Source organism: Mya arenaria, chromosome 1 (assembly GCF_026914265.1).
Source record: "Mya arenaria isolate MELC-2E11 chromosome 1, ASM2691426v1".
NCBI lineage: Eukaryota > Metazoa > Mollusca > Bivalvia > Myida > Myidae > Mya > Mya arenaria.
In genome coordinates, this window is record NC_069122.1 from 11,783,065 (window position 1) to 11,855,153 (window position 72,089).

The window sequence follows — 72,089 nt, forward strand, 5'->3', positions numbered from 1 at the left end:
GCCGTTTGCGTTTCTCATCCGCCGACAGATTACCAGGACGTGAGGCGTTTGTGAAATGTGAACGAAACACAAACGCGAGAAACAATTCTGCGACATACTCGGATATATCTCTTTCGCCAACAGAGCGGCCAAACGCGTTGTCCAAAAATATATACAATTTGTGGAGACTAGGTCGTCTGTGTGATGTCATCATAAGAACAAAAGACGACACTTTGTATGCGCATAAACTGATTCTTGCAGCTAACTGTGAACGAAAATCTGAGCTGATAGACTGTGATCAGGCAACATCAGAGATTAACATTCCAAACGTCCAAGGGAACACGGTTAATGAGGCGCTGGCATTCTTTTACACATCAATCCTGAATGTAAGTTCTGAAAATATTGAAGAGCTTTTGGAAATCAGTAACTATCTGGGAGCAAGAAAACTTAGAGAGAAGTGCATTCTTTATCTTGCAAACATTTCGCTTAACAATGCTATTGAGCACCGGGCGATCGCAACGAAATACGGACTTTCAGATCTTGTCGATGAAATTGACAGATACGTGCACGACAACTTTACTACGATAGTTTCCACGGACAACTTCCTTGCCAGTGATTTCAGCAGAGTGTATGGCATTATTTCGTCTGACATATTGACCGTTCCAAACGAACTCGAAATATTTCACGCATGCGCAAAATGGCTGGACTTCGACCGCATGGAACGAATTCGCTACGCAGTTTCACTGATGGGTCTCATTCGATTCAATTGTATCGCGCCTCAAGATATTGTGACTGACATTGAACCTGTGAGGTTCGTTTTCGACATCCCAGAATGCAAAGATTTCCTATACAACGCTTTCCGTCACCACGCGCTGTGTCGGGATATAAGTAGCACAGTAAATATGGCTTCCAGGAGGCAATCAAGCGTAAACCTGTCACGTGATCAACCAGATTTGGCTCATGTCCAAAGTCGTGTTCCAAGCGAGGTGCCAAGTCATAGACCAAGCAGAGTTCTTGGTAATGCGCCGAGTCGCGCGCCAAGCTACAATCCTAGTTTAGCATTACAACCTGGTATAGTGACAAAACCGGACAGTTTCAGCAGTGAATCATCGGAGACTGAGTCGATTTCAAAGAGTGAAAGTCAGGAAAGCAAAACCGCCGAGAAGGTGAATAACTTTGAACTAGGTCAAAAATCGTCGGCGGTATATCATGATGTTGCCGACGACGTTTTGTCGAAATCAAGCAGAGAAATTAGACCGCACCAGCATGTCTTATCAAAGCATAGCAGACAAAGTGCATCTCGCATAACGTCGGATAGAGATATTGACAAACTTGCTAATAAGCTATCTGGCGTTTCCATGGTTTCCAAAAAGAAATTTTCAAGAGCCGATCTCGCAAAGATCAGTGATTTCTTTGACGGTGGAGAGAAATCTAGCTCGGGGACAAGCAGTAAGTCAAGTATTAACCGTGAGAACGTTAATACAGTCGAAAAAAAGGCCGTCAAATGTAAGCGTTCAGAAAAGCGCTTCCAAACGGACACATTCAAGAGAGGACATTTTAAGTGCACAACACGACAGAGCAAGTTCAAGGGCGTCGTTCGAAGGAATTGATCGAAAAGTAAGCCAGACACGCATTATGCCTGTAAGCGCAGGGTCATGGTCAAACAAATCTCAACAGTCACATTTGGAGCACAACAGACTCGAGTCTGCAACAAATCATGGCCCATGGGACAATGAACCTTTAAGATCTAACGTGAGTGGTGAAATAATGCCCTGTGAAATACGAGGACGTCAATCGAGCTCAGCTCCAGACATCCATCATACATTATCGTCTGCTCGATTTCCACGCAAAAGTATTCCAGACCATTCTGATTCTGTGAAAAGTTTTAAAGCCAATAGTAGTCCGTGTATGAGCAATGCAAGTGTTATAAATGATAAACATTTCAGACAACACTCAAGTACGTTTCAAAGGAAGAGCAGCCCTTTTACACAACAACAGAACACCTCAAACACCCAGTGGAGGACCGTTAGCAAGCGCCTAGAGCAAATTTATGAGCTGTCTCCAATCAGATCGGAATCGTCTCGAACGTCGTCCAAAACAGCTATTCCATGGCCGCCACCTCCGCCACCGCTTCCCGTAAAATCACTTTCTTTAAGGATTGTCATTGTAGACGGAAGTAGTCCTTACACTCATGACGAGGACTCAGGAGGTTTTACGGCCGGTGCCGTCCACGAATTTGATGCTGAAAGAAATTGTTGGGTCTCTAAAACGCAACTTCCGATTTCATTGGAATACGCAGCGACAGCGTCTATGGGAGGAAACTTGTACATAATAGGAGGGCAACGTTCAAATGTCGACAATCCAACGTCTGTAAAGGACTGCCATTGCTACGATTACCAGACGAACTGCTGGCACAGAGTGGCGCCGTTGAAGACTGCCCGCATACGTCACGCTGCCGTTCCGTTAAATGACGAAGTGTACGTCATCGGCGGGGAAGATTGTGTCCAGATGAGCATGAAAACGGTTGAAGTGTACTGTCCAGAAAACGACACGTGGGCGTCAGTGACGTCAATGACGGACGCCAGAGTAAACCCGGCAGCCGTGGCACATCGGGGGCGTATTTTCGTTGGCGGTGGCGTGTTGGACACTGATGAGAGATTCCTCCTTGACACGTTGGAGGTTTATGACCCGAAAACAGGAAGTTGGAGCTTCCGGTATCCGCTTCCTGTAGCAGTCGCTGGTGCTGCGTTCGTTGAGGTCGATGGCGTCATATATATGGTCGGCGGTTACGTTATGAAGGATGGAGAGCCGCTCAGCGTGGATTCCATTTTCCGGTACTGTGACGAAACGGACACCTGGGAGCCGTTCGCAACCCTGCACGTACCTAGGCATTGTACGGTGGCGGCCGCGTTAAACGATCGGATATACATCATCGGAGGGGAGAGCTCCGTCACTCTTGGCAGCGCCATCACCAATGTGGAGTGTGTCGATGTGAAAACCGGAAGCCATGTGACTGAGATCGCTCCGCTTCCGGTGCCGTCATTTGGTATCGCAGGATGTTTGATTGGAAATGAATGATCCAATCTCACCTAAAACCTTTTTATATTCAGATATCTGATGTACACATTTTGAAACATGGTAACTCAATATTATGTTGACAGTATTAAAAAGGGAGGAATGCGCAGAAGAAGAACATATCAATTTCATACCGATAAAGATATTGCAAATAATCGATTCAGTTACTTATTTCAGCTAAAATAAAGAAAAATCGAACTGCTATACATGTGTCTGTGATGTTTTCAGGTCAGTTATTTTTCGTATTACTATTATTGATAATCATTATGCTTTAAAGCTGCACTTTCACAAATTGAACGTTTTGACAACTTTGTTATTTTTGGTCTTGGAACGAGGACATTTAAGCGAAAATGCATGGACACCAGTGGTATAAGACTGCTGTCAAAAAAATCAGATCAAAGATTTCATATTTAAGTTCAAAAATTGATGTCTTATGCATTTTTGAACCGTAAGTAACGCTTTTAGCCATAAAACATTAATTTTTGAACGGAAATAGGAAAATCTGAGATCTGATCTTTTGTCAGCAGTCTTATATCACTGGTTTGCAGACATTTACGCAAAAATAGGCTCATTCCAAGACATAAAAATAAAAAAAAAGTTGTCGAAACGGTAAATCTGTGAGAGTGCAGCTTTAAACAGATAACAGATTACATGGCGTCACTATGTATTGACATTTAAAATTATTGCCAACTACTGGATAAAATGACCAGCTTATTCGTACCTTTGATACATAAAATATGCATTTTAGGAATACAGTGAAAACTCGCTATGTGGAAGTCATTCGGAACTCGGGAAATACTTCGAGATAACGAACATTCGATGTAACCGAAATACAAAACATGTCTTACTTAATCCAAAATATTGTTCCACGATTTCGGAAGATCGAGATGACAGAGTTCGACATAACGAGTTTTGACAATATTTTATCGATTAAATTTACAGTGCTATGATAGTAATGCACATCACAAAGTTACCCACAGAGTTGACATAACTTCAACATTTTACGTGTGATATACAGTTGAACCCCATTGGCTCGAGCTCCTAGAGACGAGCGAAAAGACCTCGAACCTTGAATAATTCGAGCCAAGCGGTTATGCTAACATTCAGTTTAAGGAATTCGGTCCTTTACAACTAGTAAGAGTCAAAGAGGAATTCGAGCCAAGCGAGTTCGAGCCAACGGGGTTCGACTGTATGTGACGTCATCAGCGAAAACGAATCCTGTGGGGGTAAAGGTGACGTTTTTTGCGAGGTTTTATTCGTCGTAAGCAGGCAATCATTGCTACTTTACAAATGTTCGAAAAGGTTCTTTAATATAATTTTTAACTTTGTTATGAGTTTGTTTTGTAAGCCTATCTCTTGGCAACAATTTGATTTGTTTTTGCTGTTAACTTGACACATTATCTCAGATGACGTCACTTACCTTTGAAATTTATTGACTCTTGATTCTTAATGTATTGTATGATTCTTTATAGTTATGCATGTTGCAATAATTAAATAAAAACTCTTAAACCTCAACTTTTATTGTTTATTCTTAACATTTAATTAAAGGGAAACCATAAACTATTTTACGATGACAGAGTTCGAAAAAAGAGAACTCGGCAGTTTCATCAGATTGACAATCTAATAAAGGGGCTGTTCCCTAATTCGGAGTAAAAAAAGTGCGTAATTTCATGGCGCCGAGTCCCACATAACGGAAGCAAGTATGGTTAAAATGCTGGGGTGTGAGTAAGGGGGCTGGTTCAACATTTAGAAGAATTATGTTGTTAGATAAATAGGCATGCATTTAATTCGAAATCAAATATTAACAAAGAAAGTCAAATCACTTTAATAAGGTAGCAAGAACAGTCCCAGAACATTAAGACCTCCTGCAGTTCTTGGTCATACAAATGTGACCTTGACCTTTGTGAGTCCAGATGTGACCTTGACCTTTGTGTGTCTAAACATACACATGACAAGCACAGGTTTAATTTAAATTAAAAAAACAACAACATCGAGCTGTCCAAAGAAGTATTGCAATGTGTGGCATTGACATTTAAACTTAGGACGTATGTACCCGTGTTAAGAATGCAGTGCTGTACCACAGAAAGTAGAAAATTTGAAAAATCACACGAGCTCTTTTGACACAATAATGGGAAAAAAACGTGACAAAAGAGGAAAATAAGGCGATTTTAAGGTATTTCACCCCTGTCGGCGCGGAATTGGAACTACACTTAGTCACTGATAATATTGTTTTCGGAAAGTATGTCTATATATATCCAGCTCTTCAAAATTCAATGATGTCGCTCATTCGACTTTCTATGGATGCTAATCAGCGAATACATACTTTATTAAACACCATAATAGTGCCAACTACTTTTTCAAGGGTTGTTAAATACTATACAATCATTCTAACCAAGTGTCACGTCAGGATCCAAGGAAATATGCAACTTTTATTGAACAAAAAGAGTTTTACTTACACTTAACTCTGTGATGTACTTTTTATTCCAAGATGCTGCGTATCTAAAATTATCTAAGATATCATCTACAAGATCATTGAGTCAATGATTTCAGGTGATCAGATGGAAAAAGAAGCCCCTATTGGATAAACATAGTTCTTACTTTTGACCTACTGACCTAGTTTGTACCAGAAAGATACACATATTCCAACTTCATTGATATTTCAACACAATCATTCTGACCAAGTTTAAGAAACATTAAATGAAAAAGCGGTTAATATTGTGCATACATGGACACGTTCCTTTCATGTGCGAAGAAGCTTTTTCGAAATTTAACCTTGAGACCTAGTTTTTGACCTGAGATGACCAATATTTGAAGTAGATCAAGTCTTTATCAACCCAAAATCTGTCATCAAGTTGTACAAAGATCAGACAACAAAACAGCCTCTATTGCATAAACAAGATTTTCTAAGATTTGAACTTGTATGGTATTTCAGCATGTCAATCAGTCTGATCAATTTTCAGTAGAATTGGTCTAAAATTGTGGCCTCTAGGGAGTAACAAATTATTGACGAAAAATGGCCGACCGCAATAGCTCACCCCAGAAATGGTAATACTCTGATAGTTATATTAAGATAATCGAACTTTAACAACAGTGTTTAAGATATTCTTTGTGTAGAAATAGGAAGAGTTCCACTTTTTATGTTTTATTCTCTTAGTATCTTATCACAGACAAATAAATAAAATACAATCACAAGTACTTTGAAATAGCTACCAAGACGACCATCTCCATAGATACACAAACAAATGCATAACGTGAGATTTCTTAAAATGTTGTAAATAATAATACTACAATGCTACTACGCTGACATACACTAAAACGTCCATGTAAAATAATAGATCTAGAACTAGCAAAATTTCAAAAATAAAATTTGCTTTTACAAAAGTTATACAGTCATGCAAAACTAAAAATAAACATTTGCATACAGAAAAAGTCAAGAAACTAATGTTAGTTTTACATTATAAATCCTCAAACACTTTATCAGTATATAGTTGGAAAACTATTCATGAAAATTCTGGGTTCTAGGTTTAGACAAAATAGCATGATTATTATAATCATTACAAAACTCAATTTCAATTTTCATAATGTCCTAGATTTTAACCTTTTTTAGTGTTCATGATGATGTCTCCGCCATTGGGATCACTGTATGGATTCTTTTTTAATCATTGAGAAATCTGTGGACCAAAAGCACCAGCCAAATTTCCATTTGGTCATTAATTAACATTTAACATCTACATACCAATCAATAGCAACTTTACTGAGCAAGATTTTTAAATAAATAATACCTTCACAATTATATTTTTTTTCTTAAAAATCCCAAAAATAAAGATGCAGACACTTTAAAAATTAATGTTTAATGGCTAAAAGCCATACTTACGCTTTAAAAAAAATGATTATTTCTTTGCAGTAAACATCAATTTTTGAACAATAATATGAAAACCTGCAATCTGATCTTTTGTCTGAGCAATTTTGTATCACTTGTTTTCAGACATTAAGGTAAAAATTGGCTCATGCCAAGACGAACAATAAAAAAAGTTGTCAAAACTTCTTCTGTGAAAGTGCAGATTTAATAAAGACACAAAACATAATGCAAACAGAAATTACAATACAATGCTACAAATTACATGTATCAATGCCTTGATAGAATTACATCGTCTTTTTTAAAAAGCATGTTTACTGAGCAAGTATTTAAAAAAACATGTTACACTAAAGTCTGTAATAAATTACAAAATCTTTTGAAAGCATGTTTACTTACATTGTAAATGCAATAAGCTTATCGAAACAATTAATAACAAAAATCTATATTTGCAATAAACTTGGCAACAACTGGAATCTACCTGTATTTATGTAACTAAGTAAGATTTTTTTTTTAAATGGTATGATTTTAACAACCATCGTTCAAGCATGAAATGTCATCAATTTCATCAGTGCTAATGAACAAGTTGCCATTCAATTTTTGCTTTTTTTTTATTGAATCAATCATCAATTTTACTAAAAATAAGGAACTAGAAATCTACTTAATTACTATCCAATTAAATCTGTCTTCATATTATTTCAGATTAGTTAATTAATATGTATTTATGAGAACAAGTTCAGAAACAAAACTTGAATAAAATTCCACAATTTCATATCTATAAGCTTTCAAAAATATTTTATTCATATTGTAATAAATGCCAATCTTCATCGATATTTTTCTGGATTCCAGGCATATTTAGGTTTCGGTTTTCCTCGTCGCTTGGCCCTCTTTTCGGACGCGGGACGGGGAATGTGTATTGGTTGCCATGGCATCGGATTGTAGAACGAGGGTACAGGGTACGCACATGTGTCATGGTAGCCTGAAATTATAAAGGGATTGTTATAGTGTATATATTCATGATATTATAACAACGAATAGCAACCTTTAACATATATTTTTATTGCTATAAACAAAAAATGATATTTCAAACAGAGAAAATATTTTTGTAATATTATCTTCAGTTTGGTATTTTAGCCCACTTTTACTTCCATTCTAAACATCGACGCTGTGACTCAGGGCTGGAACACAATTTCAACGAAATCTGATTTCCAAATTGATATAACGTTTGTTAACAATTTGGCGAGCTTTTCTAAAAGACTACAATTAACTGTTATTTTCTATCCTTTCTAAAGGTAATAATAATAGAATAAAAATCTTTTATTTACATGTACAATCACAATAAATTTCACCTCGTGAACACCAAAAGTTAATATTTCAATCCTGGCTATGCATTTCATGAAATATAACCTTTGATGCTCAATCAGTAAAATATTATAAGTATCTATCATGTGTTTCCGGTACGAATAGAAAAATCCGACCCGAGGGCACATGCGTAAGCCGGTAACGAGCTTTTTTCGATCCGGACCGGAAAAACATGATTGATATTTTTTCTTGCATACCTAAAATTATGAATTTGTGGAAAAATTGACTTAGAAAATGTACTTTAGTACATTTCACCAAAAAGCGTGTGCGACATTGTGTACTGACATTATAAAGTGCAGTAATTTTTAATCACTATATAATCAACTATTTCCTTTAAAAATCACGCTTTTACGATTAATTATTTTCAATTTTAATTAAAAGTATTGTATTCTTATATTTTTGATTGCGCTTAATTGCATAATATACTTTTCATAAACCATACAATAGAAGAAATAAGAAGTGGCGCGCTGTTGCGCATGAATCATCTTACATGGGGGGTATAAGAGTTTTTCCAGCACGTCCGGTATGCAAGAAATTCTGATCTTACACCGAAACAAACAATTATCCTCTTTTTCGACACTAAATTAGGTTATCAACAATAGATAACATGTTTAAAATACAAACTAATTTAAATTATTGCTATCACAGTCTTTTTTGCAAAAATCTTTCTTCAATAAAATCCCTCTTCTAAAATATTAAGTATGTATTCATAAAAAGGCTATGGTTTCATTTAAATTTGATGTGCTATATTTTCCATTGTATAAGCTATGGGAAGCTAATCTTCAAAATCTGAATTTCTTATGAAGTACCATTGAAAGCAAGCCGCTGTCCGCCCTCAATTCCTTAATTCATTTCTCACACTAAAAATGTGACTCAGCTTTATTGACAAAATTTATGAGAGAAAACACATGCATGTACTTCTTCTTTTGGAAAAAAACATTCAGAACTGTAACTCATAATTCAAAACAACCATAAAACATTGTGCACAAAAAAGGGTAAGACATGAGAACGCAATAAGTTAAATGTGATAAATGTAACTTTTATTTCACAAAGATTATTTTGATTGATAGATTTCAAAAAGTCTCTGATTTGTGGCCACTATGAAAAAAACTGTTTGTTCGGGGTTTACCCTGTACCCACAATTTTGTAAGAGGGTAGATAAATCAATAAGGATTTTTTTATCAATCTTTATGCCTGTTGTCTGCTTTTTTTGCTATTTATTACCATATGACTGTAGAAAATAACTGGAAAATATTGACACTGCAGGTGGCCATTTTTTTAATTGGGCCAATTTTACTGAGTCGGTCGAGTAACCACAAACAAACGTCTTTTTAAGCATAGCCTCAGAGCACTTTTTATTTCATTCCCATGACTTTTTTTCTCAAAAAAAAATCATAACGTTTGAAATATATTTTGGATAAATACATTAAATGAGTTCTCAAATACATTAACTTTATTTCTAAACATTTTGCTAAAAGTTAAACACTTCAACCTTAAAGAATTTAACATTCAGCACTTTAAATCTAAATCAAATTAACTTCTTCGCACAAAACTGGCATTTTTATACTTCCAACACATCTGCCGAGCTGCACAGCAATTTCATTTAAATCATAATTGCACTAAAATTTAGATCCAAATTTCATTATCATGGCTTGTGAATGAAAAACCCGTTTTTCCGATATAACACTTTGTAATCTGACACGTCCTTTCAAAATGACAGTGTAAACTTAATGATTAAGATAAATATTTGATCCACAATATCCACCAAGCTAGAGTCATGCTTCATTTCTCTCTATTTCAATTGCCTACTGAATAATGGCCGACCGTAACCAATATAAATAACTCCCTAGCAACTGGGAAAGTCAACTGTCAATATCTGCTTCTGTAAGAGATCGAGCTTTCTGATCGTTGACAGTGGTTATTGTTTTAAATATCAATTATTTAAAGGAAACTTGATCTTCAGAGGTATGTTCATTGTTTTATATTTGTCCTGAGTGACATATTTATATCTGTTAAAGAGATTAACTGGTTTAACTTTAAAGAGATTAACCAGATTAGGAGATTAAATTACTGAACTTGTCACAGAATGTGACTAATTGCAATTAATTATAACTTAAAACAATGAGTTATTGCAACTAAATACTATCAAGGTTTTAACTAGACTACAAGAAGTAATTTGATGGTTCAAATACCAATGCAAATTCACTAAATACATTTGAAAGAGAATGTGAAGGATTTCTACTGTCATGTTCCATCATGTTTTTCAGCTTCTGTTATGATTTGCAAATGCTGCTATAAAGCAATTAAAATCAATAGCTGAGTAACTTTATTAGGTGAAATTTTTAAATTGACAGAATTGCAGTGTTGTAATCTTAAAAAAAAATCTTCAAAAGCCAATGAATGCAATTCTTGTGTTTAAGAATTGACTTACATGTAATTAGGTTCTCATTTACTTTAAGGCGAATTGCATTCAGGGGTATGAAAAGCCATACACGCATGGGCCCTTGTATGTTGGCTGTCATGCAGAAACTATTGTTGAAACAAAAAGCATCGTTGTAACATGTATCTTTTAAAATGCAATGGAAACCAGAAAATTGAATGTTTTACTGTGAAGGAGGGGTTGGGGGTTATACAAAATGGAAGTCCTAAAATTGTTGATATATTATTTTATATTTATAATGTCTGCCAAAAGTTTTTCAGGAGGTTTAAAGGAAATTGTACCCTGAGGTCTCAAAATATCTTAACATATTAAAACAGTTTTATTGACATAATTGTTGTTGTATCTTATTTTATTTATCTAACTTAATACTTGCTTAAACATGATTTACAAAACAAGTTCTTTGATCACAATTAAACCTTTAAAATAATTTCAAACATCCCAATACTCTTTACTATAGAAGAACATTACACAATTTAAACATATACACAAATTGAGTGCAATAATTCTTCTTTAAGGACTAAAAAGTGTTCCAGAAATTGGGGCTATCATACAGTGATGATGATTGGTTCAGCTGAAACATTAACGAGAAGCCAAGTCCTTGAAAATCCAAAGAGAAACATTTAAATATTTTCAAAATGAATCCATTTATGTAAAACAGGTTGCCATGGAGAACAGCAAGTTATACCAGGCCCTTGTTGGGTGTGACGAGAGCGAAGCCTTAAAACAACTTGAAGATCCAGAGGAAGGGTTTGATGTTAGCGCCCGCAATGAACGAGGCGAGACTTTCCTTCATGTTGCTGTGCGAACTCTCAAATCCATACAGGTGGGTGGAAAATATTTTGTATTTATTTTATTTTATTTTAAAATAAATTGTGTAATCTTAAATATGAAAAAAAATCTCGGATAATGAACAGGGCACAAATTTGGAAAACAGCCCCATCTGGCTTGTTGACCTCAATGCCGAATTACAAACACTGCCAACCTCCATCCATGTTGAGGGGAGATGCATACCGATCAGTCAAGGTATGGTGAGATGATTGATATATTGAGTTTCAATTTGTCAAATTAGTCTTATGTTCAAATACTAGGTTATAAAGGCTCTGATGGACAAGGTCGATATCACAACTAAAGATGAAGATGGAAACACTGCTGTAGAAAACATGTTTGATGATGAAGATTTTCCAGAAGAAGGGGAGAGTGTTTTTAAAGAGGCCGTTAAACAGAAGATCAAGGGTATGAATGTTATTACTGAGTTTGTTGTGCAAAGAAATGTTCACAGAAGATAAACTACCAAAAATTTGCTACATGGAAGATCTTGTTTTAATTGAATGATTTCTTGGATTGATTTTTCTTAATTCTAAATATAAAGAACAGAAATGTAACCCATAAAAATGGTGAATTTCACTTTTCTGTTTTCAGAGCACTCAATTATAAAGGGTGATTTTTTTGCAATAATCAATTTGCAAGTGTCATCCTTTTTTGGTCCCTCTAATAATATGCACATAATTTTACTATAATAAACCTTTGAAAACCTTCATGCAGGTTTAAAGAAGAAAGAGCGAGAAGAGATGCTGCTGCGAGGCTGGCTTGATCTCTGGTTAGACGACGATGATGACGATGATGACGAAAAGAAAGAATTCAACTCAACAGTCAAACAAACAGTGGTAAGTGTTATAACTGATACCTGACTTGATACTTTAGCATCTATACAGTATGATCAAATTTTGTGTCATCACACACAGTTCGAATATTTTATATTCATAATTAGTCTTTAGATTTCCTTAATGTAATTCCTTACATCATAGGTTACCTATAAATTTCAATATGTCATACTGGCAATAAAAGCTTCTTTTTGAATCAGTTTTCAAGTCTGCAGTACAATTGTAAGTTAAACCTTTGGCTAAGGAGTGAAGTTTCAGGAACACTTCTACAAATGGAATTAAACTGTGAACTTCAGAAGAATTGATGTAGCTGAAAGACTAGGTCCTTTGGGAGCATAATTAACAGTCCCAAATGAATTGAAGTTTCACTATTTCCCCATAGATATGGTATATAATAATCAACAATTCTAATTCTACTCTGTAGGGTCAGGTTGAAGACCTTCACAAGGCTGTCAGGGAGAGCCAATGGGATCGAGTCAAGGAACTCATGGAGGATGGAAAGCTTGTGTGCGCTGCTGACAGGACTGGGTTACCTCCCTTGCACGAGGCAGTCATTCTTGGCCTCGGTGATATTGTGGAAAACATAGCTAAAACCTTTGCTGAGTCTTTGAAAGCTACTGACTCTGTATGTATAAACATTGGGAACTGAGTTTGAAGCATTTTTCTCGCCATAAACCTTGATGTTGGTCTATTTTTTAAGAAACAAAATTTAAAAAACTGATCACATTAATTAATTACAGGATATTTTGTCAAAAATATAAAAAATCCTGCTCAATATTGAAATTCTGTCTTCCACAGTAACCTACTTTCCCAGCGCTCAGATGTCTCAACTATTTTTTATTCCAGATGGGACGTACTGCCCTACATTACGCAGCAGGCAGGAGAGACGGAGGTCACCTGTATGAAGTTCTTGTTAATGCTGGGGCTGAAGATGATGCTCAAGACATTGTGAGTTTTAACGAGACAAAGTTGTGTCCACTTACATTTTATTGAGAAATATCTGTCTATATCCAATTTGTACTTTTTCATATCTTCAGAAATGTTAATCTTTCTGATTCGTAAACTAATTATATTTCTTCAAATATTTATGCCAAATCTTCTACATGTACTATTTTTAAACATTATATTAATATGTTCACAGTAGTTTTTAACCTCAAATGAACAGTGAACAAGAGCACCAATCTCGGTTCACTTTTAAAAAAGGGAGTCAGGTTTTCAGCAAGTGATTATATTTTTAATTATTTTACTGAAAAGAGTTTATTGTTAACCTTCTGTTAATGTCTTTCTTCAGAACCAAAAGACGCCCAAAGAAATCAATGAGAACCCTGACCTTCTTCCAGGGGAGAAAACTGCTGAAAAACTGCAGAAGAAACTGGCTAAACCAGTTCTAACATGTCAAAGGAAGAAACAAGCACAGACTCAGGAAGAAGATGCCACGCAAACAGCTGAGGGTGATGGTAAGCTTATAACTTTAGCAAAAAACAAAACAATGCAGCATTGAAAGAATGAATGTCAATAATCAGCAAATTTTGCTTGTTGTGTTTGCTCAAAGATGTAATTTAAAGAATGGAATTACAACCGAAATTACATTGCTTTCAGATGAGAAGCCAAGTACACCCCCAAAGTCTGCAACCCCGCCACCCGCCAAGAAACCCCAGATGCCACCTGTTGACCCAAACAAGCCTGTCCAGATGTACATCTCTCCAGATGTTCGCCAAAATCCCCCACCCACCACTGTCGATGGCAAATATGTCTCTGAACACCTCGGCCATGCCCTGACTATCGCCCTGGCTCAGATTGCTGAACAACGCCCATGGGATCCTATCGAATACCTGGCTCACTTTCTGTACAAATACCAGGAAAATGCCAACCATAACAAGAGGGTATGTCTTTCGCATGTTCTACATTGCCTTGATGAGGATATTTCAAAACTGTATTTTCAACCCAAAACTGTCATCTTATCTCTATAAGAGAGCACCAATCCTTCTATACACATAACTTTTCATTAAATACAAAATGTACACTGTAAAATATCACCATAATAGGCCAACAATTGTGACCATCAAGTTTATAATGCATTTTGAACATAAATGACCTTAATTTTCTGAAGCAAGGGGCAAAGTAGTCTGATGGCAATAACAATGTCCATCATCATGTATATCAACGCACAATCGTTTTATAAATCAATATTATCAATTTCCAGCAAAAGGCGATCCTCTCCCAGATCCGTGAAGAAGAGGAGGCTAAGAAACAGGAAAGAGAATCACGCGATAAACGGAGGGCAGAGTTACATCGCCTCCAGGAGGAGGAACGGAGGCAGCGTGAAGCCGCCGAGGAAGAAAGACGGAGGAAGGAGCAGGAGGAACTACAGAGGAAGTAAGTCACAATGCTGACCAAATAGATCAATAAAGCGATTGATAATTACATAAATGCAAGCAGCAACCAATCACATATCTTGATTATGGCATAATGGCATGCAGCAACCAATATCTCATCAACCAAACTGTTATTTCAATTCTCCAGGGCAAAAGAGGCAGCCTTGAGCCAACAGCCTGGCCTGGAAACAGTGATGGAGGACAAAGAAGAAGACGAGACGCCCAAGGAACGATCCCACAAAGATGAACATGGACAGACAGAGCTCCACAAACTGGCAAGCCAGCAGGCGGCAGACCTTACAACGCTTCTGAGCATGGGTTACAGTCCAGGTGAAAGGGACGAGAATAATAAGACTGCAAGAGATATTGCGGAGGAGAGTGGAGTTAAGGAGAATGTAGAAGCAATTGGTAAGAAGGTTTTCCTCATATGATGCTGGAATAGATTTGATAAGGTTGAGAGGTAGAATGTACTAGTTGCAGGCTGTGTTTCCAAGTGCTCTATATATTAAGATTCAACTACTCAATCAAATGTAAGAAAATATCCAAATAACCCATTGGCTGCAAACTATTCCTTTTTCTTCCAGACAAATATGTCCAGAAACTTGTGGAAATGGAAGAATTGGACACTCTTCAAGACCTTCTCCTTGCTGGCTATGACAAGTTTGACGTCGTCCTTGATCGCCTCAAAGAACAGACAAATACACTGCCAGAAGATACACAAACATTCCTTAAAGAACTACCTGAATTACAGGTAAGATAAGATATAAGTTTCAACTTAAGGTGGCAAGACTGAAATCATACAATGTTTAACATAAGCTCTGCATAGCTGATTGGATTAATACATGTATATTGTCACCTTAATTCAATGACTACATATCTGCTTCTTACATTGCAGTTATCAAGTTATTGCACTAGGGTGACGATTATAAAAAAGGGGCATTTTTAGACATGGCCTTAAGTACAACAATTATTTTCAGTCATAAAATTCATTTCATGAGTGAATTAAGGAACCATATTGGTTTTGGTCTTAGTGTTAATTCTAATATGAAAACAAAATTGATTTTAATTCTGACCCAAGTCTTAATGCAGTTTGATCTGTTTACAGTGGTTATCTTTCAATACAATAAGTGAGACTAGGATAATGAAACACTCAGCAAAATCATAGAAATAAATCCGTTCAAATGATACACATGAAATTATAACAAATCCATAACAAATGTGTATATTTCAAGATAATTCATTCATTTAGGAACGAATCTCAGCTGTGTTTAAAGCTGTGCAGACAGAAGGACTTCGAGACTTAAACCAGGCTCTAGAGCGCAAGAAACTCGCAGGTGCCAAAGATGTCCAAGGGAGATCACCCCTCCATTTAGCAGTGCTTGTTGGCCACAAGGAAGCCGTAGAACACCTGGCATCAAACTTTCCTGTGACATTGAAGTGTAAAGATAACGTAAGTACTACCAATTATAGAGACTATTGAGGAAAAACGTAATGCCACTGTGTTCTTAACAATTCAATCTCACTTTAAACATCTTCAGGTTAGCAGTCATTCTCTGGATAACTTACCACAGTAAATGGTTTGGTTCAGTAAAATAGATAACAACTGTACTTTTTATGAAACATTGTCAAGACTTCTAAGGTATTCATCTGCTTACATTCTATATCATCAATGCAAATTTAAATATTGGCTTTTTCACAGCTATTGAAGGGTAATCTAAATTAAGAAAATCTTAACTAACAGTTCTAATGTCATTTTGCAGCTGGAGAGGACCCCCCTACATTACGCTACAGCTGTCTCACAAGAGATGGCAGAACTTCTGCAGAAACATGGTGCTGATGCACTGGCACAAGATGCTGTGAGTTTCTTACTAGCTATCATTTAATGCAATGTTAGCTTTAATTTTCTGTGTTTTTTTCATGAACAATTATTGTATGATTTCAATTTAAAACCCCCAAAACTTATGTCGAATGTCAAAACCACTACACTGTCTTTAATATTAAATGAAAAAATATGACATAGATATTGGTTGTGTAAAAGCCCATTATAAAGGAGCTGACCAGAAAACAAATTTCAAATTCAACTTTTCAATTCCAGAAAAAACACACACCCGCATTCTACAGGGATAATCCAGAGGATGTGCAAGCTCTGAAAGGTTCCCTGCCCTCTCTTTACACTGGTACCCAGCAGGAAACTGGCCAACAGGAAATGGGCGAAGAAGCACTAGGAGGAACCAGCCAACAGGAAGTAGATCAAGATTCTCAGCCGGGAAATGGACAGGAACAGGAAGAGGGCCAAGAAACACAACAGGAAGCAGGGCAGCAGCAAATGGAATAGTTGAAGCAGAATTTTTCCACAACTCCAGTTATAGGGAAAAGAACAGCACTTATTAATACCTAAAGACTTCCAAATATTAAAACTACTGAATCAAATTTATTTTTTCAATGGGTTTTTGTCTTTTATGTGTGAATTAGCGATATGCTTGTAATAATATTGCTTTATCTTCATTTCCAATTTGTAGATCTATGGGTTTCATGTTTATGTATAATATAATCCTACATGTTTGTATGTATTAATTATGTGATGTTTAAAAGCAAAAATCTTTTATTATTAACAAGAGACATTTGCAAGATAAAATGTAAATATATTGGCAATACTTTATTTTTAAATATTATACATTTATACATAGTATTTGTACTCTGCATTTAGAACTATGTGTGTGTTTTTTACAAAAATGATTTTAGAGTTATCATAATATGACATTTTTTCTCTACGCAATATACTGTTTAGATACTGCATTTTACTATTTTAACAGGTTATAGATCTATTTTATTTTGATCAATAAAACCAACTTTTAAAATATCCAATGTTTTGTGATCATTGTCAACTTGCTAGGTTCTTATCCAAGTACTAAGGGAGTAAACCAGCTCTTCACTTATTAAAGCATTATCTTCCCAAATCATTTTATAACATTATTTCAACAAACAAATTAAATGATTTTGATAGTCTGCAACCCAATTTTGGCTTTCAGCATCAATTTTCTCTAAGATGACCTATTGACCACTCATATACTGACCATGATTTACGTGCATACCAAATTTTGGGACCAAAATAAGTCGTTGAAAATAAGTTGACTAAAAATAAAAGTGTGACAACACCGCAGACGCCAATGCTGCCCGAATATTCAGGTTTTCATACGGCATACTGGTAAGCCATAGGATGATTGAAATTTAACCTACAAATGAAGACAGAGACCTTGCTTTTGAATAGAGTGGATCAAACCAAGACATTCTTAATTTCTTTCCAAAGGAATTCTAGTCTACTGGCACAGTTTCATGAACACTGTCTTTTAGTTAAAATATTTTATAATATTATTCTATAGAATATATAATTGAAAGTAAAATGTCATGTAGTAGTTATTAGCAGACCAACAAACTGGCATACATTTGTAAGAGCACTGCCTAGTTTGTTAGGTTTAACTCAATAATTATCTATTATGACAAATTTATGACCCTTGCTACGCATATGGTCAAGTGTACAAATTTCCATACATGTATTGATATTTTCATAATTCGCCACCGATGACACCAAGGCTTCAAGAACCTCACAAGCGGAAAACCATCATTCACTCACCTGTCAATTTGCCATCAGTGTATCCAAAACTATTGGGCAGTGGCTTTGACTTTGCGTCCGCTCTTTTACACCATTCCTCAAACTTTTGCTGGGCTGCTATCCTCTGATCTTTCCTTAACTTCTCTTCTTCTTGTTCTTTCAACTAAAAGTTATAATAAATACACAAGTTAAATTACATTAAGACAAGGGGTTAATGTAGAAACTAATGCTACAGCAGGATATATGTTTATGGAGGAAAAAAAAATGTTCTGAACCATATCCACAGTGGTCCGTCCTAGTTGTTCACCCTTGATGATTTTTAAACATTTTTCAACACGTATATGTAGGTAAAAATTACTCTGTCTAATAACATAGCCCTTATTTTCTTTTTGTTTTTCCGTTTAGCTTAGATCCTTGTGCATTTTAACAAGTTATAGAACTTTGATTTTTTGGCTGCTGCTTTCAAGGATTTTATTGCCACAAAAAATAACTCAGCCTCTTACACAATTTCTTAGCCAGGGACTCCCATTTTGTCTCCCACACTGTAACTGTGCACCCTTTGACACTAAAGATAAGCTTCAATTAATTAAATCCCTGTATTATTTCCACAGACCCCTTATTTGTCAGTCATGAGGGCCAATGGACCATAGCTGAAAATTACTTGGAAAACCCTTGCTGTGATTCTGTTAGAGGTAAACCCGTGTCATTATCGGAAAACCTTGTTCTTATTACGAAAACCTTGTTCTTATTACGAAAACCTTGTTCTCAATTGGAAAACCTTGTTGTGCGTACGAAAACTTGTTGTTTGTGGGAAAACCCTCATGGTTGTTAAAATAAATTGTTGTTAGAGTGAAAACCTTAATATCAGATAAAAAAACTTGTTTGTAAGAAAATCTTGTAGTAAGTGTGAAAACCTTGTTATTTGTAGTAAAACATTGTTGCTAGTGGGAAAATTCGTTGTTGGTGGGAGACCTTGTACTTTGTTGGAAAGCCTTGTTGTTTTGTCTTGGAAATTTTGCATCGTAAAATCAATCATACTACCTTCTCCTCCTTCTTTTTCCTCCTCTCTTCCAACCGCTTTTCTTCTTTCCAGTCGTTAAACTTCCTCTCTGCTTTTACCCGCTCCAATTTCTTCTGTTCCTCTAGTATCATCTTCTCTGTTTTCGTTCGCTGTTTCTCAACACGTGTCTTTAATTTCTCCTCAAAGTTCTTCTTGTCCACCCATTCTTGTCTCACCTTCTCCGCATGCTCCAGTTTCTTTTGTTTCACCATTGCTTCCTCTCGTTTTTTCTGCTTTTCCTCCCGAACTTTCTGTCTCTCCTCTCGGAGTTTTTGCCGATCTTCCTTGACTTTCTGTATAAGCCATTGCTCCCAAGGGGAAAGGCCAGGCTCTGGTGATTCTGTCTCAGTAGTATCATCTGTGTATGAGGATTCAACATACTTTCTGTAATAGAGGAAAAAAGATATAAAATTCAGTATTGACATTCCAGGGATTTCTCTATGTTGCCTAATTATATGTGTATAAAGACTTTTCTGAAAAATTGAAACAAAGTGTAAGGGGGTTTCAATCGTCGGAGAGTTCCCATTGGGTCATTTATTTCACATATTATCGTCAGAGAGTTTCCATTGGGTCATTTATTTCACATATTATCGTCAGAGAGTTTCCATTGGGTCATTTATTTCACATATTATCATCAGAGAGTTCCCATTGGGTCATTTATTTCACATGCGGATGTATTGGCAGTAAAATCCGGAATAAAAACAAATGGAGGGTGGGGTAAGCTGGGGCGGCAATTTTACATATGATCGTCGGAGAGTTCCCATTGGGTCATTTATTTTACATATTATCGTCGGAGAGTTCCCATTGGGTCATTTATTTCACATATTATCGTCGGAGAGTTTCCATTGGGTCATTTATTTCACATATTATCGTCGGAGAGTTTCCATTGGGTCATTTATTTCACGTATTATCGTCGGAGAGTTTCCATTGGGTCATTTATTTTACGTATTATCGTTGGAGACTTCCCATTGGGTCATTTATTTTACATATTATCGTTGGAGAGTACCCATTGGGTCATTTATTTTACATATTATCGTCGGAGAGTTCCCATTGGGTCATTTATTTTGCATAATAGTTATCAACAAGCATGATACTAAAATGACATGATGGACTGAGCATGTATCAAAATTCAACAAAGATTAATAGAGCTGTACAAGGACTAACATATATGTGGGTCAGATTCCTTTAAGCAACAAGCAAATACCTTAAAAATTATTTTAAAATAACATGGGATCAGCATGTGAGCAAACCTTATGATCTTTTTCTTCCCGACTTTTTTCTGTGTGGTGAAGGTGTTATTATGGATCTCCTTTTGGTTTTTCATGGCCGGTTGCCTGTTTTCCTTGCCAGACTGATGACCCCTCCTCGGCAGTTCACGTATCTCATTGGGAAAACCTTCGTCATCTTCACTGTAATTGATTATTTCCATAAATAATGGGGTTTACAAATGCAATAAAGTACCAGGCAACATGTTGATATAATGGTGGGTTCTGATGAATCTGCTAACAATATTTATCAAAATACCAGTAGAGACAACTTACAGCAAGGCTTCCATAAAAGAAAGTTTGTAACTGTATTAATTACCCCTTAAAACTTGGAAAAACGTCAAAATTGGGTCCTTGGATACATACATATGTAAACTTCCATAATTTTGGAGAAAACTTCACAAGTGAAGGTTTAGAATTTCAAAATAACAATAACTGATGTCAGTTTTACTTCACCATATTTACAATAGGTTAAAAGAATTATTTGAATATATTGTTGTTGGCAATTTATTGTTGCAAGTTATTTAATTCTTAACATAAACAGTTGGACAAAGGTTCAAGCATTCATAGTCTTAGAGAGGTCTACATAAACTACCACAATTTATAGAAAAACTTCCAGGATTGACTAATTTCTTAATACTACTGGATGTGGCAGTTAAAGTTGCATTGAACATAAGTTGATAATACATGACAGAACATGACATGCAAATAATTGTATAAATATGCAGTGGTCGAAATTAACACAAGTGGCAAGTCCTGCACTAGTAAAATGTCTTCTGAATTGACATGTTTGTAATATAGCAGGGCTTGTACATCCAAAGGTCTAATTTTGATGATTGAATATATATATATATATATATATATATATAATTATATATATATATATATTCACATTAAATATGATGAAAAACGAAACTGCTTTTGAACCTTTGAACGCATCGGATTTAGTTGAAATGTCCTTCTTACCAAATAACATCCATATCAATGAACATGGTTTTAATCAATTAAGTTTCAAAGAATGTAACATAGCCATTTGAATGTAGGCCCAAAACCTTATCAGGAGCTCTGAATTCAGAGGGAGCTCTAACACCACAAGGGATTTATAGTGAAATTCTTGGGTTTACAAGCAATCGGGTGAAGGACATTCCCAAAGCCTTGAAACAGCATTTTGGGTATTTTTTATTAAGTTTGAATACTACTACTACTGTCAGTGCTCCAGCCAGGATTTGAAAAGGGCAGGGTGGAATTTTGAAAAGGGCAAGCTACAATAACATGAGTCGGGTAGGGGCGAACAGAGGTGGGTATGGACGGGGTCCACCCCTGTCACAAGGGGGGGTTGGGGGTCTTCCATAGAATTTGTTTCATACTCAATTTAAATCATTTTACATGATTTCCAGATTTTAACAAAATGTTTTTTTCTCCAAATTTAGAAGGGTCTGTTTGAATAATTATCAAAATTAAAAAAAATATTTTTGTCTGTGGTAGTATGATTTAAAATGTACCTGAGACTAATATAGCTGTCATGATCAAGTACTGATGTCAGTGAAGCGGTTGAACCCCTGGATTCTAGCGATCTTGACCTTGGTCCAACAATAGCCTCAGGGCGCATCCAACTGGGCTTCGTAACTGTAGCTGTGACAGGTCGCGGGCGCAGATTTGTTGCCCTCTCATGTGATCTGTCAAAACATGGAGTGAATTATTAAAACTTTTCTAACATAGAAGAAGAACCAAAGCTGAGCATCTTTAAAACAAGAGTTGATAATTTGCTTCAATTTCAGTGAAAGAACAAGTTAAGGATAGATCATAGGATGCCCTAATACATGGGCAGGGATCTATTTTTTACAATACTGTGACTCCGAACAATAACTACCTTACGATCAATTGCCAACCTTAACACATTAAATCAGCCCAATTGGGGTTTAGCACACATGATTCGGTTGCTGAAGACCTGCAGAAAGTTGTGAATTGATATACATGTATTGAGGCCACATATTCAATGGATCATTTATTGACTAAAATACACACCAGGGGGTGTATACAGTGCTATGCTGTAGCAGATGCTGATTTCTGTTAAGTCGTTTCTTTGCTCTCAACTCTGCCTACCAATTGGTTGATGGTTTTTTGTGTAAAACATACTCAGTATTGATATTTAAGACTCTAAACACGACTGCTGAAATTAAGCAGAATTTCCAGATCTGCTGCAAGGAGAAAAATGGTTCTTTTTTAGTGCGCACTGGGTTCTCAAAAAGGCACAAATACAAGTATTGCAAATTGTTAGGAGCAGCACGCACACTCACTGCTACCTTACAGATAACTTAAACAATGCATGATTTGTTTGAATATTCTTGTTCCAATCTCGTTTTCAAAGTCATCAACATTGAACTTGTCTTAGTAATGCAATTGAAAAAAAATAATAGAAGGCCACAGTTGCACAGCTGAAAATACAACAACAATCAGTATTATTGTGTGACAATGATGAAGGTGCTTGCGCTTAATTTAAAACCGGTTACTAAAGGCGAAATGTCTCTAAAAACTTTTCGCTAATTATTTGCCTTAGCAGTAGTTTAAGTCAATCCCATACTGATATTGACTTCACAAGTCGCCAAAATACGGCCATTTCCGATGTGCAATTATGATGTTGATTGCCAGGGATAAACGAGTAAATACAATTATCAGTAACGGCATTTTTATTACAAACGTTTTGATTGGTTCTTGATTTGCAACAAGGTACAATCAAAATCGTCAGCACTCAATATTCTTCGTCTCCAGTCAAAATGGCGGGAGTTGGTGGAATTATCGGAAGACCAGAAACCGGAAAGCACCTTAATGGTGGCGGTGTTTAAATATTTTTTGCGACACGCAGTGTGTTTATTTTAACTAAACGACATGTCCGTTTAGTGTTTATGTGAATGAAATCAGGAAACCATTAAAACCACTTTTTTACTCTTTTTGTATACTGCATATATTTTTTCGGACAGGCAAAAACTTCCAAAGTGCCCGTCAACCGGAATTTTTATAATTTCGGAAAGACTGATACAATGTATCAGATTTAATTGATGATGCATGTCATTTGTGCCAATCTGACAGAGAACCTTCATACCTGATATATGTCCCAATGACAATATTATTATCTGTAATTTTCACAACAGTGCTTTATCTCAGCTATTGAACTATTATTATTAAGGACTTTCCAATCAATATTTTAAACAGAATTTAAAAAAAAAATGCCAAACAGCAAACCAAAACACTTTGTGGCATGTCTGATATTATTAGTAATAAAACACTATTGTCTCCTGCATGTGCAATGTCAGGGGCTGACCACACCTGTTTTTGGTACTTGGTACACGGTCTTTTTACGTTTTTTCAGTACTCAGGACTCCAGACAATCAGGACTCCAGACAATGTACACAGAAATTCAAAATAATATGGATTAGTCCATTCAAAGTTTGGAATTGTTCCGTACACAGTTTCCAGCTTTATAACCATGGAGGTTTTGGCTCGCAAGGTGTTAGTTGGTGCAGGATCACTCACTCACTAGACTCCGTCAATGCCCGAAATGCCAATAATGCGGTGGTTTTATATTCACGCCAAATATAGTGGGGAACGGGCCTTACCTAGTCATTCTAAAATGCCGTCCAGGCTTTTTTTTTTTTTGATGGGTAGCCTGGAACGTCATTCATAACAAAATTCGTAAACATGTAAAAACTTTGTATTAAATGAAATAGTCTTATTTCGTATTGTATGGCTTAAGACTACCAATAAATACCAAAATATGTATTATTCACCACAAGAATGTTGCAAATTCACAAACTATTTCTTCAAAATACCTTATTTTACATGCATTTCCGTGTTGATACTGCCATGTTGAGCTTTCTTATTACCCTAAAGAAAATGGTTACACACAACTAAGTTTTACTGTCCGTAGGTGTAGGTTATGAAATCGAGCAACATGTATTGTCGGGTACAAATTTCACGATTTATTTACAAAATATGTACATCAGAACAAAATAAACTTGGAGGAAAATATTAAGCCTTAACTAATAACAATGGCGACATGTCAAAATAAAAAAAGATATTTATAAAATACATGACTAGATTTTAGCAATTGGCCTACTTTTAAAATATGCTTTTAAGCTAAGGGTGTCAAGATAATTAACATTCTTAAGTAACTGGAAGAAACAATATCAAATTAATTGAATAAAAAGGAATGTACACAAAATACACATACATTAAACAAGTAAATAACTCAACGTAAACCATAATTTTCTGAAAAAAAGCTATGTCCTCAAAGATGTTATACTTACTTTTAATAGAAAATATACTGGCCCAAATTTATCAAAACATAAAAAGCTTATTTTTAATTAGCCAAAATACATACTTAAAGCCGAGTATGATAACAGAAACAAATTTGTAATGTGATTATCATAACTAAACCTGTATAATGCCTGAATACTTTTTAAGAAGTAATTATATGATGCATATTGCAGAAACACAGTTATAGTGAGCTAAGCTTAATTATGTTACATCGGACTTATGAACTTTCGAGACTTTGGAGCTTGAAGTCATGAAATTCAATGAACATTATACTCAGGCCTGAATTATTCAACCTCAATCATGGAAAACAACATTTCGACTCTTGTCCAGTCTTTTATTAAGTTTTGATACTTTTGACATGAATGCAAAACGGTTGAGTGTCTCCTTTCTGAATGTTTGAAATGCCTTATGCGAACGCCGGCCACAGTTTTCAGTAAGGCGTTCTTCTTTCAGAAGATTGACAAAGAATTTTATATCTTCCTCCCTTTTCGTCATTTTCCGTGCACCTGGGTGGTCCTCTGTGCGTTCGACAAGTTTGGCATAAATCTTCGATATTTCTTTGCCTAACCCCCCGGCCAGAGTGCCATGACGTGCTAGGGTGTCGCTGGTGGCTTTGGACCCCACAGATCGCATACTGTCTGGAAAGGTAAGTAATGTAATTTGATTAAAGCGAAAACAAATCAAGAAGGATACATTATTGACGGGTTCTTCCGCAACATTTTGAGCTTATTAATTTATGTCCGTTAAATTCGCCCATTAGATTAAGAAATCTACCAATAATAAGACTTGAATCAATTTGACATCCATTCGATGGTACATACCTTTGAACTCCCGGTTAAGGAACTCGTTTACCAGGTCAGCCTCAATGTTGCTGCGAAAATGCATTGTCAAGTTGTTCCGGATAGGTATGTGACCCATGCAAATGATACGGGATTTATTTTACTGATTCGTATCTTATATCGATATTTTTTTATTAAATTATTAAAAAATAGCTCAATGAGTGCATATAAATTTGCATTATTGTTACATGGAGCATTTCTTGTATTAATTTCTAATATATTTTAACCAACTTTAGCATTCTTACTTTCGTTAACATTATTGTCATTTAAACATGTTATAAATTGATAAACACACTTATTATTTTAACTAACATTATTCACAGGCCTAATATCAAGCTGGTTGTGAAGGCGAAGGCCACTGAGCACTATGAGGATGAACTCCTGTGGGTACTCGACGGATGCAAGGAAGGGGAGTTGATCGAGAAGACCTTAATATTTTGCAGGTAATAAAGAATCCTTTTCATTAGCAAAAATAAAACGTTTTAATCACCTCAACATAATCATTATCTATCATCAAAAGATGATGACATTACAATGGCAGTACATTTCAATGGCAGTACATTTCATACCTGATAAGCGCATTGATAAGCGAGTTCGCTTTAAAAATCACCAAATCTAACAAGCTTTCTCCGTATTTTTATGCCTCCCTTGCAAAGCAAACCCTCGCTCACTACATCGTTTCAATGGCTGTTACCGCAAATAGCATCCAATAGAACTGTCTTTACAAAGAGTGTAAATAATGATTATCAATAACAAGAATGTAGGTAATAAAATTACTGTTAAGTACATTATATATTCTTACTATAGTCAATCTAACAAAATTTTACAGTTACCTTATGCCGTCTTTTGTGTAGAAGTTCACATACAGCTGTCTTAGTACATGACGTTATGTACAGTATGTTTTCTTTTTATCTCAGGTCATACAAGAGTGTGTATAATGTATGGTCATTTCTGGTCGAGGGGCTACAGGACCGTGGGTGGGTGGATGGAGAGAGGAAGGTAGAGATGTACCATGCGTCAACAGATGACGATTCCAAGAAACGGATTCTTGGGGAATTCTCTAAACCCGATGGGCGTGTTCGAGTTGTTGTAAGCACGATTGCTTTCGGGATGGGAATTGCTATTCCTAACATTAGAATGGTCATTCACTGGGGAGCCCCGAAAAGCTTTCTCGCCTACTGGCAGGAAATCGGTAGGGCGGGAAGAGATGGCAAACCTGCTCTGGCAGTTGCCATTTTATACCCGCGGTCGCTCTGCCCGAGAGTATGTGACAATAACCTAAAAGAGATGTTCGTGTCAGAAGAGTGTATAAGAAGAGGGGTGCTTCTGAACCTACTAACGAAGGACATGGACGCAAACAAAGTCCCAAAGGCATCCAAATGTGAGAACAAGAAATGCATTAAATGCATATGTGCATGCTGTTTATGCTGCAGCAATTGTTTCTCCCGATGTACGTGTGAGGGTAAAGAAACGCAAACACTATTCAAAACCAATTGAAAAGGGCAATACACAGCTCAAATCAGTGCAGCCACAATCAACAAAGTGGAATATTCGGTCGATGTTTGAAAATACATTTCACACTTAATCGGAAAAGGATGGAACTTATGTCTTTTTTACGCAAGTGTATGTAAATAATGAATATCTTGATGTGACACAAGTGATTGATAACACAATTATACGATTACACTTATTAAAAAGTAATAAATGACGAAAAACATTTCCCTTTGTTCTTAAATTTGAATACAGTATTTTTATTACTGTCATTTTAACTTAACCATTTTATTGGTCTGTGTTATAACACAAGTACGCTTTAATTAAGTTGCTTTATATGAATACTGCTAAGGGAGGTAGACGCTCATAGCTAATAGCTAATAGTCATGTGTAGCCTTAATCAGGGAAAAGAAATTGCATTTGGATGTTCTCGGTTACATTCATTGACAAAAACAATGGTGTTTGGTAATTTTTGAAGGTGTTGAAAATGCATGTTGTTTTAACAATTAGGAACGTGATTATTTTATAATATATAGTGCAATTGATGTAAAAAGGATTACTTTTAACAGGTACAGTGTTCTTTTTTTGTTTAAATAGACTAAATTGGAATAATTTCAATAAATGTGCGATCAAATTCTGATCGGCATTTCGAACATGTTTACGAATTTTATTATGAATGACGTCCAGGCTACCCATCATTAAAAAAAAGAGCCTGGACGGCATTTTAGAATGACTAGGGCCTTACCTAGGGTACCTGGGGTGCAGGGGCTTTTGGCGGGGATTTACCTCAGTTGCCCCAAGGGAACCAGGGTTTTACCTGGGCTTGGCTGGACCAAAAGTTAAAGACCCCGCTATTCCCCGTACCTGGAGGGGCCGTGTTTACAAATTAACTAGTGCATCATGTGCCTTAATATTGAGTGAGCCTGCTGACTGTTGAGTTGGAAGTGCTGCTATTATTAGTAGTATTAGTTGACACGTTTCAAATTATGTTTACATGAAATAAATATGGACAGTATTAAATAAGAAATTTGTACCTGCTTCTTCTGTTCATTTTACTGAACACTAGTATTTAAACGAATAACATGCAAAAATTTCATTGACAAATCAAGTCACAACAAAGTAAAGAGCAGGCGCGAACAAAACAGGAAGTGGGTATGCTGGCTTTGGATTGGATAAAAATCGTCGATTAAAAGGAATGCTGAATACTCCTTCATAAACTCTTTCCTCGTTTGCAATATTTTTTAAAATCCATTGAAATTGTTTACTTGAATTTTGGGTATGAAAACTGTATTATATGATTCACTTCGTAAAAAGGAACACAGCTTCCTGTTGCCTAGTAACAGTAGGTTACACACCACCAATTATGACTTAATCAATATCCACACAGCGTTACATCCCTTGACTGGGTACGTTCTCAATGGAAATTGGTAAAACCGGAGGGATGTTTAAGTACAACCTCTTTACAATAAAATAAAATATGAATCTATGACGTTACACATATGACTAAAATCGTTAGGATAAAAGGACATGATATGTAAATGTATACATGCATTTTTTTATTTTATAAATCGGCATAATAAAAAAAGTTATGTACATAAACAACTTATGTTTGGCTTTGCTGGATTAAGGCGATTATTATGATGAAAAATTTTATTTAAAAAAAATTAAATATATAGCACTGATCGTATTTTATAGATTCATTCTTGTTTTAGTGGAAAGCCTGATTTGATTAACCATTAGAAATAATAATGTATAACCTTGTTACAATAATTTCTAACGCTATCATTACTTACATTCGAATACTTGTAGAATTATATACCATTATTCCATTTATGTAATATAATAGTATAATAATTAGTTCATTTAAAATCAGCCTAAAATCATGTTTCTATTAATCTTCAGTATTATTTACTTAGGGTTACTTTTAGAGGAATTATGAGATTTCATGACTCTTCATGAACATTCCTACATATGTGATCATTAGATAATTTACGGTATTTATGAGGTCATGATTATTATTTACTGTTAGCTGTTATTTCATGATGCCGGTCACCTTACCAGTCATGTGAATATTATAGAATTGTTGGTTCTAAAACAGGTTTTAATGTTTTTCTCAATAATTGAGCAAATACTGATTCTCATGAACATTCTGATTTTGGTGTTTGGCGTGAAAAGTTCTAAAAATAATATTTTAAAATTTTATTTGAAGAAAAACATTGAAGGTATTTGCTTCTTTTATTACTGTTCTAATTGTATTGCAATTGGGATTCAAAAAGGTGTTATTTGACTTAAATATTGCTGGAATTAGACATGGTATTTTAACAAATTGCTAAAAATGTAATAACGTTCATGTTTCAGAATAAGCATGGTATATGTAGTAGTGGTTGAACGAGGTCTTTGATGTGCTTAATCAACTTGAGAGTATGCGTGCGTCCGTGTGCGTGCGTGCGCACACACACACACACACACACACACACACACACACACACACACTTCTTCGAATGAAGACTTAAATAAAAAATAACTTGTATTTTCCTACACCATTTTAAATAAAACAAAGGGCAGCCTATGCCACCTGAAGAGCCCCGCCTTCGTTTTATTGCCGAAGTTTGATTAGGTGATTAGTTTCCTCAAACACTTCAGCAAACCCGTTTCCATAATAATGTTTTGACAGAGCTCCGTCAGATGGCCGTATTGTGAAAAGGTTTTTCGAAGTGTTTGAAGAAACTAAACTCGCAATCAAACTCGGGTAAAAGGCCGAAGGCGGGGCTTCGTAAGAGGCGTAGACTGCGCTATGTTTCATCTAAAATGGTGAAGTTATCTTTGTTTTAAGTCTTCATTCGAAGCAAAATATTGCCTTCCGACGTAGCATTTATGACGCAATTTATCACGTTGTATACACACACTATAAAAGGAAAGTAAGATAATGGGGAAAAGGACGTTTAATAATATCTTTTGTATGCAGATTTATGTCCGCAAGATATGTTTTTTGTCACTTTTTGGTCCAAAAATGGATATCATTCCAGTTCACAAAATGAGTCAAATTTCTGTCCTTTCAAGTACCCCACTAAACATAAGTTGTAAAACTGTACTCGATATTTTGATTGATTGACTTCAACTCTTCTATCTACTTTTGTGATCATGTATGTGTGTATTTGTGAGTATTCTGTTTCTGGACCATGATAATTAAAATTTTATGTCAATTTTTTCAATATCAAAATTCTTTTTCCATATTACTTAATGTACTTTTTCATAATTTCGCAATATAAAATAGCGAATAACATGGATTGGCTACGAGATATTCGCGATATATCGAACTGTTTTTTTTTTCTTTATAAATGAAGCACACTGTTCAAGACCAATCAAAAACCTAACGTTAAAAAATCAATGAAACTAAACAGTCTCTCTTGTTCAATGTAAGGTCTTGGATATTGTGCCTCTTCTTGGTTACAGGGTACGTCGCTATTTCTCCACTGTATTATTATCTAGATATCATCATATTTTCAGTTGCGCTTGTGGTGGGTACTGCTATACATATTACAGTAAAACCTATAGTTGTACTGTAGAAGTCATCAGAAGCACAGACTGCGGACTTTTCGGGTGGAACCGTTGTCAACGCGTTAGGTAATAACCCATCTGAATGATCACCATATATTGACTTCGCTAGAGTTAATAACTACTTAAAGAAACGCCTTCTACAATTTGTAGAACTGACTCTAGCAGAAAATGGAAATGGTTGAGTACTTGAGATGACTTCATCAGTTTATGTTGTTTTTTTTAAATATCCACTATTGTTTTCAAGTTAATGCTAAGTTAAGTCAAGTTAAGTCTGATGCGGCTTATAATTTTTATATTAGAAATAATTGATGGATGTTTGGACAAGTTTGAGGTTATGTCCGTGTTAAATACTTTACGCCCCTAGAGGACTCGGATTCAACTGAACTCGTATCTAACTGACCGTTCGAAGGCGGTTATCCATTTTTTATCAGTTAAAGGCCTAGTCTAAGCCTTCTATAAGTGACCCCCCTCCCCCCCCCCAAAAAAAAAAAGAAAAAAAAAACGAAAGAAAAAGTTTATCGAACACAACCTCTGTTTATTGATCTTAATCTACCTGCCTTGATCCCTCTTATCAGATCTCTGATCTGAGTATCCTGCTGTGCAGTTTTGAAAGTTTTATTATAGAAATGGACCCTAAATGGCCCTGAGCCAATAAACGAATACACAGGAAATCGGCCCCTACTGTAACAACAGTGCAATTAGCAGGAGATGAACAGCAGGGGATTATCATCATGCCAAACATTCCTTAAAGGCCTAGTTTAAGCCTTATATTAGTGACCCCCCACCCCCACCCCTTACACTGTGTATAGTACACAAGCTCTGTGTATTGATTGCCTATCATGTCGGATCTGAGTATCCTGCTGTGCAGTTCAAGTTTTATTATAGAAATAGTCAACCCTTTATGGCCCTGAGCCAATCAACAAATATATTGAAAAAGTGGCCCTTACTGTGACACCAGTGCATTTAACAGGGGATGCACAACAGGGATAATCATGCGAAACATTCCTTAAACAAGGCCTTCAAATAAGGCCTTTAAGATATTCTGATGAATGTATGGTCCGTTTATGCTGTTTGTATTTATTAGGGATTGCAACGAGTAGTAAAATTGGTACTCGAGTACTCGGACAATATTCCGATCGAGTACTCGGGTACTCGATTACTCGGATAACTTGAACTGGTTTTCGGGAAATACAAGTTCGTGTTTACATGTGTCGTTCATGTTGGCAATCTTCATCTTTAAATAAGACTGTCAGTATGCACCTAAATAGAACATTCAATATAAAAAACTTAATATGTTTTTCCATGCTTTTAATTTGTCCTTTTCATTTCATTTTATACAAACATATGTACTTCAATATGAATCGAAAGTAAAACTTTGCTTAAATTCGAGCGTCTCGATGATTGAGACTGCACTCAACTATAAAAAAATCATTCAGATTTACAATAAACGTACAATATCTATTAACTTATTTCGTTGTTTACTCTACGAAATAATATTTAAAATGACAGTTTTTCATACTGAAATAGTGTTGTTTACCTCATAAATATTCATTATTCCCGAATAAAGATATTCTCCAATCATTTTTGATAATCATTGCCAAATATGCGCCATTCAGGAACCAAAGCTCGCAAGGGTCGTTACTAATTAGCGCGTCACCGTCCATTGTTCGGTGAAAACTCTCTAATTGGTAAACAATACAATTGTGTCGGAGATGTCCCACTATCAATACTTCGCTAAATGACACCAGTGCTATTTACAACATAGGGCCCTTTTTGACAAATGCAACGTTCACAATAAATTTATTACGGTCAATTTCGTTCACAGCGGGGATTAAAGGGACCGTAAATTGTCCTCTTGGCAACTATCCAGTTCTGATACTTTGTCTGTAAATCGTGTATTTTGTGATTTTTAAAGAATATATTTTTTTCCCGAGCATTCGAGTAGTGATTTGGTACTCGAGTACTCGGACCATCGATCGAGTACTCGGGTACTCGTTGCCATCCTTAAATTAATTTACAAAGAATTTGCGCATTGTATTGGTTCAAACATATGACCTTGAGTAATTGAACACTTGACCTTTTGCCAAACGTTCGTTTCATTTTCCTCATGTTGATAGAAGGACACCAACCAATTTCAAGACATAATTTAGCACTTGAGTAATATGTATATTTTGACATACAAAGTCGTATGTGAATGTTTCAAACTGTCTTGAAGACCTACGTGTATGATTTTTGCAAGAAATATTTAATTTTCTACACTACCGTGCTAGGTCTTTACGTTTCAAGTTTCAAGGACTTTAAGAATCATAATACCTCCATATTCCGAAAAATAGCCTTAATACAATTTAAAGTTTGGATATTAGTATCTGTATGAGGTCAAACAAATAACCTTGATGGTGTAACTGGGGGTAATTGAACATCTGACCTCATGACCTACATTGGTTTACCCAGACATAACACATAGTCAACCTTGACCTTTGTATGTATGATAGAAAAATACAATATAACCATCTTTTGTGTCATCTGTATTGTAAAAAAGAGTTGTTACGTATTAAGTAACGAAACCGTTTTTCTTAACGAAACGTTACCAAATTTCAAATATTGATTTATATTTTAACAGGCTTCATTACTACTTAATTGTTTGTGTTTGTACAACTCGCGACATCATTGATATTAGCAAAGTACCTAGGTTTTTCTAGTGACCCGTCTAAACTGGACATGTCACACTAACTAACGCGATGCTTTAACATGATCAAGATTGATATTCTGTCTACGTATCGTAGATATTTGGTATAACATGTTCCCCTAGGTACGATTGCAACGTTGTTGATTTCGGGTTTGATCTACCTTTTAACTCGAATATGCATACAAAAGCCGAGCTTGTTTACAAATATTACGCCAAAGTTGTGGGCCTTCCTTTAGGGATGTGTACTGGTTTACAAATATTAAGTAAGAGTTGTGGGCCTTCCTTTAGGGATGTGTACTGGTTTACAAATATTAAGCCAGAGTTGTGGGCCTTCCTTTAGGGATGTGTATTGTTTAACAAATATTAAGCATGAGTAATGGGCATTCCTTTTAGGGATGCGTTCTTGTTTACAAATGTTCAAGCCAGAGTTATGGACCTTCCTTTAGGGAGTGTACTGGTTTACAAATATTAAGCATGAGTAATGGGTCTTTCTTTTAGGGATGCGTACTTGTTTACAAATGTACAAGCCAGACTTGTGGGCCTTCCTTTAGGGACGTGTACTTGTTTACAAATATTAAGTCAGAGTTGCGGGCCTTTCCTTAGGGATGAGTACATGTTAACAAATATCAAGTCATAATTGCGGGCCTACCCTTAGGGATGAGTACATATTTCCAAATATTGAGCAAGAGTTATTGGCCTTCCTTTAGGGATGTGTACATGTTTACAAATATTAAGCCAGTGTTATTGGCCTTCCTTTATTGTATGTCCCCCAACCTCCCACACTCCCAACAATTCTGACAGCTACAAGACAATGACACTTCACTGTTTATTTCTTAAGAAACTGACAAGGGTAAAGGTACATTATATACACTACTTTTATATAGATTGACAGTCTTGTCAATTTGCCTTTCTAATCTAACGTCAAATGTCTCCATTTCTCAAGAAATCTTTTTAGAAAAGGACTTCAAGGGTTTAGAATACAATCAAATCCCGTTGGCTCGAACTCACATGAACTGGCGAAAATACCTCGAGCCTCGAAAATTCGAGCGAAGACAGATTTCTGACATTCAGTTGAAAAAAATCCGTTCTTAACATCCAGTTCGAGCTAACGAGGGAATCGAGCCAAGCGAATTCGGGCCAACGGGGTTTAACTGTACTTTCTTTATGAATGAAACGTGAAAGAATAACTCTTAATCGGTTTGACTCATAACCGAACTTCACTCAAAATGTAAAAACGCACGCATAATGTAGCATCGTTAGAGTGATATTAATAAAATAATCGCTCTATTTCTCAAACCCCATTTGTCATATATGGCCACATAATGAGTCTTGTACCGCTGAATTCACCTCAGAGTGATAGTTTCAATAGTTTAATTAGTTTAGTTTTGAAAGCTTAATAAATTGTTCAAATTGCAATTCCAAAATACAGTTAATGAATAATTGAATCTATTCAAACTTTAAATATGATTTTCTCAAAACATGAAATAAGGCAAAATGTTAACAATAAACTATAACCGACGGACAACGACCGATAGATCACGGAAGCTAACCAACAACACGTTATGTTCATTTGCGCTTCATGATAAGCTCACACATTACAGCCATCTCATATTTCTGCAGATCTTCATCAAATATCCGTTCAAATACATTCATTTGTCAACCGACTGTTGACTTAACTTTTGATATTGTATTCAACTATGGCCAACTTAATGTTCAAAGCACTTACGTCATGCTGATCAAATCTCTGTGAATTCCGCCGATAGGTTGTCATAACTCCCGGTCTGAAAGTAGTCCAGTTCAAGCTTCTCCGCCATGAACAAATAGTCCGCCCATCTAGAATATGCTAGATAAACCCGCAACCACATCTGTACCCGGATATAGGCATCTGAAATAGAAGAATACAAAACATCGAGTATCCATACATCTTGTATAATTTTTGGATAATTAATACTCTTTACTCAATGTTTTCTTGGTAGATCAGTTTAAATAGTCCTTGTTTCAAGTTCAACCGCCTTGGGTTCGATTCCTGGCTAAGAAATAGTGATAAAATAGGACAGGAATGACAAAGGGCAAGTTAGAAACCGTAATTATCTTTTACTTTTTACATTCTGTAGAAAATCATAGCATACAGTAACATGTTCAATCTCCTTGTCTATATGAATACACATTGCTAATGTTGGTTCTTCTTGATAAAATGTTTCCGCTTCTATCAGCTACTGTAACGGTGCCTTTACACAGATTCTGCATTTTATGATGATATTAGTTATGATATGCTGGACATTTTGTTGAACGCTTTTAAAACGACAAGGCGGTGGACAACAAAAACAGCTATAAACTAATGCAGTATTAGCCAAAGTTTGAATAACTGATTCATCGTTTAAGCCTTGTTAAAAGAGCACATTATCGCTCCTAAATTATCACTCATTGAAACTTCCTTTAAATAAATGCGAAAACGAGATCCCTACAATACGACACTAAAACAATGGCGATCTACGGAAATGCAGTTGCCAACTTATGCTGTATTAACCAAAGTTGGATTAACTGCCTTTTCGATTGATCTTCATATATCCTACAACGACAACATAGTGATCTAGATCTGATAAGCGCTTGCGGAGGCAGCCCCGCTCATGAAAGTCTCTCTAAGCCGCCTAGGTCCCTGTCGCTACCTGCACATAGAGTTCTGAGGATATCTGTCACAGATTTCTAAAAGGCGTCGAGCGCGTGTCCACCAAGGTTGAGCATAGAGTCATTCCACTTACAAGATAACCTGAACAAGCGCTACCAAATCTAGACAACCATACCATCGCTATATTTAAAATAATAATTTGCATTTTCACTCATTTATTCTATTTTCTGAATTTACTCATTTCATTTAGGTATAATCTTCATCGATACACCATCGCATTAACGTTTGTTTGAGTGGTGCTAAATCGAAAGAACCAACACATGCTTTATGAAATGGCCGCATTAGAATTGACAACTTTAACAACCGTGTTAACTAATAAGCACATTGTTCGATACTAGTACATAGAACTTACGGAAAAAATTTATACAACATTGACATAGTTCATATTTTTAAACAACAATAATTATTTTATATTATACAACTTAGCTTGTTTCCTCCATTTCTGCGTCAGCCATAAAATTGCAAGCTACTGATACTTCAAGTATTTTAAAGATGTGTGAAATATAAATTAATACATTGCATGGACTGACTAATCTGTTACTAATGGTTTACCCTCAAGTTAAACCACACCCCTAAAGCCAAAAACCCTACACTATGTTAATATAAAGTATAAAGAAAAAATTATGGTTTCGCACATCTGTAAAAATCGCTCATCATTGTTGGTTGTGGTGATAATTGCTTAACGTGTGCTGCATGCTTCTATAAGAGAAAGGCCTTTTGTTAGTTTCATGCCCGCGGCAATTGGCAATATGTTTAACTTTCAATCAAAACCGTTTCTCCCATTGCCACGAATGCGAAACAATGGCTCCAGCTCTTTTTAAAAGCTGTATACAAAAAGACCAATGCCACTTCCAAACTAGAGACTATTTTATAATGATGGCCAGTCTTCGCCTCTAGCTCAGAAGTGTCATTGTTTTTGCTTATGTATGTACAGATCCAGCTGGGGTCATTGCTTCGCATCCATGATGAAGAAAGCCTGTACATTCATAACGAACTGTCTCAAGTCTGAGCTTAGCCAAAATGGAAATCTCCATTCTGGGTGAATATTGGTGATTAATGTGAATATTATTTTACAGTAAACATGTACTATTATTCACATTTTTTGGAATAAATGGAATGTCGATCATTCTTTGAAATTTAATAAAACTCATTTTCTGAGTCTAGAAAAACGGTTAACAAATATGTAATCAATATGTTTAGATATTTACCCTAAAACAATTACCATTTAATAACCTTTATACCTATTTGGAATAAAACGTACGATTTCAGCCAATCAAATTGCAGATAGGCAATCATTATCATTACGATTTTCTACTTTCGCGGGTGTTAAAAGGTCCACCTACTGCAACTTCTCCGATACACACCCCTGTGTTAGATTTTGCGTTGACAATGTGTCAGCCAATTAGGTTGTATTCTAAGTCACTTCCGTGTCATGACCTGAGGTAAAATCTGAATGACTAAGAAGGGTTATATTCGCTACGATCACCATTCCCATTATTCAATCATTGAGAGTTTACGTCTCGTATGTAACTATAACGTACACATTTTTTTCAGAACTATACTGTATATTAAATGCGGAGTATTCAATGGATTTAAAACCGAGAGGGTACGGAAGATTTATTGTAAATATGTAAGTGGCAATGACACGGCCACAAAACGCCAGCTCCGCCAATTAACGATGGTGCAAAGAAAAGCTGTCGACACTTCCGGCTCAACGCTGTGTTTACTTCTGGTACAATATCGCTTAAACCCGACGTGAGGCAATCCCGACTTGTGTTTATAACATAAGTGACATGAGATAAAAGTGACAGAAATTCGCAGTCAAATCGAGATTATAGAAGACATGAAAAAACAGAGATACAAGAGATACGGGTGCAATACCCTAGCTCGATAAGAGAAGATTTATTGGTTCATGAATGTGCTCGGTGTAAATCACCGATACACGAGATACAACTTTCCTGGTTTAAGGTTACACACCACCATTGTTTTTCCTTATATAATTCAATGTAAAGTTATAATTTTTAGACAACATTTAAAGGCATTTCGAGCGAATGCAGGCTATGATAACCACATATATTCTTAAAGTACAAGCTTTAAATTACATTTTAACCCAATAAAAAAGTGGGGTCAAGTTATTCCTAAGAAAAATCACTCCACTTGAAAAACAAACTCTAAAAATTGCACCGTCCGCCATGACAGTTCTTCCAAAATGACCTTTCAACTATAGGGCAGCGGTTTATGCTTTAATCTCTACTCTAAATGATAAATCAAGCAAGAATAGATACTTAAAGTATAAAAGTTTCAGGAATAATGATAGTTTTGATTTACAGTGTATTGAGCATGTGAAAACATATCTATCAATCATAAGAACATTTTTTTTATTGAGAATTTTCCACACAACGGAAGTACATATGACGTAATGGTGACGTCATTCCTATAACTAAACACGTCCCTGCATTTTTTATGAAAAACACTTTCGATTAGTCCTTCATACATAAATACACCCAAAGCTAGCTCAATCTGATAGTCTGTGTCAGGTTTTCCAGTTTTACTGCCTGTCACCCAAGTGCCTGTGCGTCTGTATTTTCTAAGGCGTTTTGGCCCAAAATGCCATTCTTTGAGGTTTTTCAACTGAACCTTGACTCAAATGGCATTCTAAGCATCAAATGGGGCAGTTCTTTACATCTTTGCACACATTTCAAGTTCTCGCAGTCAAATTTTCACAAAATTTGGACATTTTCAGTGCTCGTAAGATTGCAGACGACTCATTTTTAAAAAAAAAAATAGACGAAAGTTGTGAAAACCAGAAAATAGCATATTTTGATCAACCGGACAAGATAAATGCATTTAATTGTGAAAATTTGCCAGAAATAGTGAAATGCAATACATTTCTTACCAAAAATAACACTTTTTACACACCACCATTGTTTTTCCCTATATAATTCAATGTAAAGTTATAATTTTTAGACAACATTTAAAGGCATTTCGAGCGAATGCAGGCTATGATAACCACATATATTCTTAAAGTACAAGCTTTAAATTACATTTTAACCCAATAAAAACGGGGGGTCAAGTTATTCCTAAGAAAAATCACTCCACTTGAAAAACAAACTCTAAAAATTGCACCGTCCGCCATGACAGTTCTTCCAAAATGACATTTCAACTAAAGGGCAGCGGTTTATGCTTTAATCTCTACTCTAAATGATAAATCAAGCAAGAATAGATACTTAAGGTATAAAAGTTTCAGGAATAATGATAGTTTTGATTTACAGTGTATTGAGCATGTGAAAACATATCTATCAATCATAAGAACATTTTTTTTTATTGAGAATTTTCCACACAACGGAAGTACATATGACGTAATGGTGACGTCATTCATTAAACCAGTGCTGAGTACACCACTTTTCCAAGTACTACCCTTTAAATGCCCAGCGCTAGGCAAAGGGGGCTACTGGTACCATATTTCAAAGTATTTGGGTAATATAGCTATTATAGATACAGGGCCAATCAAACCAATGCGAAAGTGATTACTAAGCGTTACGAGTTTTTTTTACGTTTTTTTGTATTAACACATGGGGTATAATCAAAGTAAGGCTATTCCATTTCAGTCCGTTGACTAGTTTCCATCTTTATAGGTATTGAAGCTGAATAGTTTGTGATTTTATGCCGGATTAACTTGATCTACTTTTGTGTTTGCATTTTTACCCGAGGGACGGACCGTTGATTGTCTTATTCGAAACGCGCCAGATCTGATACTTACGTCTGTAAATCGTAACGTTCGTGAATTTTATTATTTTTTTTCGAGTACTCAAAGTAGTCGGATGATTGATCGAGTACTCGGGTACTCGGATGATTGATCGAGTACTCGGGTACTCGGATGATTGATCGAGTACTCGGGTACTCGGATGATTGATCGAGTACTCAAAGTACTCGGGTGATTGATAGATTACTCGGGTACTCGGATGATTGATCGAGTACTCGGGTACTCGGATGATTGATTGAGTACTCGGGTACTCGGATGATTGATCGAGTACTCGGGTACTCGGATGATTGATCGAGTACTCGGGTACTCGGATGATTGATCGAGTACTCAAAGTACTCGGATGATTGATCGAGTACTCGGGTACTCGGATGATTGATCGAGTACTCGGGTACTCGGATGATTGATTGAGTACTCGGGTACTAGTTGCCATTTCTAGTATTTATGTATGTGGTGTTTATATGTTTGTGTCTCTATTTTATTGTCGTTTTGGCCCTTGCCTTGTGCATTTAATGCACCAGTCAATTGTAACCACGCCCCCCCCCCCCCAGGTCCGGGGGTATACCGGGGATAGCCGGGGAAATGGGCCGTGTTTTTACCTTCCAGGTGGCCCCGCAGTGCCGGGTGTCTGCGGTGGTTTTGCCTTCACGCCAAATATAGCGGGAAATTGGCATTATCTAGGGTCCCTTGGGTGCGGGGGCATTTGGCGGGGGTTTTACCAGCAGATCGTCCCCGCAGGGCGGAGATTTTGCCCGGGCTCGGCTGGACCGAAAGTCAAAGTCACCGCTATTCCCCGGACCTGGGGGGGGGGGGGCTTGGTTACAAATGACTGGTGCATAAAGAGGTTTTATTTTTGCTTTTTTCGACTACTGGGCTTGTTTGTATAATTTTCATTGTATTATCGAGTAGTGGTTACTTGGGCGATTCTTTTTTCTTTTTATGATTGTTTACAAAATATATAATTGTTAATGTTTAAATCTTTTAATAAAAAAAATGTGACAGTTACGTTTAAAGGGTTAGTATTTTAATTTCTTTTACAAAAAAGATGTTCACGCCTGTGGTGTATTTCATTAAGAATTCGTATCTAGGAGATATTTTCAACTGTGTTTTCGCCTTGTTGAAAACGTCTCCTATGCATTTGAATGAAACTGCCCCGCTCTTGTCACTGGATGTTAGGCTAAAATATCAGTGACTAATGACACCAGCCATTAAACAATAATTAAACTTCTTCTATCTAATCAAGGAAGTAAGCTGCCCCATTACCTTCTAGTTTCTTTTTCAACAGATTCATTAACGACAACAACAACAAAAATGAACACCGTACATAAACATCCTTTATTAAGTCCTATAAAGGGGAGATTTAAATTTTATATTCTGCCATCTCTACCTTTTCACTAATCAATGTACGCCGAAGCCAATGCTTTATATGATGTCCCTTGGACTCAAATGTCCTGCATTTTGTAGTATCGGTCTATTGACCAAAGGCGTGAAAGTATACTCTATGTAATGTTCAGTGCTCAGATATCCTATGATTTATTTTACAGTTACCAAACACAAACCTGTTACAGAGCGGCACAAAATCAAATCTGCTGTGATGGATATATGAACCCCGACTGTTCTATTCGTAAGCTATTATTTACACTGTTAATTTTACTGAATAATGTCAATATTTGGATGATAATATGTCGATACTGTAGTTATGTTGATTGTTTTTTTTAATAATTCATAGCGTTCTAAGAATACACATTCTTTGAGCGATTATAATGATAAATGAGCCGCACTATGTAATAAATCCTTAACTTTACATAGATACCATGAACGCTCCTTAAATAATTATTACGTCTCAGATGATTGCCACTGCGTGATGCTGTTTTTAAAATCATGAACTTTTCTATCTACTCATGAACAGTCATTTATCAGTTCTAAATCCCAGAAATTTAGTTCATGAACAGAACTTCAAAATTGTTCATGAACAGTTCAAAAATACAATAAGTACATCGCAAATATTTAATAAATTCATGAATTCATAAAGAGTAGTTCACGAATGTTTAATAAACTGTCAAATTTGTTTCATGTTCTTAAATAGTACTTAACAAATAATGTAAGTGGTTCAAGAATAATTTATGAACTGTCAAGTTCCTACTGAGTTCTTGAAAATTAAGCATTTCAAAACGAACGGGGCATAAAAATTAGGCTTTGAAAATTTGTCAAACAGCATTTTAAAATTAAAATTCGAAACAGTAGTTAATTGATCTCCGCTATTAGTCAGTGTGTACATGTAAAACATTGGCTGACAGCTGGTATGATCATTAATGTATGTGGTTCCAATCCTCTTAACAATAAAGAAATCCATTAATTGTTTAAATCGCTGCCAACTGTCAAAATCGCCATGTCTATGTAACACTAGTCGCTTACATAAAAGAAAAGTAAATATTCGAGAATTAAACATTGTGTTCGTCAAATCATCGCTATAATTTGAAGAGTGTTATCTCATTTTTTTCTAAAAAGGGAACCACATGGATTTTCCCGCCATTTTTATTTTTTACTAATCAAAGTCAGTGATGCACATCTTTGCACAAACGATGATGTAGGCGGTTATATACAGGCACCGATCACTTTGAACTTTGTGTGGAACATCCAACCTGGTGAGTTTTTACCTACCACTTAAACATGTTGTTAAACAAAATTGATATTAGCTCCTTAGATTTAGTTTCTGTCATTAGGCAATAGTTTTGTACGATAAACTGATAATGTGTAACTCTAATGTGACAAGTGCATAACCATTCGTCTGTTTGAAGTTTGTGTCTATTTTTATATTTAAGAATATATATTTCTTACAAAAACATTCAATACAACTGATTATGATACTGCTACATCATCGTAAAATTTTGTTTTGTGCTTTAGACTTATATTTCGTCGGAAAAAGACAACTTATAAAAGTCGCGAAAATGTGTGACAGTTTGTAAATCATGACGTGCGGTATTCAAATTATATTTCTTTATCGAAAGTATTCAATAGGAATTTATTATGATTACAATTTATGATGTCGGTGGATGACTTCAATGACTTTTCTTTGGTTTTTGTGTGAAATAAAAGAGTTTTTATTCAATACAAAAATGGCATTTCAGACTAAATGGAGCCTGGTAATAAATGAAGCCAAGTAATGAACAAATAATTGCTCCACTACCAGTATGTGACAAATGTTAAGTGGTCAATATACCTGTTACCAGTATGCCAGACCCCTGTCATCTTACAGAGCCCCACCAATCAACGTCCTATATAATTTCTGCGATATTTCAGGTATTTATTTTTTCTACTCAAAAGTTGACATTTATTATTAACTAATTTTTATTTAATTTGTCGGCTTAGGCTAATCGCCCTGTAACTCACAATGCTTCAAGTTATTTTTTTTTTAAATTGGCATGCTTTAAAAAAATGACTTGAGGAATATAATTAGAACTTAAGAATTATCATCAACATTTAAATTCAATATCAATATGTTTTTCAGGTAAACAGACTAAAATGGGGGAAAACGTTTAAGCTATTTGAGAATGAAAGTGAGAAAATAGGAGGACCATAATGTCACTGGAGTTTAGATTCAACCTGGTTGTTCCAAATACATGTCCGTCAAAGAAAGCATCAACTTTGACAATTTTGAAACTGTAAATAAAACTGACATTCGTCACCTAAACTACAAAAGAAGTGAAAAAACTGTTTCTGTGTAGAGAAGGTTAATCACGTCTAGATGCAAAACAAATCATCACCATGTGTCCTGAGAGTTTGAAGAACTGAAGCTATATGCATCATATCCTCATGAAAAACAAGAAGAGTAGGACTCAAGATACACAGTCAAGTAAAAAGCTACTGTGTGGACACCTAGTTTTGCATGTGTTAATTTTTTATACCAAAAGACAAGCTCTAAATAAGTCTGCAGAAGGTAGAGTGACAATCGTGTAGAAAAAAAACTGCTGATGCTACCCAGTAAATCGCTGTGGGGTTAATTGGTACAGGATTAGTTCTTGAAGAATTTATGAACTTTTTAATGCCAGTCTTTCAGCTTTCGAACTGTTCATGAACAAATGTTCAAGAATTGTTCATAAATAGTCCATGAAGATAAAATGGAACAAGGGGTTTGTAATGGAAATTATTCACGAAAAGTTTATGAGGTATATAAAATCAGGAACATTTCATGAATTTTCAGTTAATTGAACAGTCATGAACTTTTTGATGCCAGTTGTTCATGTTTTGTTTCATGAACTTATCATGATTCTGCAGTTCATGTACTTTTTATGAACCCTGCATGTTCATGAAATAAATATTTAAGATACTTTAATGAATTTTTGCCATCTTATCTCCATGTACTATTCATGAATAGTTCATAAAAATGTGTTTGAACAATGTATGAATATAACAAGAACTGTAAGTGTCTGTTTGCAGGGGATGGTTATATTAATGACGCCACGCTAATCAAGTGAGAGAGTAATACTGATATAAACAGACCAGAGATTTTATTAAAATAAGCAATGCATTGTTTCTTGTCATCATAAATTTATACAAAAACATGAGTTATAAACAAGCCATTTAAATGTAAACATTTCGTGTCAATAGTGAGGATTTTAATGCAATGAAGTTGCAACAAATTATGAGAATGAATTAATTTTACAGGCAATAGTTAATACATTATTTGGAATGTAAAAAACAAAAACAAAAAGTCCATCGAATTAGTTAAGTCGTCTTTTGTACGTCTTCTATATACCGTGCACTATTAAGCCGTTTAGTAGCACTTTGCATTTTAAGCAATTGTAACAATTAATATGTACTTTGATTCAACCAGTAGTGTCTTTTAACAATTCTTCTTCCTCACATCAATAAAAATGTTACAGTTCAAAAGGAAGTGAAACTCATTTTCTTTCTCCATGTGTAAAAGTATTTCACACTCATTTTTCCGTTTTCTTAAGTTTTGAATGTTTTATATTTACTTTACTGTTCAAAATAAACATAATAACTACAATATTTTTCCACAATAGTCAAAATCAACATATCTTTCAGCAATTTGTAGCCGCTCGTGTGGTAAAGATCAAATATGTGGAAGTCCTGGACACTGTGTCTGTAAGTATTTTCTTCCGTTTTATTCGTCTTTAACGGCTAGCTTTTTTGCACATTTAATTTAATGATCAATTTCGTGTTTCGGAAAGACTATACTTTCAACAGCTTTCAAAAAGTACTTTACACGTTCAACATTTGACAAAGGGAAGACTCAAGTGCTAAATAGCTCAAATCTTCCTTTTCTTACCCAATAAAACACAAGAAAAGCCCTCGTAAAACATAATCAATCCAATGCAATACAAAGAACAGCTGTATCTATACTATTTTTAGTTACAACGCCATTTAATTTCAGCATTACGCGCAGGGCGAACATACTGCTCATATAATGGCTCCTGTGTCAACCCTAACAATTGCTCCTGTAGTCAAGGTTACACGAATCCTGAGGTTGATTTTGAAGGTAGGCATGTAAAAATTGCAAAGACATGATCCATACATACATTGGTATGGTTATACATATTTCCCCAAATAGATAGTTTTGTTTCTCTGAGTCTCTCTTCTTGGGTTTTAATTTGGCTACTATATAAGTGTACTTGTTTGTAAACACGAATGTTATATTGTTGGCAATGTATTTACGATTACTTTGGTTAAATTTGCGCATATATTTTTTATCGTTACCCCTGATGGTCAGCTTTGTGACGAAGTGGCTAGATTATCCGACTGAAAATCAGGTGGTAGCTGTGTCGAGTAAGGAACAGTAAATTCCTACATCTTCTTTGTATTAATGTTATAGTTTGCAATAAATGTGCTCTTAATTTACAATGAATTTCAGTGTTAACAAACTGATTTTCTACATTTTTACATGCTATCCTTTTAATACATTAAATGACTGAAATTTCCATGTGAACTATTTTGCAATATAATGAAACATCATTATAATGTGAATTCAAACTTCTTGTCTCTAAACAGGGAATATATTTAATTTTTGGCTTGTCCCTATAATTTACATTGTATCATTCATCAGCGAAAATAAGTCACAAGATTTCCTATTTTTATCGTTGCTTTGAATAACATAATGTCTTTTACAATTAGAACCAGGCAATCGAACATGAAGCTATTTTAAATAAATTTAAAGCTTGAAGGCAGGAGCATTTCTTATTCGATGGCATGGATCTGTTTCTGATAACGACATTTCCGACTCCTTTTCGCTGACGATAGTATAATTATGATTTTGATTATCTATTTTCAAAACCATAGATATTGATGAATGCAATGATGACAATGGCCAACCGTTAGTATGCTTTAGTTTCCCTTTTATCAATACATGTTTAGTTTAAATGATATTTTAGTCACTCTCGTTGGCACGAAATTACGCGAGAGTGTAGTCTTGTTTTGTGTGAGAAACAATTTTCACTGACCTTAAAACGGCAAATGCCCATACATTTACCAATGTCGAGACATTGGTCGTTATGTCATGTTTGTTGGCCTCTAGCGTTGTTTTTCTTGTTTAGGTGTTTGACCTTGGTCCGTGTGATTTTGATATGATTATTGTAACATTCTGAGCTACTGCGCTTGTTTCTGTAGTGTCCATTGTTTCATAAACGATCTTTTGATTTCTGATTTGTTTTTTGTCAATGTGCTGAATGAACTGATGGGTAGGGAGAGTGGGATTAAACCATACTACCAGCACTCAACCACACACGTATAAATTCAGAATACTCGTTTTGTAAGTTAAATTATTTATTCATTTTATTGCAATGAAAGAAGATAAATACTTTTGCCAACAAATTGATACACGTTTCATTTGTTATATGAATGAACGGGATAAAAATATCTTGCTTGTTCACATTTATTATTTTTTATGATATTCATTTCTATATTCATTTAGAGACAGGGACGAATTCTCAAACGAAAGGTATGCACTTTGGTTTTGGCAATATTTATAACATTTATGAGTGTAATTAAAAGCAACGAGAAGTGTATTCTTTGCACATTTAATGTTATGGTTGGTTGTAGGATGTAGACGGCATGGTTCGCCGGTCAAGACAGTTTGGTATTGATTACTGTAGTATCGGTTTCTACTTTTTAAAAGAAAATTCTGCTGTCATTTGTTTTATTCTACACAGAATGAAACCTGTTGCATGTGTTGGGTATAACTTGAACGATCAGTTATGTTGGCTGTCCTTGCTGTGTGATTCTTAGTAGTTGGTTTATGCCGTTTAACTGCACCTGTATATTTAGAGACGCACTTCTAAAGTCAGACGTGCACTTCTAAATAAAAAGATGCACCACTAAATAAGTTAGAGATGAACATTTGTGTGTTGAGTTGCAGCCCTTTCCCGATCTACTCTCAGCTATAAGTGACCTTTTATACATATTGTACGGCATACACGTCGCTATTCACCCTCTTTGATAATTTTAAATGCGCATAATCTACGTTTATTAATGCCAACAATGGTGTAAACATGAAGTAAGTAGAAATAAATTAATAAATGCATGGGTGCATCAAATGCTTATTAGAAACGTAGATATAACTTTGACATACTGCATATGTCTGATTTTATTGCAGATGCTCTTGGTTACATCGTGGTTGTGATCAATTAAACGAGTTCATTTTAAAACGATGAAAAAGAGGCTCTGGCGAGTTTTTATCGTTTTAATTGACTAGTTTAATAAATTTGATATAAAATAAACACGACTTTGAGATTCTATTTATAACATAACTCATTTACGGTCGGAATCTATGTCAAAGTTTCTTCAATACACTTCTTTTGTCATAGTGCGAAGAATTTACACTGTGTGTTATTAGGATGATTCATACGCGGGAAAGAAAAGCCCGACATAAAATCAATTTGTTAACACAACTAACATTAAAGATGTCGCAAGGTTTCACTTTAAACCAACAACGAAATATATTACATTCCATTTACGGTAAATCAAGCATATTACGTCATAAGTAAACAGGCGAGTGTGTAAGGTTTGGCGGTTGAAGTTTAAAAAGAACATAAGTCAGTGTCATAGTCGCTTTCAATAGTGCGAATTCGCTTTATAGCTGGCCGATTACAGCATGCATTTTTGTCAGTTTAATGGATGTGCACAGGGACGGATTTCATGTGGAATCAGTGACTGTGACAGTGTGTGAACTTGAACATAGCTGGCGAACTGCCTAGAATGAGCATTTTGCAAGGAAGTAGACGGGGTTATTTCCACTGAATACAGGATGCTGGACATTTCCTTGTGTTGATTAGGATTTTATTAGGCTATAGTTGTTTAAAGATGCAATGTTCTTGTGTACCGATGTTTGCATACTCTGCTTCGCAGGAACATTGTTGTCATTAAATTTCGGGACGAGGTATTTTCTCGCGCTGTGATCAGGGAGGTGTTTGTTTGGATTAAGTCCGGCCTTCTTCCCCATTCGTTTCATCGTGGAGATGAATTTGTTGACACCGACATGATTTCGTTTGATACATCGTTTCTAATGTTTGTTTACATTTTTTGACCATTTGTCATTTTATCCGCATGCAAACTGGACGAACTAATACAAGTATTTGGAGATGAGTTGAATTAATCTGCCTGTCCTTTGATGCGTCAAGGAGACGATCTTGTCGTGACCAACTTAATTAATTATTTTGCAATATTTTATTGTTCAAATAAAGCAAACTATTAAAACTGGTTTAACCTCACCGCAATTTACAATAAAAAAACATTATTTATGTCGTAACACTTCATTTCTCATTTAAATTATGCAGTTTTGTTTGGATTTTCTTCTACTTTACCTGTCACGAAGATCATTCCATCTACGCATTTGACCTTCTTTATTATATTTTTGATCGTTTTTTCTCTATGTACACTCATGAATTTAAAGTAAGTAAGGTCAACATGAACTTAACATTTGTCCGTTTTTTTAAAATCAACATAAGAGAAACATTTACTTAGGTTCGTCATTACAACACGACGTATTTCCTTCACTAGAAAGCCTTTATTGAAAGTGTAAAGTAGAGCATAATAAATTGGGGAATACTATCAAAGCCATTTGTACCACATAGGCAATACGAGGAAGGTTCCTGCGTGTCCTTTTTTTGTTCGTCATTTGTTTGAATTTATCATGCTTACATTCTGATTCCGCAACTGATCCAAACAAGCGAAACTGAGTTTTAAAATTGTATCATGGGCCAAGCAAGGATAATAAAGTACATGAAGCTGAGCAATGCGAACCTTATTTTATATAAACAAAATATGGTATGTTATACAAATATCGGGACAACGAGAAAATCGAGCCAAGCCAGTTTAAGCTAACGGAATTTGAGTGTACATTAATTACAAACAAATACAAATATTCGCGTAGAGACAGATTAATCTTTTCTATTTCCAATCACTATTCTTCGCACGTCAAAGCGGTTCGTGTATTCACAAAAAAAACTTTGACGAAATTTTGTATTTTTTAGGTTTTGAAGCTAAATGATTTGTGATTTTAAAAACAGGCTGAACATGCAGGATCTACTTAATCTACTTTTTTATTACGTTTTCGACGCATTGTTTGTACTCCTACGCCAAATGTGGCCACTGTATCGAATACATTGTGGATATGTTCAACTATTAGTTTTTCTTATAGGATATTGAGCAAATACAACCTGACACAACTTATAAACACTTACATCCAATCCGGACATTTCCCCAATGCGAATGCGTGGAAACGAACTGTTAAAGTCGCCATACAAAACTACGATAGAGGACGAATGGAAGAAGCGTTTATCAACAGACAAAGACTTGGTTCTATTTAGTCAAGTACATAACACATACGACATATGCAACTTTTGGCATTTAAGCTCGCTAAATCCGTCATATAATGGGTGTTGCTCAAGAACCTATAACTTAATGTGCAAACACTTCGAGCGACGCTACGATAGGATATGTTCGGGTGCGGTCTTGTCTACTCATCATTTGCATTACATGTTATACTTTTTTGCCAATGTCATATAAAAATACGCACATGTTTATGGTTATATTTGGCAAAAGTATTAGGTAATTGTCGATTCACACAGTTTTGTGCATTTGAACCTGAAGATCAGGTCATCTCGTTGTTCAATGGTTTGGTTGTCTTTGACTTAGATTACCACGTCCGTCTATGTTGTTTCAAGTATATACTTCGAACACTGTATAAGATGAATGCTTACTAAACACATTTAATTGAGTACATGATTTGTAACTTTAATTAACTGCAGTACTGTTTATAATCTATTTGCAATATAGACTTTATTTTATATAGCCTGTATCTTAGAATCGATTTAAGCATGTGTATATATATTTGTATATAGTTAAATATATTTGATTGTAATTATTGCTCACTATTTACATATAATGTACATGTATGCTCTTCTTATAGGAGGAAATAAAGAATATATATATATATATTTATATATCTTATTTACTAGCGTAGTTTAATGAATAGTACACAAGTGGAACAATCAATGGTCCATCGTTTATAGAATATATAGGAAATTTATTTTGTGGTCTTTGTCTTCTAGTTAAAAAGTCCATGGTTTTAAACTTGTTCTTGACAAATTAGGCACTGTTGGTATATTTTCATATTTTACCATATTATGTATAAAACAATAAAGGACAATATGTTCTATTATATATACAAGATAGAGTTGTCTAATTTGATTAATCAGGTAGCTTTGATAGTTGGGAACACATGTTTAAGTTTCAATGCTGAAATGTTTCCACTGTTACAGTATATGATGTTTTTTTCACAAAACGAATCTTTAGCAGAATAAACGAATCGATTACAGCCTGAACAGATAACAACGAATTTACCGTTTACTAAACAAATTGCTATCATTTTATTGAACCAACTTTTGTATGTATTGTCTTAATTGAGCCGTTGTTAATTAGTTAACAACACAATTGTTTATTGATATTATAATTAAGAATATTAATATATATTGTATTGTACTGCTGTATCTACGAGCTTTAGATACGCACGTGTGGTTGGGAAGGGACAATGATCTCGTCTACAAAGGTAATATAAGTAAGGAATGATTTGTTAGTCGGTTGATCTCTTGTGTTGTATAACTTCCACTTACTTCCTAAAAATCCATTTAATAGAAATAAATCATTATCCATATGAAAAACTACAGAAACAAATACAGTAGTCGAAAGTTTAAACATAAACACCTTTGAATGGCTCAGGGTCAAAGCCAAAGACATAGAACAAAAAAGACAAACCATCACAAACCAGAAACATGGAAAAACAACACACTTCATATATAATATAGTTATGAAAAACTAGGGGTGTTTATCAATACTTTTTTACTTTATTTTGTTAAACTGAGGTGAAAAAACAAGCATCTACCATAGCCACTCGTGAAAGATAGGCTCATCCCAACCCTCGTGCAGGGTGTTCTGCGGAAACTCAGTAAACCTCGATTCCGCAAAACACCATACACTCGGGTTGGGATGAATTTATCTTGCGCTTTCGGCCATGGAAGATACTTATAATATTCGTGTATATGATGCATGTTGTGGGTTAAATTTTCAACAAAATTTATTTCAGAAGCGAGAAATGACATAAGCTTCCTTTTCAGTTTTGTCTGTATAAGTTGTTTTGTGCATATGTCACCTACCTACCCTTTACATTAAGTTTGTGAGCATATGTATTTCAGTAAACACTACGGATGGCCAGCTGTATTAGGAATCAAAATAGGCCTTAATAACGAGAACTTAATTCTAACTTAGTTTGACTTTGTACTTAAGATTGTTATGCAATGTTCTTGTTAAGTGTGTCCGATTGATATCCAAGTGTTTTTTTATCGAAATATATAATATGTGTTTTCATAATTTATTTCAAACTTTTGCTGTAAAAGGCATTGCAGGAGGCTCATTTTGGGCGCATACTGGAAGCGCAGCGAACTGGATCTGTTTGACCGATTCCCCGGAGTGGGGCTACTATGAAGAAAATATGGCCTCAGTATTTTAAGTTTGAAGTCGTCAAACAGACTGTTTACCAAGACACGATTATGTGTTGCGTTGTGGAAATCGCTAATATGTTCAAAGTTTGTCTAAATGTAAAACGCAAAAGAAAAAAAACAATAAATGAATAATTAGAAATGTTTATTTTAACAAAAAAGCACATTTTCGTAACAAGCAACATTTGTATCACAGTACATATTGTGGCATTAGTCAGATTTAAGTTTCGCAAAATCAAGGATTGTTGATTGGCGCATCTTGTGACAAGATGTCGGTTTCGCGAAACTGTTCAATCCGATGTTGAATTGATATGGTAGTGTTTTATTCATATTTTTATTACTCATTTAAATTTCTCACAATTAACTTCTTATCAGTAACTTCTCATAATTATCATCTCAAATGCCCATATCAACTAATATCGGTCATGCGTTAACAATGAAAAACGGTTTTTCACACCTTATCAAATTGCCTTTCAACTGTCATTGCAATTTTTACAACTTGCGAAAATTTTAACTCCTAGCAAATGTTTGTTTATTTTGGAACACGCGTTTGGGAAAAAGTGTGAAATTATGTCCTCGAGGGAGCCATAAGGTTTTGAGCACGATTTGTGTACTTGGGACCGAGGATATTGCTCGACTGCTCGACATAATTAGGTTTCGAGGCAGCGTGGGTATATTTTATATGAAAATAGAAGGAAAAAAGTTCGGGACCAAGCTCCGACCTCGAGGGAACGCCGGTTCTCGAGCGACCGCTTGTTCGAGGGAACGCAGTTTCACTGTATATATGTGACCAGTACAATTCTCACACAGGTAGCTCATCGAACAGATTCTGTTTGACCGATTCTTCGCAGTAAAACTACTATGAAGAAAATGTGACCTCAGGTACAAAGGTAATGACCGGTCTTCCAATGTAAAAACAACTTGTATATGCCCAGTACAATTCTAACCTAAGTAGCTCATCGAACTGGATCTGTTTGACCGATTCCCCGCAGTGGAACTACTATGAAGAAATGTGGCCTCAGGAGCAAAGGTAATGACCGGTCTTCCAATGTAAATGCAACTTGTATGTGCCCAGTACAATTCTTACCTAAGTAGCTCATCGAACTGGATCTGTTTGACCGATTCCCCGCAGTTGAACTACAATGAAGAAAATTTGGCCTCAGGGGCAAAGGTAATGACCGGTCTTCCAATGTAAATGCAACTTGTATGTGCCCAGTACAATTCTTACCTAAGTAGCTCATCGAACTGGATCTGTTTGACCGATTCCCCGCAGTGGAACTACAATGAAGAAATTTGGCCTCAGGGGCAAAGGTAAGGACCGGTGTTCCAATGTGAAACAATTATGTATGCGACCAGTACAATTCCAACCCAGGTAGCGCATCAAACTAGCTCTGTTTGATGGATAAGTTTCAGAGGTGCTATTTGCCGAAAATGTTGCCTCAGGGGCTATAGTAAATGGTAAAGGTACTGCAAATGTATTTGCTAAATACCTGTACAAACTTATTAACGACTTTTTTGTGGACAGTTTTAATAGCAGTTGTAGATCTAAGTTTAAATTGATTGCCAGTGAAGTGTATAATTGCAAACATTATTAAGATTCCCAAGAGTTAAGACATTAAGTTTAACTGCTAAATTGAAATTACCACACGATCTACTTGCAGAGTATAGTGAAAGTGTACAGATTTCCGACATTGTAAACCGTTCATATACATCCGAGTTTGTTTTCGATAGAAAATGGCCGAGGAGTTCCGAATGAGGTTGAGTTTAAGTTATCGTGCAAAATTTACCTTTAAACTCGTACAAATAAGAATCGCTGATATCGAATTTAACACTTTCTTGTATTATCGTTCATGTAAATATAAACGTTGTAAAAGTACACATGATTTGATGACGTAACGCACAAGAGAAGTCCACAAACTTGTACACGTTTCTTTATGATATGAATGCAATTAAAAGGTATGGTAATTGAATATCAAAACCGTTTGTTGATCTGAATAGGTGTATGGCGGGGAATACGAGTTTGGCGACTACCACGCTGACGGAGGGAAAAACTATTTCGGAAGCAATTTGAACGACGGGGATGCTCCTTGTGCCGTGTGCAAATCGCCGCGCTCATCAACGGTAATGATCCCGGGCAGGAAGAACTGCTTTCCTGGATGGACGAAGGAATACAAGTAAGAACAGTTATCAATTGTGTGGGCCATGAGTGGTTAAAGTGACCTGCTCATGGTTCGTAAAACGCACTTTTTTAATTACGAAACAAAGTGTGGTGAATCATAAAGAGTGTTAAAACAAAAACACCAAAAGCTGGAACCCTTAAGCAAATGTTAATATTTGCTCAATTATCGTCTTTGAAGACCACAATTTACGGCTATGGTGTTGCGTGATTGGTTGATTGACATTATCACGTGGTGTTATCCTTAGTAGGTCAACATGTCCATTAGTTTTGTTAAAGTCCTGTTGGCCATGCGGACAAGTTTTCTATTTTTCATGACTTTACCGGCGTCGGTTCGAACCCCACAAAAACCAAAATAAGTTTTTATGTTAGAACTTTTTTTTTCTGCAAGTTCGATATCATAGTGTAAAATAATGATAAACTAAGTTAAATAATAATTGTCAGATGCATTACCGGAAAAACTATTAATTATTGATAACAATATTGTTACCGTGTATTCAATAGCTGAAAACGCAAAATATTAAATGATTGGTGAATGCTCAAAGGTTAACTGTGATTAACTACAGTCTCATAAGGAGGAAATACTTGTTTTATGCGCATCACTTTCAAATTAAACTCGGGTCCTTCATACGAAACATTGTTTCGACATTTATTCATCCTGTTTGAAATATTAAAAGAATAGTTTAAAATGTGGCAAATCTTATATAGGAGTAAGAGAGCATCTTTAAAACATATTTATTAATTTGATTTTTAATTGGCAGTACTGATCACCTCACTGTCGTATTACATCATAGACATGCACAAGGCACGTGCGTTTGCTCAAAGCGATAGATTTCTTTTTATCAGTGTGTGTATACCACGTGATAAATTGCGTCATACATGCTACGTCGGAAGGCAATATTTTGCTTTAAGACTTTATACAAAGATACCTTTACTCTTTCTTCACCATATTAAATGAAACCTGGCGCTGTCTACGCCGCTTACGGAGCCCCGCCTTTGGTCTTTTACAAGAGTTTGATTGAGGGTTTAGTTTATTAAAATTCTTCTCAAACCTTTTTACAATACGGCCTTCTGACGGAGCACTGTCAAAACAGTATTTTGGTAACAGGTTTGTTGAAGTGTTTGATGAAACAAATCACCTGATCGAATTCGGTAATAAAACAAAGGCGGGGCTTTTTAAGCGGCATAGACTTCCGTATGTTTCATTCAAAATGGTGTAGTAAAGAAAAGTTACCTTTGATTTAAGTCTTTATTTTAAGCAAATGTTGCTTTCCGACGCAGCATTTATGACGTAATTTATCACGTGGTATTCACACACTGTTTATGAACAGTAGTTGAGGTGTAAGCGAGCAAATTTTGTCACGTTCATTTTTATTCAATCAACTTTTCAAGTGTATTCTGTTTTCACCATTGAATCATGATAAGCGGAAACAAGCTTTATTTCTTTACTTTTAGCGGGTACTTAGTAGCAGGAGAATATCAACACGCATCTGCCTCCGAGTTCATCTGCTTAGACAAGCGCCCAAAATTGCGTGAAGGGGGCTCTCTGAACCACGATGGTAAAACCTTCTACCTTGCGGAGGCGGTCTGCGGTTCCCTCCCTTGTCCCCCATACGTTGAGGGGCGGGAACTCACGTGTGTGGTCTGCAGCAAGTAAACTCCTGATAGCCATCTTGTAATAAAAGTTATTAAAAGACGATTGCAGAATAAATTACTTTAAGAATAGTTTTGTCCCCTTTATTTTATGAGCGTTATGTCATTTTTGCACGAAATAACGCGCGCAATCTACAGCAAGTGAAATGTACACGTATATTACTGGTGAACGTGCACTTTTCTATTTAGAGCTTATAAGCAAAAGGTACAGTGTTATGCTAACTATTAATAACACGCTATGAAGAAAAACAGCCACGTTACTTAAGCCATTTGTTTTTATTAATTGGTTAACGGATTTTTTTTGAAAAAATGTTGGACGAGTGGTGCGAAAATAAAAAAAAGTAATTCAGACTTGATTTCAAATTTATTTATTTTTTCAATTTTTTTTTGAGATTTAGAAATAATTGGGCGGCGATCCGTTAACCAATTTGTTAAAAAAAGGCCTTATGCGAATTCAATATATTTACAGATATGGTATTAAAATCAACTTGACAACTGATACAATATTTATGGCACGAGACCAACAGCTAATGCAACAACCTAATATTCATAACATATTACAGTCGAATCCCGATGTCTCGTACTCGCTTAACTCGAGTTCCTCGTTGGTTCGAACAGGATTTAAAGGACCGATTTATATAAACTGAAGGTAAACAGTCCCGCTTGGCTCGAAATTCCCGAGGCTTGAGGTTATTTCGGCGGTCACTAGGACTTCGAGCAAACGAGATTCGACATGTATGCTTCTAGCAGCAGATTAGAGCTTTCAATGTTTCCAGTCACATAAACTATCGTCCTTCTATTAATCTATCCGGCTTGTATCACTCACTGCCTCAAAATAAAATGATCAAACTAGAATAATAGGGCATAGGACTACACTCAAATTATCCAAGTCACGTGGCATACCATGTCCAGTATATTCCCTATTAAACTATCAATCCTTTCGTCCAGGGCCAGGCCCTTTGTTTTGTAAAATGGACATGAAACCTGTTGATAAGTACATTTGTTCTGCTATTCTCAAAAACTCCTTTTATACACTCAGCCCTAGCTTTAGAGACTACATATCACACTCTTTTTACCTTTAGGTAGCAAGGTCATCCGCTCAGCAATGCTGGAAAATCGATAAAATCGAAGAAGCATGGTATTAGGCCTCAGATGCACACAAACACTACCTGATAATCCAAAACCAAGTCATTCAAATCGTGCATAATAAATGTCGTTTTGCACTACACTGGTTTGCATAAATATTATTATACGACAATTCATTGTATTTGCTTTATTTAAAGTGGCACTCTTATTCAAAATTAATTCATACACATGTAAAACAAACATACATTTTGAGTGATAAACCTTTAACTACTTACTAAGTAGTGCATTTATAGAAAATATTAATTATCATTAACAATATTGTAACCGTGTATTTAATAGCTGAAAACGCAAAAATATTAAATGATTGGTGAATGCGAAAAGATGTTCTGCGATATACTATGGTCTCATAGGGTAGCAATATCGTGTTTTCTGCACATTTCTTTTCAATTAAACTCGGCATCCTTCATAATGCATCCTCGGCATCATTGTTATTGACATTTGTTCATCACTTTTGGTATATTTAAACAATTGTATAAAATGTGTTAAATCTTATTTTGGAGTTATAGTGCATCTTTAACAGTATTGAAGTGTTTCAATGGTGCGGCTGGTAGGATCACCGAACATCAGGTAGCGCCAACGCGGCAGTTCAGTGGGTCTTGAAGCAGACCTCTATTGACTAGCCTTCGGAGGCCTTAACCTCACATGAATTCAAATTTGAAATTGGGTAAAAGTGCTTGTCCAGATCGGATACTAAATCAATGTTTCTTACCATACTAAGGAGTCCATATTTGTTTCTTGTTGTTGAATCGGTAAAATCAGAGACACTATATGCAGGCCTCCATGACGGAAATACTTCATTCAACTTGTTCTAGTGTAACAAAGTTGGAACCCCGTGTTTATGAGCAATGGATTTTGCACTGTCTTCTGTATGAACAATCTGTTAAAATTCTGTTACTTTTCTCGCAGGAGCAAACTTTTCTTAGTCAAAAGTTACTTGGGTATTAGAAAGACGGTCTTCTTAGACATCTCGTGTGCATCAGCAAACAACGACACCCCGTAAAAATGAGCATAAATGACATCACATGGGCATGAGCATCTATGACATTCCGTGGGTGAACAACAACGACATCTCGTGGGATGATAGTATACGACATCCCGTTGACATGAGCGTCTTCGACATCCCGTGGGCATGAAAATCTACGACATCCCGTGAGCAAGCATCTATGACACCCTGTGGGCATGAGCATCTACGACATCCCATGAGCATGAGCATCTATGACACCCCGTGGGCTTGACCATTAACGGAATCCCGTGGGCATGAGCATATATGACACCCCGTGGGCATGAGCATCTACTAAAGGCATTAGCATCTACGACATCCCGTCGGAATGAGCATCTACGACATACTGTCAGCATTAGCATCTACGACATCCCGTGGGCATGAAAGTCTACGACATCCCGTGGGCATGAAAGTCTACGACATCCCGTGGACATGATCACCTGCGACATCCCATCTGATAAATATCTTTATCTACCCATCATTCAATTCACAATGATATTCGTGCATTGTATGGAATCCCGGATTTTAACTACATGTAATTGTAAATAGTTTATATCATATGTTCCGGTAGTTTATAAATAGAATTATTGAAATAAGTATTATGATATTACTTTTCTGGCGCCCTGTATCACAACGTGTTTGAACACTTATCTATGGTGGCATATAACTGTCGTAAGATTACTTGTTAACGTTCGCGAATTGTTTCGTGTTAACCAGTTAACACGAATCTTATCTAGTTAACCAGTTAGTAAGTTACTTACTTGGTGGAATTCGTAAATCATAACTTGATAACCAGTTACTGCTAAAAGCCAAAAATGCTTTTATTGATAAGTGGTAACACGAATCTTTTCTAGTTAACCAGTTATTATGTGACTTTTTAAGTGAAATTCGCATACCATAACTAGTTAACCTGTTAGTGTTGTATAAATAAAAAGAGTAGTTGGTAGTAGGTGGCAGTTCGGAACACTTTCACACCATGACTTGTAGCGCTTATAAAGCGTTATAAGATATATCCTTTTTGTGTTAATGTTTTGACAAAAACAATTGGATCTTACGGATTGAAATACTGATAAAAAAAAAACTCTGATCTGATATTGTCCAACTGTGAACATATTTGATACAGGAAAGTAATAAACGAATGAAAGAAAAATATCTTAGTGGTTAGTGATCAAACGGAACACTTCGGCAATTATCCAACATATATCTCCTTGGAAATAATACGGGTCTTCATTGTCAATCATGGCGATGCCTATATTGCAAACGTGCCTTTTGTTCTTCCAATCGTCAAGAGAGGAGATGCAGTGATATTATACCATTCTTTAACGTTCGTGTGATATTATACCATTCTTTAACGTTCGTTTTCAAATTTCTCAAAAGAAAGCGTAATTAAGAAACGAACCAAAAACATTCATTTCAGTGCATCGTTAATTTTATCGAACACAGAGAGATGATAAGTTAATCGAAGCCGGCCTCATTACAGTTTCGTATATCTTGAAACCTATTTACGAGGCATGGCTTACATATAAATGCCCATTCGGAACCACTCGGCCATTTTCCATCGGAAACAACTCCGGATGCACGCCGGTACATCAGTGGAAGTAGTTAATTAAAATTTAAATAATAGCATTAATAAATTGAAGTGTTTGAAATTGTATTTTGTATTACTAAGTTTAAATCAGTTCCCGGTGAAGTGTATTATTGCATAAATAATCAAGATTCGCAAGAGTAAAGTCTTTAAGTTTAACTGCTAAATTGAAATTACTACGCGATCTACTTGCAGCGTAGCTAGATGTAAACAAAATCTGACATTGTAAACCATCCATATACAACCGAGGTTGTTTTCGATGGAAAATGACCGAGGTGTTCCGAATGATAAATGCCGCTTTATTTGATAGCGTTTGCAATTTATTGTCAAGTTTTTCTTACTATGTCATCATCCTTGTAAAATGAAAATCTCACATCATCGTTTTACAACCGAACTCGCCTTTTGTAATGTTGTCAATACAGTGTCCGCTACTGATCCACATGTTTAAAATCCGCTCACTGGGTGGTCGGTTACAGATCCGGATAAGAAAACGGATACGGAGCAGACGAGTAAAAAATCTTAATTTTATATTCAATATTTTGTCTTACGGACACGGAAGCGGATACATATGCTGTCGAGCGTTTGCGAACTTATTGAAAAACGGCCTAATGTTTTCATACAGCTGATTTATATTAAGAGTATCAAACATTAATTGATTTTTATAATGCATGCTGAAAAAAGTTACTGTTGCGTTGTATAAATAGTGCAATTAATCGGATTCTCAATGCCCCCTTAAAGTATATTTTGATATATCCATTACCATTGGTAGGTATTTGCGTACAATTATGCATTGTAAAATGTCCCAAATATTCGAAGCATTGTGTAGCGTTGTCATTGTTTCAGCTCAGATATCAATTTAATAACATCGTAATCAACCCTGTTGGCACGAGTTCGTTTGGCTCGAAATCCTCGTTGGCTCGAAATCCGCGTTGGCTCGAAATCCGCGTTGGCTCGAGCTGGGTGTTTCTTTTCTCGAAAGGTAAGCAAACGGTAAAGTCGAACCCTGTTGCCTCGAGCTCGCTTGGCTCGAAATCTTCGTTGGATCGAGCTGGGTGTAAGGAACAGGTTTCTTTTCACTAAAGGTAAGCAAACGGTTAAGTCGAACGCTATTGCCTCGAGCTCGCTTGGCTCGAAATCTTCGTTGGCTCGAGCTGGGTGTTAGGAACAGGTTTCTTTTCATTAAAGGTAGCAACGGTACAGTCGGACCCTGTTGGCACGAGCTCGCTTTGCTCGAAATTTTCGATGGCTCGAACTGGATTTTAGAGACAGGTTTGATTTAACTGAAGGTAATCTTACGGTTCAGTCGAACCCTGTTGGCTCGAAATCCACGTTGGCGCTAAATGGTTGTGAGGAGCAGGTTTCTTTTCACTGAAGGTAAGCATTCCCGCTTGGCTCGATTATTTCGAGACTCGGGGGACTTTCTCCGGTTTTAGGGAGTTCGAGCCAACGGGGTTCGACTGTACTTAAGATTGCAAAATCCGGGATTTGCAAACACAAAGAAGAGGTTGCTGAATACTCTGTTCCTCACCCAGTCGCTGATTAGCTGCTGGGCTATCGATGAATTAGAATGATAAACGAATACGTTAACATTCGTTCAACCAATTGAAGAAAAGCATTGAGCATTTCAAGTACGACCACTTCAACAGTGTGACATATCCGCATCACTACATTATTTGTTTTAAAGTGATTTCATCAGTCTTCCAAAGAGCAGGAGTTTTAAGTAATATAAAAGCCCACACATTTATTAGTATCACCACTAAGTTATATGAGCGATTCTGGTCAGCCTTGTAGCTAAATTCAGTTCACACAATGGATACTCGACTCATTTTGTGTTTTCTGTTTATGATTGCCACATGCGTTTCACTGAGTACGTATTCACTAAATGTCAATGTCAATGATACTTTTTAACGATTTGTATATGTTGCGGTAGTGAAATGTGTTTTCTCATAATTATGTGTTTGACTAATTTTGCATCACTTTTTTAAGTGTCATTATATTTTATTTTATTGTGCGTACGTGCGTGTTTGCGTGTGTGCGCGTGTGCGTGCGCGTGTGCGCGCGCGCGTGTGTGTGTGTGTGTGTGTGTGTGTTTTCTTTCAGAAGGCCACATTGTAAATAAGACGTGTGTTATGTTTGTGTATAATATGGTGCTTATGTCTTAATGTGTTACCTTCTTTAAAAATGTTGTTATTATCATTATTAGTATTACTTCTAAAGGTTAAAACGTAAATACCTAAATTGGTTAACTGTTTATATTTTATGATTGTAAAAACAATGAAATTTAATTGGTTTGCCATGGTCATGTCGATAGAGTAATACAGACAGTAAACAATCAATACATGAATATTCAAGAAAAAATTACCTGGTTTGATTATATATCAAGTGATGAACCGCCACGATTATAAAATGGCGTTGCAGGACATAAGTCCGTATTCAAGTTATATGTATTTCGCAACAGTGATGCTTACATTATTGCAGACACGTTCTAGCCCCAATATCACGAAAATACTAGAGTCAAATCTCAATCTCAGTCTCAACTCATTTTACCACATAGCATCAAAAGTTTTTTTAAAAAATAGCATATAATTGTACACTTTTGAAAAAGCATTATATCATGTAATATCTTGATTAATGCCTTTGGTCAAGGTTTTAAAGGAATACTTTTCTACAGCCAAAGTTCTTTTAATAATTATTCGAGTATTTTTGCTCTGGAATTAAGTTTCTTTGAAATATTGACAAATCGTTCTATTGACACATTCTATAAGAAAATACGTTTTCAAAAAGGTAAAAAAAACATGCAAGATTTTAAATCATACTATGCTTGTATGTGGTAAATTTAGTTGAGATTGAGATTGCGATTTGACTTGAGTAGTTCTGTAATTTTGGAGCTTGGTAAGGTTTGAACCATCGACCTCTAACTCGTAGTGGGTAGCCATAATCACTAGGTCACGGCGGTGGTGTGCATACATAAACGACGTGAGGGTGCAGCTTTAAGATTTGTTTTTATTTCAGAATGCTCTCAATGCTCGAACTGTGAACACATGAGTGGAAAATTTTCGAATGTCCCACTTCGCTATTCCTCCTTCGTACGGGAGGCCGATGCGTACATGAAACGCAAAATAAACCAAGCCTGTCTGAATAATGTGGTTCAGCCGATGACCTGCCCCCGCGCAAACAGAGGAGAAATTGTCATGTGCAGCACGCTGACAATACACTTTTCCGTCAAAGGCTTATCGGGCTTTCTCTGGACATCTTATCCAGGTAGTAACACTATTGGCCGGTTGCTCAGTTCTTTAATAAGTGTATGACTTGTAAAAGATACAGTACGAGTTTTTTCTTCAAAAATGTCCTTTTACAGAGGTAAGAAGACGTTTCGCTAGGACGAACACCAATTTTTCCTTATGTTCGCATCGGACGCCCGGTGTTCCTCCTAGCGAAACCAGTATGTGTATACCACGTGATAAATTACATCATATATATTACGTCGGAAAGCAACATTTTGTTTAATATGAAAGACTTAAAACAAACTTTTCTTTTACTAAACCATTTTAAATGAAACAAAGGGCAGTCTATGCCGCATAAAGAGACCCGCCTTCGTTTGATTAATTGTACAAGTGTTTTAAGAAACTAAACTGTCAATCAAACTCTAGTAAAAGACTGCAGGCGGGCTCCGTCAGCGGCGTAGACGATGACCCTGCAATATTGTGAACATGTAGGAGGTTGTAGTTTGTTGTGAAAACATTAAAATATGAACTTTTGTTTCTTTTTTAGGGTGTCAGTGAATTAAATATGATAGCTTTATTCTTTAAAACACCATGTTTGCATAGTGAATTCTTATTGTTAACTTTAATTAATTTACCATTACAAAAATTCATTCCAGCTAGAAATTTAGTCAGAGAGATAATTCGATTGGAACGGACATTTGAGAAGTATCATGCAATAAAACAATGGGAAGTTCATATAGAGCATGTTCAGTGTCCTTAGACAAAACCTGGACTATATTAAATTCAAAATCAATTCATACACATATATAAGAAACATAAATTTTGACTGATTAACTACTTTCTAAATAATGCATTTATGGGAAATATTAACTACTGATAACAAGGTTGTAACCGTGATTTAATTACTAGCCCAAAGCGCAAAAATATTAAATGATGAATGCTTAAGGATTTTCTGCGGTCTACTATCGCCTCATAAGGTAGAAAACTGTGTTTTATGACCATTTCTTTCAAATTAAATTCAATATCCTTTAAAAGAACCATTGTTTTTGATATTTATTCAATCTTTTTGGAATATTAAACAATATTTTCTATTTTCACTTTGTAAACAAGCAGATGTTTAGCTTATACATTCAATAACATTTTTGTTAAGGCCTCATAGGTTTAAAAACTGATAGATGCTTACACGTGTGGCCTCCGGGTAGGCGAATTTTGGCCTCCGGGTAGGCGTATTTAAATTGCAAGAAAAGTGATAAAACTTACTTGCTAGCTGAAAATATCCTCCCTTAACACCAAAATGCCTTCGAACACCGCCATTTTATTCCGCATCACACATTTCCCTCACTTAAAATTCGGAAAAACACAAAACACGTTGGACCCCCCTTATTTGAAAAGTTCTACGAATGATATGCGTAGTACCACGTGGTCTGTTGCATGTGTATTGTGCATATGCATGCTGCCTCGATGTGGTGAACAACTGCCCAGATCTTTTAAAATCAAACGAGATTTTGAGGATTTTTCAAACGTATATCTGAATTCTGACCCCATAAAGTCGCTGGTGTTATTTGACTTACAATCTTCGGGACCGACGGACGAACAGACACTGTCATTTTGCGGAGCTTTATAAAGTTGCGAAACAGCACATAAAAAAACAGCCATTTGAATTTAAATGTGTCATATTTGACATTCATGCTTAATGACAGCATTCGGAGCTCCTCGGCCATTTTTATCGACAACAACTTCGGATGAATTATATCATTAATCAAATGTATTGTAATGCCTTGTATTTATTGATCTCAGTTTAAATTGATAGCCAGTGACATGTATCATGCAAACATAATTGAGATTCCCATGAAATAAGTCATACAGTTTAACTGCTAAATTCAATTACTACGCACGCTACTTGCAGCGGACTTAAACATGCCAATTTCTGAGTATGTAAACCGTCCAAATACATCCGAGGTTGTTTTCGAAAAAAATGGTCAAGGAGTTCCGAATGAATATGACAGATATTGATCGATTAATATATATACATTAAGTGTATTGTATTACAGATGCGCGTACAGAGGCGGAGGTAGTAAAACGCTGGTGCAGTAACGAACCGGAAGGAACTTTGGGCTTTTGCCGTAAAATAAAGGACTATAACGCATTCGTTGATTTGGCCAACACATTGACATGGAACGATAACGACTGGGAGGGTATCTTTCGGAACGTTCACAGATATGCCCAAACCGTTATAACCAGAGGCCAATATTGCTCCTCCACAAACCAGACGAAATCAGTCACGTGCGGAAGTTACTCAATCGCGAGAAAAAGTAGTTCATTTATCATTATTTTGATGATTTGCTCTGGGTTGGTATTCAATATTAGTTTTAATTGAATAAATGAACGGTGTAGCTAATAGGATTACTTGTTATTAATATCTGACCAATAGATTGAATGAAGTCAATGAGAATTGACTAACAGAATCACTTTAGTAAAATAATTAATACCACCACTGTGTTTCTTGTTTTCACATTATTCAAAGTGATATTATTATATTGTGCGCCATTTGTCCCATTTGGAAATAGTTTTAAAAAATAATCAAGAACATTGCATTAATGAAGTTACATAGTTATGAAACAAGCTAAAATATTTTATTATAAATCATTTAGTTGGTGTCATTTATTAGTCCGAAAGTGACTATAAAGTTTGCATCGATGGAATGCAATTCTGAGCACCTGTTGTATAATCATTGTATATGAATGGACAAGCTGCCTGTTATTTGCATTTATAATTGCTTGGGTTTTATGCTTAGGAGTCCGATATTTTGCTCATCTGATCACAAAGTGCTCAGCGTGAGCTATTGTGATTGGGCGATTGTCCGTCGTCCAGCGTCGTCCGTCCGTCGGCGTCCGTCCGTCGTCAACATGTTTCCTTCAAACAACTTCTCCTCCTAAGCCACTGGAACAATTTCAAACAAACTGCTGAAATGTTTCAATGGGAGGTTCCAGATTCCTTTAATAAAAGTGGTTCCATGCAGAACTCAGGTTCGACGGCAACCAAAAGAAAAAAAACAAACATTGACAATCTTCTTCTCAGTAACCGCTGGCACGATTCCAACATGATTTCACAGAAATGCTCCTGAGGTGAACAAGTTTCAATTTCCTTCACCCCGTGTTGATTTGTAAAAAATAAACAGGTGACCCTCTTCCAAATTCCTTCACCCAATATTGATTCGTAAAATAAACGGCCACCAGGTGTCAGGCTTCTTTTCACAGTATCCTCTGGCCCTATTTTTAAACAATTTCACAGAACTGTTCCTTAGGTGACCAGATACCAAATTCCATCACACCATGTTAATTCGTAAAAAAGACGGGTTGGCTGCCAGTGGGCAGGGCTACTTTTCACTATAAGTTTACATGGGAAAATTCTTCTCTTCAGAAAGCATTTGCACGATTTGAATATAATTTCACATTAAACTTCCTTAAGTGAACCTCCAAGCAAAATATATACATATTTTGTTTTACAATCATTGAGTATCGACTTCAAACTTCATGAACTTATTTACCGTTATAATGTACTGTAAGAGTTATAGCTCTTTGTAACTTTTTTAACAAATAGGTACATAGTTTTAATGTTTTCATACGCGCGTTTTAAAAAAAAAGATGTAACATAGTTTCACCTATGGCGTACGGGCAGGCGGCGTCCAATGTGTTGTTCGATCAATAACTTAAGAACCCTTTGTTCGAACAGATGAGCGATATAAGGCCATCTTGGCCCTCTTGTTTACTGTGAAATCATTAATGTTCGTGGTTTTTGTGGGTTAGGTGATCGACGAATTCAAGATCCCACGAAATATAAACCCTTTATTCACTTTTTCAATTGCCATGTTATGTACATACTCTATTTTATTTGTTACAGATGCCGCAGTATCTAACGTTAATACCCACCTCACTGCATATCTTACTATCATTGTTTTGTTTATATATTACATCTGCCTTTAACCAATAATAAACCAAATCAATTAAATGTGCTTTTATGAACCATATGACATAAGCACGTGCTTAAACGTGTCCAGTTCATGAACATCTCAAGATTAACAAGATGTGAGTGACGAGTTTCGGTACTTTTTCTTTAATGAAGTAATTCATCGATTACATTGGAGGTTACTGAGCACCCAACGTGTCAATTTTCATAACAACGCGTTCAATAGATTTATTAAACAAAAACGTGTGAATAAATATTGAAATTTAAACGTGTAATATTTATAACTTAGTTCAAATTGATTCCTAGTAAAGAGTTTTTTTGCATATAACATTCAGACTCATAGAGTTAAGTCCTTGGCCTTTAAAGCTGCACTCTCACAGATTTACCATTTTTACAACCTTTTTTTTTTTGGAAAGAGCAATTTTTTGTGTAAATATCTCCAACCCAATGATGTAAGATTGCTGACAAAAATCAGATCGTAGATTTTCATATTTCCAGTCGAAAATTAATGTTTTATGGTTTAAACCGTTACTAACGGTTACTACAGACATAAGTGACATGAGATAACAAAATTACAGCAACAACTATCAGTCAAATCCAGACATTGAAAGACTTGAAGAAACGGAGTGAGATACAAAAAATTCGGATGCGATACCGTAGTTCTTTGCGAAGAGACCTCTTCGTTCCTAAAAGGCCTAGTTTAATCCTTCTACAAGTGACTCCCCCCCCCCCCCCCCCGAAAAACAAACGTATATAGTAAACATCTTCTGTATATTGATATTAATCTAATTGTCGTATCAGATCTCCAATCTGAGTATCTTGCTGTGCAGTTTTGGAGGTTTAATTATAGAAATGGACCCTAAATGGCCCTGAGCCAATAAACAAATACACAGGAAATTGGCCCCTACTGTGACATCAGTACAATCAGCGGGAAATGCACAGCAGGGGATTGTCATGCCAAACATTCCTTAAACTATGCCTTTAACGTGCTCGGTGAAAAGTCCCGATACATGGGATACAAATGTCATGTGTTGAACCAGTACTGCGGTAAAATCAAACGGGAATAAATGCATATAAAGAGTATATTTCCTCTATCTTTAAGCTTTGGGGTAGATTTCATTGCATGGTTTACAGGATCATAAACTGCTTGATTATAAATCAACAACGAATAATTTTCATTCGCAACACGTGCAGCATATGTGTTTTTATTATTATATATCTATTAGTAATTGTCACGTAATACTCACGGTAATACACATCACAAAACTCAATAGTTTGTGTTCCACTTAAGTGCATTACGGTCGTATTCCACACTGCTGACGTCATGTCATAACAAGTACCAGTGCGCGTTATTATATTGACGTCATAAATAGTATGTTCTTTGATCTGGGAGGTTCTATTGGACTCTCGTGGATTTTTTAACATTTTGATTTCACTCAAGCCAAGTAAAATTCGAATCTGAAAAACTACACTCGAGTCGAATACAGCCTCAGGATTAAAGCGCAGCATCAATAATCCAATAATAATGGGACAAAACATGCCCTATACAGCATTTTTATTAACAGGTAAGGAGAATTATATTTAAATTTCATTCTTTGTGTATTTTATATAATACAAATAAGTTAAATTAAAATAGTATGTGTATTTAATAGTATTCAATTTTTAATACTGTAAGCATCCTGTTAGCTTCCATATACAGTAAAACCCCCAGGGGCAAAAAAACAACATCGAGCCTCGAAACAATCGAGCCAAGCGGGATGGTTTACCTTCAGTTTAAATAAATCGGTCCTTTACATCTAGTTCGAGTCAAGCGAGTTCGAGCCAACAGGGTTAAATTGTATACTGTTTCATCAACAACTGTCATTAACAAAAACAAAATAACATTGGCACGGTTGTGAAGCCTTTGAAACCAGCATGGCCGACCATAAGTTTCTAGGATAATTTCTTAAAACGCTAAATAATGCACTATTCTTCATATCACGAACACATAATGGTAGGGTTATCTTCATAAAACTCATTATTTTTTGGGAAACAATACGTTAACAATGCAATACAAATACTGTAGATTTATTGGAACAATTCGACCATAATCACAATCACAAAAGAAGTGTAAAAAACACAAATGTTTATCACTCGTTTGTGTTGTGTTACTTCTTTATAACAAGAACAACTTTTAAATATGTTTTAGATCTAAGCTGGGGTTCGTAAAATTCTTTTAATCTGGGAGCTTTAAGAAGACTTTTCTTTGTTTGGTAAATCAACTAATTTGGGCATTTTGTCGCGTATATTTTCACAACTCTAACAGCAGGGCCCAATTCGCAAAAAGATGGAGGTGTTAGTTTCTTCTATATATACCAAACATACAGAAGTATTTATTTCGATTTATACATTGTACACCGTCAATACAAAAGATACATAGTTCATAATAAATACATTATTTAAAAACAAAATTTTGAGTACTTTGTATATTAAATAAACAAGAAATCAGAAGAAAACAAAACAGAAATAAAACTTTTACGTGTCATATATTATAATAAAGTCATTCGTAGAAAGTTCAATTTTACGGTGATGACGAGGATGAAATGTTTGTAATGTTTCCTACAAGCTCATCCGCATTCAATCCACCGTAAGTTTTCAAACATGAAATAAAACCGTGTTGTCCAGTGTCGTTGCTTATTTCCGAAATCACTTAATACAAGTTATACTAACTGAACTGAAACCTGTGGTAAAACGCGATGATGCTAGTGGTGTACTGTACACCATTCCTGTTCATAAGCAATCTTGACCAACCCGAGAATTCCTATTTCGTAATATTGGCGATATTTCTCGTTTTAGATGTAATAGAACTTGTAGGTATTGTATCATTTTAATACATTGTCATAAACAAGTGTCACAACGCATATAAAACATTGACCGCCATTACATCCACTCGTCATTACAACGAATATTTATTGGAGTTGGCAAATTGGAAGGTTCGTTTGCGACCGTAGATTTATTTTAATACTTTACGAGAGGAAAACTGGTTGTGTGTAAGCTTATTTATACTTGCACTCGGGCCTTGACCATTTGGCGAGTGCTCCGTTAAGATTGTTAGTCATTTTAGGTTTTTGGAGCATAGTGCACAGACAGAATATAACCCTGGTTAGAGCTACCCTGGTTCTTTAACGTGCACCAGTGTGTAGCACTGTCATATGGGATCCACATTTAACGTCCCTACCGGAAGACGATTAGTATTTTTTAGTGATGCGACGGGAAATCGAACCTGCGACTCCTGGACTGATAGTCAAGTGAGCTACCTCTAGACCACGGATCCGCCACTGAGGAAAACTATAAACAGAATTCAGTTATATAGTGTGTACGGAATTGGCCGCGTATCATCAGCGCGAATCGTGAATGAGATAAGAATTTCAACCTTTCCTTCACTTACTGAAATATATGGTTCACTTCATTTTTAAAAATGGAATTACAGATTGTTTTGTTGGCGACTATAAGCCTAATGAAGGCAAAAGAGGAAACGCGTTTCATCGACTCAAGCGACTTTGAGCGACTTATGTTAAAGGTGTGTATGAAATAAGTATCAATTTGCGTTTGAACATGAATTCAAACATGTTTACTGCAATATTGTTTAATCTTGTTATAGCTATGACTGATTTATATCTGTATCTATGATATCGATGTTATTAAACTAAAGTCTACGGGTTACATTACTGGCATTTCTGACTAATAGTTACACAAAATCACAATTTGCCTCAATTGGATTTGATTAACCAATGCATATATAAACCCTTTGTTTTGTGATATTGTATTTTGTCACTAGAGATGCCTTAAATGCCAAGGTTATTTACTTATCGTACTAGTAATTGATTATTTCTTATCTATTCGTCTAGTTTTATGCAAGGGTCAATTCTAAGATGTATTAATTTTCAGATGTCGCAATTGCAAACGAAAATTGTCGCAATCGAGAGAAATTCAGGTACAAACACAATCAGATTATAAGTATCTTCAATGGCCGATAGTGTAAGATAGGTTCATTCCGACCCGAGCGTAGGGTGTTTTGCGGAAACGAGGTTTACCGAGCGACTATGGTAGATGCTTTTTCTCGGCTATTTATACTTTGCGGAACGGAACGAAACGGAACGGAACAAACATTGAGGCACCACACGGGGCACAGCATTTTTTTACTAATATGTAAATATGTTCAATAATAAAAATGATATATTGAAACTGCCTAGCGAACAGTCGATCAAGGGCTTTTTCGAACTGAACCATCTGAAAACCCACTTCTAAATGGATATTAAAATCTTCGGGACTGCAAACAGTTGTTCCGTTTCGTTCCGCAAAGTATAAATATCCCATAGAATAATGATATTCTATGGAACGGAACGGAACAAGATTTATTTTTTCTTGTCAATGGAATTTTTCATCCTGGTATATTACAGGTACACGAATTTATTACATGCAACCTAGCTGTTTTAAAAAACTATGTTCTTGACTTAGTCAATATAGGAAATCCTATCCCCATAAAATTTATATATTAAAATGTTTTGCACTTGTTGCAGTAATTTAATATTTATTATTCATATAAACTGACGAATGAAAAAAAAATGAGTAGACAATCTAAATATTTTTTGGCGATATCAGGACCTCTTTAATATGTATCGAATGGCCGTCATATCCAGTACACTCATTTTGTATTATATAAAATTCTAAAAAATATTAATAATCATCGTAAACAAATTAAATTTGAAAACATGCTTGCCATATATAAATTGATATTACATGCACTAATAAAGTTGAAATATCACTATTACAGTCGGCATTGTGTACAAACCATGTCTTCAACTTTATAAATTGTGATTCCGTTTCGTTCCGCAAAGTATAAATATCCCCTAAGATAATGATATTTAGCGGAACGGAACGGAACAAGATTTGTAGCTGCCAACTTCCCTACATGAATCAGAGGTGGAGGACAAATGATGTCAGACTAAATGTCTTATCAAATCGGCACGGAGAACATTGCCCGCCCAAGGATCGAACTTAGACAACGACGCTCCTACTTATTGATCTAAGCGGGCGGGTTGGAAACTTCTATAATTATCGTAAACAAATTCAATTTAAAAACATATAATTTGAATGTGCATGCACTAATAAAGCTGAAATACATGTATCACTATTACAGTCAGCATTGTGTACAAACCATGTCTTCAACTCTATAAATTGTGATTCCGCTTCGTTCCGCAAAGTATAAATATCCCCTAGGATAATGATATTTAGCGGAACGGAACGGAACAAGATTTGTTATTCAATATCCATT

General features: G+C 35.7%; 2 protein-coding genes and 1 long non-coding RNA gene across 4 annotated transcripts; 2 read left to right on the plus strand and 1 right to left on the minus strand.

The window, feature by feature from the left end:
* Positions 1-6,180: 6,180 nt before the first annotated feature.
* Positions 6,181-28,459, minus strand: LOC128236122 (coiled-coil domain-containing protein 34-like). Of its 2 annotated transcripts, none has more exons than XM_052950985.1 (6): positions 28,359-28,459; positions 22,183-22,356; positions 20,666-20,824; positions 19,397-19,799; positions 18,377-18,518; positions 6,181-7,886 (listed from the first exon to the last, which is right to left on the minus strand). In XM_052950985.1, exons 1-6 carry the CDS (start codon positions 28,373-28,375, stop codon positions 7,732-7,734), a joined length of 1,050 nt encoding a protein of 349 aa, XP_052806945.1. In that variant the 5' UTR covers positions 28,376-28,459; the 3' UTR covers positions 6,181-7,731. The 2 variants fall into 2 exon arrangements, with proteins under 2 accessions (XP_052806945.1, XP_052806955.1); XM_052950995.1 differs by lacking the exon at positions 28,359-28,459 and adding an exon at positions 24,508-24,560.
* On the plus strand, positions 10,081-17,596 carry LOC128236112 (neurofilament light polypeptide-like). The gene is made up of 14 exons (XM_052950973.1): positions 10,081-10,234; positions 11,368-11,532; positions 11,798-11,942; positions 12,252-12,373; positions 12,795-12,995; positions 13,217-13,318; positions 13,662-13,827; positions 13,970-14,253; positions 14,574-14,746; positions 14,894-15,153; positions 15,330-15,496; positions 15,995-16,195; positions 16,506-16,601; positions 16,841-17,596. The coding sequence occupies exons 2-14, from the start codon at positions 11,374-11,376 to the stop codon at positions 17,078-17,080; spliced, it is 2,316 nt and encodes a 771-aa protein (XP_052806933.1). The 5' UTR covers positions 10,081-10,234; positions 11,368-11,373; the 3' UTR covers positions 17,081-17,596.
* A 13,103-nt stretch (positions 28,460-41,562) lies between the features above and the next one.
* Positions 41,563-45,487, plus strand: LOC128236132 (uncharacterized). Its single transcript, XR_008261266.1, has 3 exons — positions 41,563-41,638; positions 45,064-45,123; positions 45,413-45,487. It is a non-coding gene; the product is annotated as an uncharacterized LOC128236132 (long non-coding RNA).
* The last annotated feature ends 26,602 nt before the right edge of the window (positions 45,488-72,089 follow it).

What these genes read in the sequence shown, in the direction of transcription:
- LOC128236112 (XM_052950973.1), top strand. Translation starts at nt 11,374, where the DNA reads ATGGAGAACAGCAAGTTATACCAGGCCCTTGTTGGGTGTGACGAGAGC. An exon ending in CTTTGAAAGCTACTGACTCT is followed by an intron (nt 12,996 to 13,216) that starts GTATGTATAAAC and finishes TTTTTATTCCAG; the next exon opens with ATGGGACGTACTGCCCTACA. An exon ending in GGAGAATGTAGAAGCAATTG is followed by an intron (nt 15,154 to 15,329) that starts GTAAGAAGGTTT and finishes TTTTTCTTCCAG; the next exon opens with ACAAATATGTCCAGAAACTT.
- LOC128236122 (XM_052950985.1), bottom strand. An exon ending in GGAAAAAGAAGGAGGAGAAG is followed by an intron (nt 18,519 to 19,396) that starts GTAGTATGATTG and finishes TATAACTTTTAG; the next exon opens with TTGAAAGAACAAGAAGAAGA. An exon ending in CACTGATGGCAAATTGACAG is followed by an intron (nt 7,887 to 18,376) that starts GTGAGTGAATGA and finishes TTATAATTTCAG; the next exon opens with GCTACCATGACACATGTGCG.